Raw genomic sequence first — 72,089 nt, forward strand, 5'->3', positions numbered from 1 at the left:
AGTGGCTGGACTGAGCAGTCATTCCTGTCACTGAAAACTTGCACGGTTCTTGCGAGAATTCTGTGCAAGGTTTTAAGAAATCAGACTCAGTGTTTTAATATTTTTTATCAGGGACATTACTGTACGTGAAGCGGTTGCATCCCCTCCCCTTCTCTTGTTTTTCTATCCTATCTTTTGTTTGGCAATAATGGCTACACGTGGAGAGAACTGGTAACAGCAGACAGAGGACACTATCACTGCCCTCTGTGAGCTGGGACAGATTGATCCCACGTGCAAAAATAAGACCCAAATGATTGCTGAACTGTTGTAAGGTGCCACAGAGCCCACCTGACAGCAGAGCCCTGATGATGAGACGGCCAGTCAAGGCCCGGATGGCACTGCTGCAGGGGTCCCACCTGTGATTGACAGCCATAACCACAGCCAGGGTAGTGTGGACCCTCACCTGCAGATGGCCATGGAGCAGCTTGCCGCAGACGATTGTGGCAGACTGCAGCTGATCCTGAAGTTCCAAGAGTGAGCAGAGCAACAGGCCCAAGCTGACAAAGAGGCTGCTGAGCACCAGGCCCAAGCTGACTGAGAGTACCAGCTGGAGCTAGCCCAGATTCAGAAGGAGCCATCCACCCTGCAGATCAGTGAGTCCAACAGCTTTAAACCCCGTCCTGAGCATGTCCCTGTAATGGAAAAGGACGGAGACTTGGATATATTTTTGCGGGGATTTGAAAAAGCCTGCAGACAGTATCAGCTGCCTGAGAACCAGTTTGCCAGATATTTAACCCCAGGGCTCAGAGGAAAAGCCCTGGAGGTGTTTGCTTCTCTCCCTCGAGAATAGATGGAGACTATGAAACCGTCAAGCAGGCCCTGATAAAAAAGTACCAGCTGACTCCGGAGGTTACCGGAAAAAGTTCAGTGCCCTCCAACGTGAACCACATGATAGCTATAGTGATGTAGTAGATGGGCTCAGAACCAACTTTGAGCAGTGGATCCGAGGACTGTCAGTCACCACCTTCGAGGACCTGAAGGATCTGATGGTGAAGGGCCGGTTTCTTCATCTTTGTCCTGTGGAGGTGAGACAGTTTGTGCTGGACCGGGAGCCGAAGGAAGCCGCCAAAGCAGCCCAGATCGCGGATGCCTATGAGGCCCACCGCACACCAGAGGTGCGAAAGTCAGCCGCCACCAGCTGGAAAGGGGGTAAACAACCACCCCCAGTGTTCCAGCCAGCTGGCCCTCAGTGGTTTTGCCCCATCTTCCAGCACCTGGATTGCATTTGACTACCATAAGTGCTATACTTGTGACCAAACGGGTCACATCAGCCTTGTCTTCCCGGAGAGGCAGAAGATGGACCCCACACCTGAGGCCTCAGGGCCCACTGCAGCCATTCTTTTTGTGGGTGGGGCGGTTGGCCGGGCCCGTGAGAACTTACAACCAGTTACTGTGGGTAACACTGTTACTGTTGGCCTTAAGGACACTGGCGCAGAACGTACCCTCATCCGCCCTGAGTTCTTATTACCCGAAGAATTAATTCCTGGGAAGACCCTGACTGTCACCGGGTTTGGGGGTGTTCGCCGTCCCATACCGCTGGCCCCAGTTTTCCTGGACTGGGGTGCGGGGAGGGGGTTAAAGGAAGTGGGGGTGTTGGAGAATCTCCCCACTAATGTGCTATTGGGAACTGATCTGGGATGATTGGTTGCCCGATACATTCCCGACAACCCTCCCAGATCTGATATGTCATATAATGCCACTGTCAAAAATGTCAATGTGATGTATAATAAAAATGTGTGTTGTGGTAAAGGGGAACTCAGCCACCTTTCCCCGCGGGGTGATGCTGCTGAGGATCCCCTAAAGCTAGCCAGCATAAGTGCTATCGGCAAGGGGAGCAGACATGGACACCTGGAAGCAAGCCGTCCCGTGCAGGTGACCAGTGCTACGCTAGGTAGTGATATGATCAATGGTAGCTGCCCCATGGCTAGCACGGCTCCAAAGGTAATGAGGAAGGATGGGGAGAAACACAGGGATCATAAGGGAAGTGGTTCCGTGATGCTGACCAGTGTCACAACGGACTGTGACATGGCCAATCATAGCTCCCCCATAGTGAGCACAGCTCCCAAGGTAAAAATTATGGCAGGAAGGGTAGGCCCTACAACCGGGCAAAGTAAATACTTCATTTCCTCTCCGTTGACATCCCCACTATCCTCATGGGCGACTTTAACATCCCCATTGACACTTCCCTCTCAGCTGCCTCTAAGCTTCTATCCCTCACTTCCTCCTTTGGTCTTACTCAGTGGTCTTCCACACCCACCCACAAAGATGGCCACACACTGGACCTCATCTTCACCCGCCTCTGTTCCCTATCTAACCTCTCTAACTCACCTCTCCCTCTCTCTGACCACAACCTACTCACATTCTCTTCTCTCTCCTCCCCGGGACAACAATCCCCACTCCACAAACTTGCATACCCTCGTAGAAATCTCAAACACCTTGACCTACACTCTCTCTCTGAAACCCTCCTCCCTCTTACAGACATTAGTTCCTTACATGATGCAGATGCTGCTGCCACTTTATACAACACCACAACAGCTGCAGCTCTTGATTCGGTCGCCCTCCTCACACATACCAAGGCTCGCACAATCAACAGACAACCCTGGCACACCAGCCTAACTAAAGAACTGCGACGGGCCTCCAGGGTTGCTGAACGTAGATGGAAAAGGTCCCACTCCCATGAGCACTTCATCGCATTCAAACAGTCCCTCACTACCTTCAAGTCCACACTCACTGCAGCAAAACAAACATACTTTGCATCTCTCATATCCTCCCTGTCTCACAACCCTAAACAACTATTCAACACCTTCAATTCTCTCCTCCGTCCCCCAGTGCCTCCTCCCTCTCCTCTTATTTCAGCCGAAGACTTTGCCTCATTCTTCAAGCAGAAGATTGACACCATCAGACAAAGTTTTTGCCTAAAGCCCCCACAGCCCCCCCCACACCTACTCAACCCTCCTCCTCCAAAACCACATTCTCCACCATTTCTGAAGATCAACTTTCCTCCTTACTCTCCAAATCACACCTCACCACCTGTAAACTTGACCCAATCCCGTCCCACCTCATCCCAAACCTTACCACTATCTTCATCCCAGCCCTAGCTCACCTCTTCAACCTGTCACTAACAACTGGTGTCTTCCCCTCATGCTTCAAACATGCCTCAATCACACCCATCCTCAAAAAGCCCTCCCTTGACCCATCCTCCGTGTCTAGCTATCGCCCCATATCACTTCTCCCCTATGCCTCAAAACTACTGGAACAACACGTCCATTCTGAACTGTCCTCCCACCTCTCCTCCTGCTCCCTCTTTGACCGCCTACAATCTGGTTTCCGACCGCACCATTCTACTGAAACTGCACTGACTAAAGTCACAAACGACCTACTAACCGCCAAATCTAAGCGACACTACTCTGTCCTCTTCCTCCTAGACCTGTCATCTGCCTTTGACACAGTGGACCATTCCCTCTTACTCCAGACTCTCTCATCTCTCGGCATCACAGATTTGGCCCTATCCTGGATCACCTCATACCTAACAGACCGGACATTCAGTGTCTCCCACTCACAGACCTCCTCATCTCGCCTCCTATCTGTCGGTGTCCCCCAAGGTTCAGTTCTAGGACCCCTGCTCTTCTCCATCTACACCTTAGGCCTGGGACAGCTCATAGAGGCTCATGGCTTTCATTATCACCTCTATGCTGATGACACACAGATCTACCTCTCTGGACCCGATATCACCTCCTTACTAACCAAAATCCCACAATGTCTGTCCGCTATTTCATCCTTCTTCTCTGCCAGATTTCTAAAACTTAACATGGACAAAACAGAATTCATCATCTTTCCGCCATCTCATTCAACCCTCCCAACTGACCTATCTATCAACGTCAATGGCTGCCCACTCTCCCCAGTCCCTCAAGCTCGCTGCCTTGGGGTAACCCTGGACTCGGAACTCTCCTTCAAACCACATATCCAAGCCCTTTCCACTTCCTGCCGACTCCAACTCAAAAATATCTCCCGGATCCGCACATTCCTAAACCATGAATCTGCAAAAACACTAGTGCACGCCCTCATCATCTCCCGCCTTGACTACTGCAACCTCCTGCTCTGTGGCCTCCCCTCTAACACTCTCGCACCCCTCCAATCTATCCTAAACTCTGCCGCTCGACTAATCAACCTGTCCCCCCGCTATTCCCCAGCCTCTCCTCTCTGTCAATCTCTTCACTGGCTCCCCATTGCTCAGAGACTCCAGTTCAAAACCCTAACCATGACATACAAAGCCATTCACAACCTGTCTCCTCCATATATCTCCGACCTAGTCTCCCGTTACATACCTGCACGCAACCTCCGATCCTCACAAGATCTCCTGCTCTACTCCCCTCTTATCTCCTCCTCCCACAACCGTATACAAGATTTCTCCCGTGCTTCCTCCCTACTCTGGAACTCTCTACCCCAACGTATCAGACTCTCGCCTACCATGGAAACCTTCAAAAGGAACCTGAAGACCCACCTCTTCCGACAAGCCTACAACCTGCAGTAACCACCGCTCCACCATACAGCTGCACGACCAGCTCTACCCTCACCTACTGTATCCTCACCCATCCCTCGTAGATTGTGAGCCCTCGCGGGCAGGGTCCTCGCTCCTCCTATACCAGTCGCTGTCACATTGTGTTCAAGATTATTGTTAATGTAATTGTTCTTGTATTATACCCCTTTTTCACATGTAAAGCGCCATGGAATAAATGGCGCTATAATAATAGATAATAATAATAATAGAGATGTGTGTCCCCCTCTCTGTCAGAAGTTAGTGAGGAAGGTACCCATAGCCTGTCAGAGGTGTGGGGAAAATGTATCCTGATCTGGTCAGGGTGATCGGAAAGCTGGATCCCCATTCGGTCAGAGTGTTGGGCGAGTTGGGTCCACGGCTTGTCGGATCAGCTGGAAGGGTGGGCCCGGAGGTGATCTTAAAGGGGCGGTCTGTAAATCACCCCTTACGCCACTTCTAGGAGGGGGAGATGTCAGGGAGATATTGATGTCAGGGAGATATTTTGAGAATATTGACCATTTCACCCAAGCCCCCCCCCCCCTCCCTTATCCGCCATTTGCCACAAGAAGAGAGCTCTGTATGCAATTAACAGACGCCTGAGAAATGCCTTGTAGGCAGATGCCAGCCAAGAAGTGCTACCAGCCTAATTAAAATACAAATGTATTTCTCCCTGGCAGACGCAGGAGGTGATTAGTTGCAGGATTGCAATAATTTGCGCATAACTTTTGAGGCTGCTTCCCGAGCTTCAAAAGAATATCTATAGACACGCCGACTCCGATACGGAATATGGAATATTGTAAGTTCCATAACTCCGATAATAATGGGACCTATATTTTTAGTGGCAGAATCAGCCAAGGAGCAATATGCATATTTCCCTGTCACTGTAAAACCCTGCATGGAGCCGTAGCGCAAAAGCACCAGAATCACGGGTCACAAATACGTCATGCGTAGTCTCTAAATGAAGGTAAAATCAGAACGGAAAAAAATGGCGTCGTTTGCAAGCTTCTGCGATCAATGAGCGATAAGATATTGCAGAAGTTAGCATTTTTAATAAAAATGTACAGGCTGGACACCAGCCCACATGATGTCACCACAAGGGGCGTGTGGGCTGATCTCCCCTTAGGTATAAGAGAATCCATGGAGAATAGAGGAGCACTCATTGCCAGGGGGGTGTAAGAACTAAAAGCAATGGTTCGCGTTCGATAACGCTCAAATCAAACTGGGGAGCCCTTCCTCCACCTATGCTGATTCATCCCCATGAACTGTATAGCGTAAGTTTCCTCTTTAATCCTGTTTATTCTATGTAACTGCTTATGTATTTTAATGTCTCCTTTGTAACATTCTTGTATATATTTTTCCTAAACACTGCCTCCCTTTTGGATTAAATATAAAATTTAATAGTTCTGTTTCTTTTGTCCTGTAATCATTCCCTCCCCCGAAGCCATATACACTCCCAAAACGCAGTCGTCCACCCAGGCCTGTATTATATTTAAAATCTGGATGGTGGTGGCAGAGAATAATATTAATAATTGGGCTATCGTGAAGCTGACAGTGACAGTACGGGGGCATAAACACGTATTCCATGCGTTGGAATCCAGAGGTGTGACACCCATACGCTCACTGGTCGCTTGCCGATACCTAAGGAGTGAGTAGTCTGGATCGTGAGCTCTCGATTCCGGACGAAATACTGACAGCGTGACGGCAACGGCTAGATATTGCATGATCTCCCCGGTATCATCCCTGTGGATTTCCTGTCAGAGGTAATTTGAACTTTTTATGTATTTTTTAATATTTTTAAAAACATTTTTTTTTACTTTTTACTTGCTTCAATAGTCTCCATAGGAGACTTGAAGATGCAATCTTCTGATCGCTTGTGCTACACATAGCAGGGCTTCATGTTAATTGCCGCTGTTTGAGATTGACAGCGACATTTAACATGTTAACAGCCGTGGGTGGATCGCAATTCCACCCGCGGCTGTTAGGGGCACATGACACCTGATTAGGGTTGAGCGAGTATGTTCTGTCCGAGTATGCTCGGGCCGAGCTCTGAGTATTTACAGCTGCTCGGTGATAAGGTTAAATATCTCCCGTGTGGATGATTTGCAACTGTTTGACAGCTTTATTACATGTGAGGAATGTGTAAGAAATAGACATTCCTCCCATGTAATAAAGCTGTCAAACAGTTGCAAATCATGCACACGGGAGCGATTATACCTGATCACCGAGCAGCTGTAAATACTCGGAGCTCAACCCGAGCATACTCAGCGAAGGGGTTAATGGAACATACTCGCTCAACACTACACCTGACCAAATCAGCTGTCATATGCCTGAAACGATGCTGGCTCAGCGCCGGAGCCCACATCAGAGGGGAGGAGGCAATCTATGACGTATAGATACGTCATAGGTTGTAAAGGGGTTAAAAATACAATAAAATTAGATCAAAATGTTGAATGTACCCCAAAATTACCCCATCAATAAAAACCTCAAGTCAGTTCTCAATAAAAAACAAGCCTTCACCCTGTGGAAAAATGAAAAAAGTTACTGGTCTTGGAATATAGGGACACAAAAAATATTTTATTTTTTTTTTTTTTACAAGGTTCTGATTTTTTTTTTAACCGCTAAAATATATAAAACAAACCCTTATAAGTTTGGTATTGCCGTAACCGTTCTCACCTGTGGAATCATATTACCAGGTCATTTTTACCGCACAATGTATTTTCATAAAAACAACGGCGGAATTGCGTTTTTTTCAATATAATGGATAATAAGTGTCGCTCAACTGTACTTGAGAGGGTGCTCAGAAGTATGACAAGAAGTCACATTAAATTGAGAATAAACTTCGGCACTCCAAGTTGCAAGTAAAATGGAAGTTTATATATTTACTTGTATTTACAGACATTCAGATGAAGCCAACGTTTCGGCCTGTATGTGGCCTTTATCAAGGTAAGTCTGTAGGTGCTGTAAAACGGCATCAGAATCTAGTCTCCCATGCTGCTGAGGAGGATAAAGGCCATATACAGGTCGAAACATTGGCTTAATCTGAATGTCTGTAAATACAAGTTAACATATAAACTTCTGTTTTTTTCATTATGTTACAACAATGTTTTTCACTTCACTATAAGGTAAAATGAATGGTGTCGTTCAAAACTACAACTTGATCCCTCAAAAACAAGTCTTCATATGGCTAAGTTCATGAAAAATTAAAAAAGTTATGGTTCCAATGACGGTGAGGATACAGTAGTTTAAAAATAAATACCTTTTATTTAGGATACAAATTTGCAAACCGGTTTTCGGTTCCGGACCGGAGAATTCATCAGGTGAATTTGTATTCTAAATAAAAGGTATTTATTTTTAAACTACTGTATCCTCACCAACGTCATTGGCAGCGCACCAGCATAACCTTTATATTTTTATCTCTCCCAGTTCCATTGTTGTACCACGGACACTGTTTTCTGCTGTGCATCACCACCTAAATGTCAAGTGCTACATTCCTGCACCATTGGACTTAATTGCCACTTAAGCACCAAAACCCCTACCTATATTTTTTTTTTGCAAAGAGTTAAATGGCAATTTCATTTATTGTGAAAAAAAAGTAATTGTCCTTTTAGCTATTAACTGAACATGTTAACTTGAACTGACTCTTTCAGCACATTATGACTGTTCAAACTAAGTCCCGCCGCTCGGTGCTTCATGGCGCGGCCAATCATTTATATACACATTACCACCTGCTTGGTGTGTAAAGGACATATTGATATTCATGCTATAGCTACCCCATTTTTGCAGCTTGCTCCTAAAATCTTGTTATTATTACTATATACATTCTTTCATTCTTTTATCCTGCTTCACATGCAATTTTCTCACAAGAACTTTTTCTCTCAAGAACATTCTATGAGACACCCTGCTCCTGTTATCTAACTAGTCTGAGCCGGGATGTGTAACCTTGTAACTTTCCATCATGCACCAAACTAACGATAATATGACCATATGTGTGTTTCCGTAATAATTATACTAACATTGGTTCAAGCCTGTAGTATGGCTGTAGGTGATTGGCTATTGATATACTCAAAACAATATATAATGCTAAGTAGAAATAAACGGGGTTAGAGATTTTCGAATCCTCCCATACAGAGCTTTGTCTCCGTCTGGTTTCCTGATTGCAATCAACTTTGTAACATAATAATTTGACACTCACTTGGTCAACCGTGAAGGGTCATTGCTGCCCTCCCTCAACAGGTTTCCATCTATCTCCTTCCTTCTCTGGCACTATGAATCCCGAGCTGTCAATCAAAGAGGGAATGGAGATAGAAGGAAAACAAGCAGGTGGGAAGGTATATGTAAATGATCAGCCCCGCTGTGAAGGATCGAGCGGCGGGACTTAGTTTGAACAGTCATTCTGTACTGACAGAGTCCCTTTAATTAAACTGACAATAGGGTTCAATTTAATTAACCACACCCAGCCATGGTAACTGCCAGACCCGGTGAATCCAATCATCACTTAAGTAGAACTTGTTTGGCAATGTGAAGCAATTATGACATTGATTCATTAAGACTGATGTTGTACATGCAAATCTTAATGAAGGCACGTGGTGGAGTAAGAGGCGCCTGATTCATTAAAAGGTGCACGCCACTCAATGAATTAGACGCATTTTCCAATTCGAGTGCGCCTGGCCAGAAATCTTACTCCAGTCTGAGACTGAAGTAAGATTTCTGGTATAAGGTACGCCACATCTGGTCATTAGATGGGTGGGCGTTGCCATGCCCCAGTCTCACTTGCCAATGCTGCGCCCATTTTTGCAGGGTTGGGACTGGCGCAAAATGTTAAAAGATGCAACATCTTTGCAAAAAAAAATGTCCACGTTACAAAGTGTTTTACACCAGAATGTAGACACTTTGATGTGTCAGCTTCTATTCTCTAAAAGTCTAAAGAGATTCAAATACAGATCCCAAATTATTGAAATCTATTAGTCTGGAAAATGTTACAAAGCCTCTGAAACTCCAGCGAACCACAGTGAAAGCTGTTCTCTACAAAACTAGAAATCACCGGAATGGCTGACTTCTCAAAATTCCACCAAGAGTACATCAACAACGCATCTACGAGGTGTGGCAAGACGACTCCTTCGGCTCTCCGGAGGCAGACACAGGTCACACGGTTTGTGTAAGCTTCCCTCGAGTTATTGTGCGGCATAAACTCCAGCAGCGTCCCAATAAAATAAACAGTACCTCTTGGGGTTAACGGGGAAACAAAAGATGAAAATATAACAGAGTCCTCTTAGCCAGCAAGGCCTTTGCCAGGTGCAGGTAGTCCTGTGAAGTGTCCGCAACACCAGTCCTCCGGTGTTGCTCTCTGGTGTCAGCCACACACGGCCTGTAGACCTCAATCTCCAGACCACATACTCCACCCAGAAAACAAACTGACTGAACACTTATACCCTGTTCAGCCACACCCTGAGGGGAGGTATGGGGAATGACTTCCCTCCCATCTCTACGTCATTCCCATAAAACCACACCCTTTTAAAGAGGTAACCCCCAGCACATAATATGCTGGCAGAAAATCTATTGGTTTCAGTTCACACAGGCCAGCAACCTGTGTGACACATACCTCTCCTCGCATATGGCACCAGTCACAGAGGTCACAAAAGATCAAGGCAAAAGGTCTTACTTGCTTTAGGGTCCAATTTACATGATTACTCAATTAGAGAGACTCTGGGTAAACATGCAACTTTTTGAAAGATATAGTGGTCTTGTTACATCTTGTGGAAAGAAAACTCTGCATTCTACCATAAGTACATCATATCAGCAGTCAAACATGGCGTTGGTAATGTGATGGGGAGGAGCTGCTTTGCTTCTGCAGAACCTGAAATATATGCTATAACTAATAAACCATGAATTCTGATCTATCAGAAATTCTTGAAGAAGAATATCCACCCTACTTAAATCTGAAGGGTTATTGTCATGCTTCAGCCAGAAGCAAGATGGCGCACGGCGAGATGAAAGGTAAGGAGAGCTCTGCCATTAGGGAAGGATTAAAGGGGAGCACCCCTGACACTTGCCCTGCATAACCCTAAGCTCCCTAGTGTTTCTACATGGGCTCTTTCAACCCCGTGTGGAAATCACATTCCTATCCCTGTTTTACCCTGAAAACGTCCCTGACTAGTGCGTAGGGCAGCAGGGACGCCCTCCCAGACTACAGAAAGGGTAAGGAAAAGATGAAGGTAACCAAATAGGAGATAAGGTAAAGGAAGACACTCAAACTTCTAACCAGATATCTCCAGAGACTACTCCTAGATGACCTCTCTTCACACAGCTCCCACCTCCAAACCAAGTTATAGCGAGCTATCATTGGCAACTACTCAAGCCAAGAGGTGAGTATTTATACCAAAGGGAAGTGGAGAAATTAGAACAGTAGAGATAACTCAGGACAGAGAGCTCTAGGAGACAAACAAAACTGTACTTGCAACAACAGAGCTAGGGAAATCTGCACAGCTAACTGGAAGGCAAAGCAGATCCAACCAGTGCGGTGCATATGTAGCCAGCCATAAACAGGCAGCAACATAGAAGTGCAGAAGGAGCTGTGATTATGTCATCTGGGTCACATCTGGTCACACCATGACACGTGTTCCCCGGATACTTCTGAAGGTGAAGACGCCGGGGCTAAGTACCTTGTCTGAGCTCCTCAATCCACCCTCAGTCTGTTCCCTCCCCCTACCCATGGAAGAGGGGAGTAGTAGTGTATGGCAGTGCACAAACCAGACTAACAAGGTGATACAAACAGGGATAAAGGAAAATACCAATCATACAAATATTTGCACACAAACAACAGAGGATAACACCAGGGAGTGGAGGATGGGGAAAAAAACAAAGTAGGAGGAGAGGATTAACACACACCCAAAACCATGCGACAGTCTTAGCAAAATCCACCAAAAGTCTTCTTAAACAACAAACCACCAAACTCCTAACCATGCAGCATGAAGCTAGCTCTGGCAATGACTGCTTGCCAGAGCCCAGTATATATAGGAGAGGGGAGTGGCGAACAGTGAACAGCTGGGAGTCTTAATGCAGGTAAGCTTCCAGAAGCTCTCAACTGAGCAGATTAACCCCTGCACTGCTAAAATAAACTTGCACTGTTTAATATGAAGGTGAAAGGCTTCTAATGAGTGCAGGGGTAGAAGGAATCAGACGCTGCGGCCTTCTGGCTCCTCTCTGTCACGGTAAACCCATGACAACAGAAGTATGAAGCTACTAACTCCAGTATCAATTCAAACCCTTTAACCCTTTTTGGTCGACCTGAGCATTAACATAAAATAATATTTAGGACAATACACACATCCATACAAATAAAAGTGATCAGACTTCTTGTGGCTAGTTGCTCCAAATGTTTTATTAGCTGGTTAAGCAGACATGGCACTTGTACAGTACATTGCTACAATGCTAAAAGGGTTGTGTCCCATTCAAACAGACAGGAAGGAATATATAGCACCAAAGTCGCTTTATAGCTATCTCGTCTTTAAGCATTTCCTGTTTTTGGGAAGCAGCCAGAACCCAAAACCAACCTGTGAACTTACGTGTATATGGTCAAAGTTTACAGAAGGGCTACACCTGTCACATTTATTAGGTGCATGGGGACAAATATTCATCATTCTTTCTTAAAGTAGACACTATGTATTCTAACATGTTCAATACTTGAGTTCATTGTACACAAATGTATGAAATATTTTAGTTACTTCCATTCTTGGCCTGAAGTTCTCGGGAGATGAAAAGGTGAATGGGAAAATACATCATATATATTTGTAGTCTGAGAAGTTATTAGAATAGAAAAGACATGACACAGTCTGGGACATAGGCACTTAAGAGATGGTTTACAATGACAGAAATGAATACTGGTAACACATGAATTGAACACATGACAATCAAAATGAAAAAAGGTCACTCGTAGTAGAACACAGGATGCTCCATGTTCTTTAGGTGTGTGATATTGAGGGGCGTTACATGGGCACCAGGCTTCCTAGATCTTTAAATTTCATTTTACTTCTCCCCTTCAGAAGACTGTTCCTTCCTGGACTCAGTCACAACTTGCTGTTAACAAATCGACAAAATGATTGTTATATACAATATATGGCAGGTTAAATGGATACACAGGAAAAAAGGAATCATCATGTGATCTATAGGTGACCAGGCTGCCCTTACCCCTGTAAAGTGATTGTGCCACTTACTAGGGTATATAGACATAACCTCCTTTGATTTTATGAGTGGAGAGCTGTTACTAAAACCAACTAATGGTCTTGTAAACTTGATGGAACTATTTATTATGTATGTGGTCATCCATTCATTTGAATGTGTGACATGTAATACTGTATTTTTCTCCCAGTGGTCACCAGTTTCTCTGAAGAGAAAAGTAGACTCCTGGGGGATCAGAGAAACCAGAATCGCGGTGATCAGTTGATTACTAAACTTCTCCATCCTAAAGGAGGTCATATACATTAGATCAATGTTGACCGGACTCACTGATTTTGGTGGGATTCTCGAACATCTAATGTATATTACGATATCCCGTCTTTCCAGTGACATTGAACATCAAGTGAAAGAAGCCTCAAATTTGTCGGATTTCAATCATCCCAATTCTTTTGTTTTTAAAGCTGGTTTCACACGTCCGCTCTCAGATCGCAATACCCAACCTGACTGCTGGCTTTCTTGACCGGAGCTAAATGCATCATAGGCATGTACTGTATGATACAGTTAGCTCAGGTCAGGAGAGCCAGTAGTTGGGCCGCATATTGCAATCCAAGCATAGTCCGTGTTTCATAGAAATACGAATTCGGCCAAAGGAAGATAAACCACTGCAAGGAGTATCTATAAATTGGTCACTACCAATAACTTATAATGGATACAATGGATTTCCTGTATTCAAATATTTTTGATAGAAAGCAACTACTTCTATCAATAGGCAAGAAAAACATTACTGCTTTTTCTCATAAAAATTAGGTGACATTCTGAAATGATAATCCTGATAAATGCATTATATTGGCATCAACATATAGTCATTAGAGCTTACCTCTCCATCTCGAGTCTCAATAGTTTTAATCACAACGGTTTTCCTGGTGTGAACTTCAGAGCTGTGATCTAATTCAGGAGCTGCTGAGAGATTAGAAAAAAAGCATGCTGCATTTCAGTACTAATATGGTGAGAAGCAACAAAAGGTGATCACACTTAAAGTGTAACCGTTGGTTTAATTTTTATTTCATAAATCAATAGTACAAATGAAAATAAGCAACTGTTGTAAGATATCTTATCAAGAGAGATCTGCTTCTTTCTCTGCCAAAATTGATCAGTCATTATCAAAATTCTCAATTCTGGGGTAAAATCTGTATTCAGTGAAGACAGACCTTTCCCATTTTTATTAAATAAAAATGAAAACGATGGTTACTTTTTAACCCCTTCACGACATCCACCGTACATGTACGCCCCTTCAGGAGGTGTGTTCCCACAAACTGCCGCACGTGTATATGGCGTGAGGATCATGCAGGCTCACTCCGAGTGCCGGCACGATCAAAAGCGGGTGTCAGCGCTGTACAAGAGCTGTCAACCTGCAGCAACACCCATGATCAGTGCTAGCGCTGATCGCGGGAGTTAACACCTCTGATGCCTCTGACAATAGTGACAGCGACATCGATCGGCATAGCAGAGGGAGGAAACTCCCTCTTTGCTCCGATCGGCACAACGCGATTGCAATTGTGTTGTGTCAATGGTCTCCATGGTTCCCCCAGGCCTGTCTGAGATGCACATATCTAATGCCCTGCAATATTAGATCAGTAATCAGGACAGGGAAAGTTGATGTCCCATCGTGGGACAAAGTAAAAAAGTAAGAATCAAGTTTTTAAAAACTTTAAAAATATTTTTTTTTAAAAAATCACAAAATAAAGGAAAAGAAAGAAAAAATATGAATCCAATAAATACATTTAGTTTTGTTTTTACATAAATGTACAAATAAAGAACACATACTTGGTATCGCCACGTCCGGAACGACCTGACCTATAAAACTATCCTACTAGTTAACCCCTTCAGTGAACACTAAAAAAAAAAAAGGGCCAAAAAAATAATTCTTTTTCATCATACCCCTGGACAAAAAGTGGAATAAAATGCAATCAAAAAGTCAAATTTAAATAAAAATTGTGTCTCTGAAAACGTTATCTTGTCCTGCAAAAAAAAAGCCGCCATACAGCTCCATCATCGGAAAAGTAAAAAGCTATGGCTCTCAGAATAGAGCGATATAAAAACAATTATTTTTTCTATAAAATATTTTTTATTACATAAATGTGGTATCTCTGTAATCATACTGACCCGAAGAATTAGCTTTTCTTATCACTCTTACCACACGCACAGCAGCATGAAAAAAATCAATTCCTGAATTGCTGGTTTTTGTTCATTATGCCTCCCAAAAATCGGAACAGAAAGCAATCAAAAAACATTATGTGACCAAAAATGGTACCAATAAAAACGTCACTCGTCCTGAAAAAAAAAAACGCCCTCACATGACTCTGGTGGCAGAAATATGGAAAAATTATAGCTCTCAAAATATGGTGATGCAAAAACGTTGTTTTGCAAAAAAAAAGCTTCTTTAAATGTGTGACATCTGCCAAACATAAAAACCCAATATAAATCTGGTATCTCTGTAATCGCACCGACTCAAAGGATAAAGTCATCTAATCACATACACTGCACAAGAAACTGCACAAAAATAAGTAGAACCAATTCTTCACCAGCTGTTGATTTGTTCATTCTGCCTCACAAAGATCGCAGTAAGGCTCGGCTCACATCTATCCCGTGCTCTATGCTGAGCGCTTATACCGGGTTCTGCGCAAATATCTGAAATACGTGATTCAGACTGAACCCCCAATGGAAGATTCCCTATAATGAGGTAGATGGTGACACTGTGGACGCTGGCTGACCTGTAATCATGCTGTGTCCGTCTTTTTAAGCGTGCATAAAAGTGCAGACCGCCACAGTTTTGTGCACCTTTGAAAAGGACACTGCTGAAAAGAGGCCAGACTGAGTCCAGAGTAACTCTGCTGCGTCATAATAGTAGATGGATCCTCGGGAGTTTCATCTGGATCAAATTATTCAGAGATTTAGATGGAAACCCCAATGTTAGTGCTATGTGTAGAGCACAGGATATATGTGAACCAAAATGTTATGTAAAATGTTCCCAATAAAAGCTTACACTCAATCCACAAAGAAAGTAAGTCCCCACTTAGGTCCATCATCCGTCAATGGAAATATAGGGGGCTTCCACTTTTCTGGTAGCACAAAGACTCTGGAAAAGCGCTGTGGCTCCTTGCCCCCCAACAGAAATCCAGTGAATTCTTTGCTCCTAAATCCAAATGCCCTATCCCTTCTGAGTCCCACAGTGAGCCTAAACCTACAGTTAGCATCCACGTTTCTCATTTCTGTAGCGATGAGAGCCCATTTCATTTACGGGGTTCTTGTCTCCAGAAGCATGAGTTGGGTACAATGTAGTGGGCACTACAATGTACGGTTACTACAATGGAAGATTTGCAATTTTCACTCAGGTACATTCACTGCTGCTTGTTTCTGGCAAACACCCATGAAGACAAAATCGTTACTTCTGTAGATAAATTCCCAGAGGGGTGTCACTTGAGGGGGGATTCTGCTCTTCTGGCACTTAGAGACTATCTATATGGAGTCCGCAAACTATTCTACGATAATTTGCTCTCCAAGAGTGAAATAGCGCTCCGTACCTCTCGAGTCTCGCCATGTGGCTAAGCAGTACTGTACAGCCACATATGGGTTATTGCCACGTTCAGCAGAAATTATGTGCCAAATTTTTGTGCCATTTTTACCCATTTCCCCATGTGACAATGTAAACTCAGGGGCTAAAACAAATATTTTTGTGGTAAAAATGTAATTTTTCTTCAATACCCAATGGTATAAACTTCTGTGACACACCCGTGGTGTCCAAATGAGAACTACACCCCTAGATTTATTCATTGAGAGATGTAGTATGTAAAATAAGGTCACTTATGGGGTGAGGTTCTGTTTTTCTGGCACCTCAAGGCAGGGCTGGCTACAGGTTTTCGTGGGCTCCGGGCGAAAGAGTCTCAGTGGCAACCGTTAACACAAACCATGATGCCTTAATGCACAGATACGGTGGACAGGCCAAGCGTCAGCACCCGGGCAAGTAAGTGCCGGGGCCCTGAGCAGGCAGGGGGGCCCATTCACCATCAGGCACCCCGATGTGCTATGGGACCCGTGAGCGGTGCGGTGCTAGCGCCCCCCCCCCGCTTGCTCAGGGCCCCGGCAGCCGGCGGCACAATAAATACCTCTCCTCGTGCCTCCGCAGCAGGTCCGATGTCTTCCACGGCTGCTGCACTGTGACGTCTCAGGTCAGAGGGCGCAGTGACGTCTTTACACTGCCCTCTCTCCTGAGCCGTCACAGCGCAGAGCGGGAAGACGCCAGCGCGGGTGAGGAGTCCGGAGCAGCGGCAGCAGGTGAGAAGAAGTGAGGTGAGTATTTGATTTTTATATATATATATATATATATATATATATATATGTATGGAGGCATGGGGCATTATATGGAGGAGGGGGACAAGTGACATCCTGCATGGGGCATTATATGGGGGGTGAGAAGTGACATCCTGCATGGGGCATTATATGGGGGGACAAGTGATATCCTGCATGGGGCATTATATGGGGGGGGAACAAGTGACATCCTGCATGGGGCATTATATGGGGGGGTGACATACTGCATGGGGCATTATATGGGGGAGTGACATACTGCATGGGGCATTATATTGGGGGGGTGACATACTGCATGGGGCATCATAATAGGGGGGTGACAAGTGACATCCTGCATAGGGCATTATATGGGGGGTGAGATACTGCATAGGGCATTATATGGGGGAGTGACATACTGCATGGGGCATTATATGGGGGGTGACATACTGCATGGGGCATTATAATAGGGGGGGACAAGTGACATCCTGCATGGGGCATTATATGGGGGGGGACAAGTGACATCCTACATGGGGCATTATATGGGGGGGAGTGGCATCCTGCATGGGGCATTATATGGGGGGGAAGTGACATCCTGCATGGGGCATTATATGGGGGGGAAGTGACATCCTGCATGGGGCATTATATGGGGGGAAGTGACATCCTGCATGGGGCATTATGTGGGAGCACAGCCTGCATGGGTCATTATATGGGGGGGAAAGTGACATCCTGCATGGGGCATTATATAGGGGGGGAGGTGACATCCTGCATGGGTCATTATATGGGGGGGGGAAGTGACATCCTGCATGGGGTATTATACGGGGGGGAAGTGACATCCTGCATGGGGCATTATGTGGGGGCCAGTATTCTGTATGGAGCGTTATAAGGGGGTCAGTATTCTGTATGGAGCGTTATAAGGGGGCCAGTATCCTCTATAGAGCGTTATATGGGGGCCAGTATCCTGCATGGAGCGTTATATGGGGACCAGTATCCTGTATGGAGCGTTATATGGGGGCCAGTATCCTGTATGGAGCGTTATATGGGGGCCAGTATCGTGTATGGAGCGTTATATGGGGGCCAGTATCCTGTATGGAGCGTTATATGGGGACCAGTATTCTGCATGGAGTGTTATATGGGGTCCATTATTCTGTATGGAGCGTTGTATGGGGCCCATAATATTGTATGGAGGACTATGTGGTGCCCATAATACTGTACGGAGGACTCTGTGACGTCATTATTCTGTATGGAGCAGTATATGGGGCCCATAATACTGTATGGAGGACTATGTGGTGCCCATTATTCTGTATGGAGCATTATATGGGGCCCATTATACTGTATGGAGGACTATACTGTCCGGTCTGCACTGTGTGCTGCAAGGATTCGCCGGTTTCTGAGCTATTGCAGAATTTACTATAGATATCGCTCATGTAATGTAAGAAGTGAAATTTTTGGCACTGTACTATATATATATTTCTCTGCGGTATCTATGCATCATGAATCGTGGTATGTGTTAAAGCGGCCCACTGAGACTCTTTCACCCAGGGCCCACAAAAACCTGGAGCCGGCCCTTATGGTGGAGAAATATAGGTATACAACACTAGGCCCAGCGGGCCCCCTCATTGTTATGCACACACATACAGTACGCAGACATGTATACACGTTATGCAGACATGCACACACACGCAGATATGCACACATACACACGGTATGCAGATATGTACGTATACAATACGCTGACAGGCACATACACAAACATATACACAGATAAGTACATATACATATTTGAAGACAAATTCACAAAAACACATATAAACAGACATAAATATATACACAGTCATACACACTGACCTACACAGATATACACATCATGCATGCACACACACATTTGAAATTTTTTTAATATGGGGAAGCCGTCAGCAAGCCTCGCTCACCCCCCACCCTCCCGGCTTGTCCCCCGTCCAGCTCCTCTGGCATGCGGCTGTGCAGGGTGTGCTGTTTGATTGTAGACACTTAAACACACATGGGTGCGTACAGTGCACTGTGCGGCTGTGTCTACTATTAATGACATGGCCTGGTCGGTCCATTTTTTCCTATTACCCTTGTGAAAATGAAATATTTGGGGCTCAAGCAACATTTTTGTGGGAAAAATGTATTTTTTTATTTTCACGGCTCAGCATTATACAATTTTGTGAAGCACCAGTGGGTTCAAGGTGCTCACCACAACTCTAGATAAATTCCTTGAGGGGTGCAGTTTCCAAAATGTGGTCACTTGTGGGGGGTTTCCACTGTTTAGGCACATCAGGGGCTCTGCAAACACAACATAGCGTCTGCTCTCGATTCCAGCCAATTTTGTGCTCCCAAAGTCAAATGGCGCTCATTGGGAGTCATTGGGATTTCATGTTCAAAATGAGTAAACTTCAAAGAATCTGAATATTTTGACCAAATAAAGAATTCTGTTTAACTTTGTTAAATATATTGGAGTGACCTCTGTCTTTGAAGGTTTTACCTTTTACAATAAGGTTTAAAGTGCAATTATGGAAACACTTATGTTGCTTATGTTGCAGTCAATAACTGGGGAATGAGCGTTCCTAGAAACACTTGTTCCCATCTATCAGGCTGTTGATCAGGCTGGCAATCACCCAGGGAACGAGCAAAACACGCGTTCGTCGTGAATGATGATTTTTTTCACCGGCTTAAAAATCATAGTTATCGGCTGTGCATCATCCTGTGTAAATAGGACATAATATTCTATGCACACAGAACGATGGTATTACCGATGGAACTGCGATCGACCAGTCTAACGCTTTGTTAGCTTGCATCTAAGTCGATCGGCAATTGTTTAGCAGCCACGGTTGACATAAATAAACCCCGCATTAATGGACTATGAAGGAGAATCACCTACCTGGGCTTTTAATACTGAGAGACGTCATGGAATGAATCGGTACAACAATCCTAAAGAAGACAAAGGTTGAGTGAAAAATAACATTTACTAAAAACATTCATATAATGTACAAATCTTTTGTAGGATGCTTACACTGCTGCCACTTTTTCAGGAGAAATGTGACACGGATCATCTTAGAATAACAATAATATATCCCCATCTGGCTGCAGATGCATTTGTCCACTTGTCTACATGCCAGCTTTCATGTGCAGCCATTTATTTCAGCTTACTAGGAGACTTTGTTAGTTGCCTGTTTAATCCGTTTGGAATATGACCTTAGGGTATGTGCACACAAAGTTTTTTTGAGCTCCAAAAAAATGTTGAAAAATTGCTTAAAAAAAAAACTTGAAAGATTATTCATATTCATTTCTATTGGGAATTTTTTTTTCATAGTTTCAGTCCTTAGAGCATTTTTTTCTGCTGCATATTTTGAAAAATACCTGGTGGGAAAGTGGGGCCGATTTTATCAGTAGCCAAACTAAACAAATGTCCACTCAAAAGGCTGCAAAAAACACTTCGGAAGAAAAACTTCAATAACACTTCAACAAGTCTTCAAAAGTATTACAAGGGAAAGGAAACCTCCTCCAAAAACTCTCCATGGCTATGTGCACACGGCGCCTTCTAGATGCTGGCACAGGCACCAAGTCTCCCAGGCAAAGCTGCTTCAGGAAATTGCCGATGGTTGTTTTCCTGAACCACCTCGTCGGCGGCTTTGTTGTCATTTTTGCACCGTCTGCATATTTTGCTCTGTACTGTCAAGTATAGATAGCGGACAACTTTCACTAGGAGGCCCCCTGAAGAATGACCATGTCACTTCTTTTAACCACTTCAGGTTTTCTGAAACCCTGAAGCTGTTAAAAAAGCATGACATTTGACAGAACATGTGCACAGCAGAATCGTTTTGACATTGCTGTGCATTATTTATAGGGCACTTTTACACCAGGTGGAATCCGCCTGAAAAAAAGCAAAAACCCCAAAGTAAGAGTGTTTGGATCAAAACATCGGATCTACCCCAAAATGTTATCAATAAAAACGTAAGCCCGGTGCGCAAAAAATAAGCCCTCACCCAGCCCCAGATCCCAAAAAATGGAGACGCTACAGGTCTTAGAAAATGGCGCTATTTTTTTTTTTTTTTTACCAAATTTTGGAATTTTTTTTCACCACTTAAATAAAAAAGAACCTATACATGTTTGGTGTCTACGAACTCGTAATGACCTGGGAATAAGAATGGCAGGTCAGTTTTAGCATTCAGTGAACGTGGTAAAAAATAAAAATAAAAAACAACTGTGGTATTGCACTTTTTTTGCAATTTCACCGCACTTGGAGTTTTTTTCCCGTACATGGTATGGTAAAACTAGTAATGGCGTTGAAAAGTACAACTCGTCCCGCAAAAAATAAGCCCTCACATGGCCATATTGACCAAAAAATAAAAACGCTATGGCTCTGGGAACAAGGGGAGCAAAAAACGAAAATGCAAAAACGACAAAACCCAAGGTTGTGAAAGGGTTAATTGAGAATCCCTCAGTGAGCTCATTCTGACAGTCACACAGGAATGACTGTAAATCATTTTTTACCTGTCTTTCTCTGAGCTGATTTATGACTGCAGACTACGTGAAAGTTGAATGTGCAGTGAAATAAAGAGCTTGTAAAAGCAAAACGGTGCAAAATTTGTAAAACCAAATTGCAAAAATGATTTTTATCCCCAAATTCATATATTTAAGTAAAAAAAAGTGTCCTCAAAGGTGGCCAATCTCTTTGGAGAAGAAAAGTCTGCAATCACTCTGTGTTCTTGAAATCCAGTCCTCAATCCCCACCAACAGGTCATGTTCTCAGGATTTCCATAATAATGTACAAGTGATAATTCCATCATCTATGCAATAGTAAGGAAACTCTGAGAACATGACCTGTTGGTGGGGATTGAGGACTGGATTTGAGGAACCCTGATCTATGTGACTGCAGACTGACGAATCATGACATTGCGCGGTGCGCACACTGTCGCGATTTCCCTGTATTCTCACGCGATGACTAGATTCTCATACACCTCCCTCAATAGAACATTGAGAGAAGCGGAGGACAGTGTAGTCGGCACGTGACCAAAATAATGCAAATAGCATACATATGGTCACGTGACTGCCCACTTGCATGGAGAATGCAGAGGGATCGTTACAGTGTTCTCATTGAACACTCACTATTCCACAGTCTGTAGGCACACAGAATGAATGCAGACTTTTTGTCCCAGCCCAGAAAGTCCCTTTAATTTTAGCACTATTTTACTATATTTTAAATAATATGCTTAAAAATACCCCAAGTAAGAAAGTACAGCTCTGTTTATTGTATTCCAAAAAAAAGACATAACCGTTCGCATACATATTGTACATATAGTATATTTCTATGTGTATATTGTCTCTATTATGTAAATGAGCTGTTAAGATCTATGAATCAGACACTGATCTCCCTGAGAATCTGCATTTAAGGGTTCATTTAAATGAATGGTGGCATTACCAGTGTGAGACATGTAGATCAGGAGAGCAGACTGTCAGTCATTACATGCCTCACACTGGTAACGCCCACTTTCATTTAGATCAACCTTTGAATGCAGATTCTCAGGGAGATCAGTGTCCGGTTCATAGATCTTAACAGCTCATTTACATATTAGGAAAAATGCGGATTTCTCAGGAATAAAATATCGGATCACAGATATCAAGGTATCTATTTATTCAGCTTCCTATGGCCTACGTGCCCATATAGACGGCTTAGGATGGATGATCCTAATAACAGATTCCCTTTAATCCTCCCATAACATTGACTATCATGCACCAATGTATCATTTGTCACCTGCTTTCCTCTCCTTCTAGGAGTTTTCTGTAAGTTGCAATCTCAATATCTAATGCCATCTTGACATTGAGGAGATCTTGGTATTCTCTCAAATGACGTGCCATCTCCTCTTTCATATGTTGCACTTCTTGCTCCAGACGAGCAATTGAATCCTGGTAATTTCCTGCTTCTAACCCAAATTGTTCTTCCATATCCTTCATCTGACGGAGCAGAGCTTCATTCTATACAGGAGAATAAAACATCATGCATTCATATTAACATCACTACTATGACTAGATGTAGTCACTGAGGAGTCAGTTATAAAGGAATGCTACAGGTGTGTGTATGTATATTTATATACAGGGTTAATAAAAATAAATTACTCACAATCCCTTTAAGGCCATCAATCTCACAAGTTAAGCTGTGGATCTGTCGCCGCGATTCGTTCATATCCTGCTTGGCTTGACGCAATGCCTCATTATTGCGGTTTGCAGCATCAGAAAGGTCAGCAAACTATATGGGAAGTAACAGAACAAATTATCTTTGTTTAGGTAATGCCTATTGATAACGTGATTATCTACTATATATATTAAAGCATAATGATATGAGATAATTATACTAAATGAGATCATTTAGAATTAAACCAAAATATTGTCAATGACTAATGAAATCACATCAGTTATATGCCCAAATACATACAGTATATAGAGCTGTTGAATTAACTGTTTTATTCTTTATTAGTTTTTCATTCACTGTTTTACTTTTGACCTAAAAACTATTTACGCCTTCTATATAAAGACAGGTATTTGGTTTAATAATGGTCTAAAGTTATTATCCACATTTTCCATTTACCTTGGATTTATACCACTCTTCAGACTCTTGCAGATTCTTGGCAGCAATGGTCTCATACTGGCTGCGAATATCGCGAAGTGCAGAAGTCAAGTCAGGCTGCTTGGTTGCCTCGATTTCCATATGAATTGGTTGTACTTGTACAGAGACTTGCACATCTCGGAGTTCCTGTGTTGGGGTGAAATTACAAACTTTAATATATATATATATATATATATATATATATGCCACACAGCACACTCATGATTTTGCATCAGCAGACTGTAACATTTTGTAATAAATTCATAAATATTTTTGTTCCTAAGTAAAAACCTGTTAAAAATCAGAATGTTATTTGCACAATACTCCCTAAAGTAAAATTTGAAGGGGTGCAGAGTTCATACAAATAGCGTAAAGCGTAACCGTCGTTTAAACTTTTATTTCATAAATCAATAGTACACATGAAAATAAGCAACTTTCTAATATATCTTATAAAAAAAAATAGCTTCTTTCTTCGTCAGAATTCTCAATTCTTGGGTGAAATCCGTATTGAGTGAGGACTGATTGTTACATTACTGAGACAGGAGATGGCTACTACTCACTAATAAGATTCTATATAGAGGGGATGAGTTAAGGCCCCGTCACACATAACGAGATCGCTAGCGAGATCGTTCATACGGCACGGTTTTCGTGACGCAACAGCGATCTCGCTAGCGATCTCGTTATATCTGACAGGTAGCAACGATCAGGCCCCTGCTGTGAGATCGCTGATCGTTACAAAGCTTCCTGGACCATTCCTGGGTTGTTGCGCTCCCGCTGGGCAGTGTGCATCGCTGTATTTGACACCTTATCAACGACCTCGTTAGCGATTCAGAACTGAGACACGTAGGCGTGCATAAATTGGACTTTTCCGCGCCCCTCGTCCCCGATTAGTGGTCGCTACTGCGTCCTTGTTTTTCAGATCCCACCAGCGTTCTCCGGCTTTGACTCCACTTTGAAGAAATCAGATATATTTAGCAAGGTAGGTATTGTTTGGGGTCTCAATTGAGTTTCCATTTTTAATTCATTTATAGGACATCTATCAATTATCTGCTATCATTGCTCTTCAGGGAGGGAGAGATTGGCTTCTATCTGTATATATATGCTTTTGCATGGGCAGATATTTTAGGGGTCTCGTGCACACACACCCACACAGCACGTTTTCTGACACGCTGTCCTGGCCAACCGCTTCAGAGTTTTTCACACGCCAATTAACATGAAGCTTAAATCAATAGACTCTGTTGTTTTGGCCTGTTGCACGCTTCACAACTTTCTTCGTCGACGTGATGCAATTACGTACTGTCCGCCTGGCTTCGTGGACTCTGTGGACCTAGCCAACGGGGAAGTGGAGCTCCGTGAATGGCGTGCAAACGATCCTGCAATTGCAGGCCTTCAACCAGTGGGACATGGCAGAAACACCCATGATGCGAAGACCTGCCGCGGCAACTACTGCCAGTATTTTAACGGTCCTGGTGCTATTACTTGGCAGCATCAGAACCTATAGTGGGCAACTACTCATGCTTCTACACTACTGACATTTCTGTACTGTTGTGTCTAATAAACTGTGTGTTCTACTATGCAAAAGCTTTGTTTCTCATTCTTTCAGTAATAGCAGTAGTCACCGCAGTAAGCAGTCCATATATATATATACATATGTATACACATGCGTATACAGATGCATACATACATACATACACACATACACACACGCATATACATTCGTGTACTCGTATGTAAACAGATTCATCCATGTACTCATACATATTTTTAAGTACATAAATATATACACACACACTCATATACACATACATATACGGATAACTATATATACACATACATACTCTCAAACATACAAATATGCATACACATAAATGGCCATTTACATCTCTATATATATTCATATAAATATATGGACATCCATACATCTGTACAGGAACAATGCACACACCAGTGTTCCCGTCTGACCGGAGACGCAGTAGCGATCCCATCTGACCGGAGACGCAGTAGCGATGTTAAACCAAGGCCGCCCAATCAGAATGCAGTAGCGTCCACCAATCGGAGATGAGGGGGCGCGGAAAAGTGATTTTATGCACGCCTTTGTGACACAGTACAGTCCCTATCAAGGTGTGGATCGTTGAAATAGCTGCTGTGTGAAAGCGTCCCAACGACCGCCGAGATCGTTAGTTAGATCGCTGGGGCGGCTGAAATCGTTGGGAAGTTCTGCATGTTTGACAGCTCCCCAGCGATCACGAAACGACTCTCCAGCGATCCCAAAACCGTGACGCACTAACGATCTCGCTAGCGATCTCGTTATGTGTGACGGGGCCTTTAGAGGCAGGGCTCCTCATCCATCTCATCTATATAGAATCTTATCAGTAGCTGCCATCTCTTATCTCAGTAATAGGAAAGTGTCTTCACTGAATACAGATTTTGTCCTGGATACGTCTGTGTGGTGGCTCTTGAAGCAATGGCTCCAGCAGCAGTCCACTTCTTGTGAATCTCCCCCAAATTTTTGAATGGCCTTTTCTAAACAATGCTTTCAAGGCTCGGTTATCCCGTTTTTTTTTTGCACCTTTTTCTACCACACTTTTTCCTTCTACTCAACTTTACATTAATATGCTTGGATACAGCACTCTGTGAACAGCCAGCTTCTTTAGCACCACCACTAGCACCAGTTTGTCATCGATAACAGTCAGGGAGGGTCACTCAGATCCCACCACTGTCACCAGTTTGTCAGGGGACGCAACTCCACTGCCTCCAATCGTGATGGCTGCGGCTGCTTCCACTACTAGGCCAGCTATTGGGCAACTCACAGTGCGTGTATGGTACATACATCTTGGATTTCAATGCATGGAATACATATATATATACCCCGGTACGGTCACTGCCAACTTAACAATAACAAAAGAACTACTAGCTGCCACCACCAATCATTTATACAGGCCGATTTGACACCCATTACAGGTAGCGTATGGCTTCAGGGGTGCGGTTTACAGAGCAAGAGGAACGGAGCTATTACATTTTATGTATTTAATCCGAAAGGGTAGGCAGTATTTATAAAACATATATATATATACAAAGATATATACCGCATTATTTGGGAACAAATAATACAGTATATACAATTACATAACATAAAATGGATAACAAAAGAAAATTATTAAACCGGTGTCATGGAAATGGCTCAGAACTTAGCAGAGGAAAGTACTCCTTAGAAAATGGAGGGAACCACAGAAAGCTATACCTTCCAGGACTGACAATGACAGAAACCGAAACTTTCATTTTTATCAGTTGAGGGTTACGCCCAAATACCACCCCTTGATGAGCTCATGTGGGGGTTGGTTGTGGGATGTGCTAGTTCTGTTCGAATTTTAAATCTATAGAGATGTGACATGGCCTGGATAGCATCATCCATCAGATCAATATTAAGTTGGAAGGGTTCTGCCGGCCTTACGGTGATGTGAGTGAATGCGATATGTTCATCCCTTCTCTTTGACGCCGAAAATATATCTCCCATAAATATCAGATCGATGGAAACCCCAATATTCATCACTGATCATTGACTCCAAAAGGTCTGGAAGCCGTGCTTTAATTATAGGAAGCTTATGCCTGGGAAGGGTACTTTCACGCCTCTACGTAAACGAATCTCAGTCTTTATGTCTTTTTCCCAGAGCAAATCTCATTTTGTAATTACCTGGTCACTGCAGGAGGTCCCTACTTCAATGGGGATTGATATGTCAGCTCTCTCACTTCCCAAGTTATAATTAGTTTTTCTCTCTTCCCCAGCTTTAATTATTGCATTGCACCATCCCTTGAGAAAGCAAAGCATTGTCCACGCGAAACGCGCGTTGGGTAGGTGTTTTTTGTATCTTCTGCACTCCCCTTTTCCCCTTTTGGGGAGTTTTCAGCCCTTGGGTTAGTGCCTTGACCAGCTCTTTGATGTTTTATCACTCAGCTCTATGTGTATCCACTTGCATTTCCTATTACTCAATATTGATTTTAGCTTTTGTACAGATTATGGGGTATTGTAGCAACATTTTTTGCTCCCCTGTGGTTGGGTATGCATAGTGTTTACTCTTTGCTGCACATCATATTTTGCACTTTAATGATGCCTACCTGAGGTCTGTTTGTGGGGGGATTTTCTGCTCTCTTTTGCACACATCAGGAATTATATTCCCTCTTATGGATTTTATATGTACCTTAATGTATTTATATCAATAAAATTTCTTTTCTAATTGTATTCTGTTAAGCTCCATTTCTGTCTTTTGTTGTTCATGTGTTCTGGAGCTATGTTGCTGGTTTGACACGTTTGCGCTCATGGATTTCCATGGGCACCGGCGTGCCTCCAGCAATTATGTTTTTGGGTTTGATTTTGTTAATCCTATATGTTCAATGTGATAGTGATAAGTCCCCTCTCCAGATATGTCTGTATGGATTTTTAATTTTTCTCTACAGCAATACCTTTAGGACTATTCGTATCTTTACAATCACCAAAACTGAGGGGACCAAAAAATCACAGAAAACCTGTAGAATACGATAGTTTTTCTGACCTTATTCCCCACAGCAAATTAAAACTGCTTTTGATGCAAATAGCCCTCTAAAAAGTCCAGGGACTGAGCTCATTATCTTGCTTTTCAATCTTTTTCAGTAGGCAGTATCTCTTTTTCAGCATTCCTCCAGCACTATATGTGTTGGAACTTTTTCCCCTTACCTCCCTGCATGCATTGTTTATGTTTTTGTCCATTGACTTGATGGCATTGAACTGAAACCCCAACTCTCTGTTATGTCTGTTTGCAGTTTGACAGAAAGTAGAGCAGAAGCAGAGAGACAAATCCACTTGCCCCCACCTGCACCCCCACGTCCGTTGACTAGGGACAAATTACATTTGGCAACAGGCAGTGGACAGCAAATTAGACTAATAGACTAATAGGAAACACCTATTGGCCGGCACTTTGAAGTGATTTTGAAAGGGTAAGACAAGGTAAGATACTTTTTAAAGTGATTTGCAGATTGCCTATTTCTATTAAATTAGATCAAGTCTAAAATTGTGGTTGCCACTTAGAGCAGGAGTCTTTATTTATGGGAGTTATGGAAACAATCTAGTAAGCAGGCATAGATATATCTGGAGTGAGCCATGCCTATGTACGGCCACCTCTTCATTCATTCTCTGCCTGCATGTGGTGGCTAGGGATCACCTTATCAGGCGGGAGTCGGGACAGGGGAACCCTAGTCTCAAAATAGGTGCAGGTCTCCATACTTCTGGCACCATCATCTATCAGACATTTGTGAAATTTTGTGGATTTGCGATAAGTGTCTGACATGGGAATGCCAAGAAATTATCATTTTCACTGTATCTCATGAGGATTACATGTTTCTATAAACATTCATCAGTATCTGAAAGAAACAGCATTTAGCACAAGACTTTTCTGACCAATTTAAAGGTCTATTTATTTTTTTTTTTCTTTACACAGTTTAACATCTGTGTACTAGTGATGGGCAAACGTGCTCGGATAAGGTGTTATCCGAGCACACTCGGGTGCTAACCGAGTATTTTCGGCGTGCTCGAAAACTATGTTCGAGTCGCCGTGGCTGCATGTCTCGCGCCTGTTAGACAGCCGCCACACATGCAGGGATTGACCAACAAACAGGCAATACCAAAACTGTGTTGCGGCTGTCTAATAGCCACGAGACATGCAGCCGCGGCGACTCGAACATGGTTTTCGAGCACGCCGAAGATACTTATACGACCACGTTCGCGCATCACTACTGTGTACTGCTCAAAGCCATGGAATTATCTTTCAATCTTCCATAAAGTAAATGGCTGCTTTTAACACGATGCTCTTATTTTTAGATGTAACCTTACATGCAGATTATTTCTTAATATATCTTCATAGCAGTTAGACTATGTGCAGAAAGAGTTTTTTGAAGCCATCAAAAACAATGAATTTTTCAAGCAGAAACTGCTTCAGAAAACTTGCCTGTTTTGGGGAGGTTTTGGAGTTTTTCTTTTTCCTGAAGAACTTCTTGAAATAAGTTTGAAAAGGTTTTGAGGAGTCTTTTCTTAAAGTGTTTTTTTTTTGCAGCCTTTTGATTGGACAGTTATAGTGTAAAAAAACTAGGCACTCAATTGGTATGATAAACAAGGATGTAATTTTTATTGTAGGATCAGCTGGAAGGAGAAGAAACTGCACGCTGCACTGCAGGGTAAGGCTATCCGGAATCCACCGCTAATTCAGGGTGCCTCCTAACATAGCTCTGGATACCGCATAGTCTTACCCTGCGCTGCAGCGTGTAGTTTCTTCTCCATCCAGCTGATCCTACAATAAAAATTACATCCTTGTTTATCATACCAATTGAGTGCCAAGTTTTTTTACACTATAGCTGACGGATTTGGATCCTTTCTCGTGCACCACCTTTTTCCAGAAGTGCCATGTTTATCTTTCCTTATGATTGGACAGTGACTAGTTTGGCGAGGTTTCCTTCGGGATCTGCTTCAAAGAAGTGACATGCACTTTCTTTTCCCAATAGGCGTTTTCCCAAATTTCTTCAGGAAAAAGCGCTCAAGAACTAGCAAATTGGATTTCCAATAGAAATTAATTGGAAACGTTTTCCAAGACTTTTTGAGGGTTTTGGAAAGTATCTGCTCCAAAAATACTCATAAAAAAACTGTATGAATATAGCCAAATGATATGTGCACATGACTTCCTGAAAAAATGCTGCAAAAGAGACTATAAAACGAACATATTAAACAGCAATGTCAAAACAACATTGCTGTGCACATGTTCTGTATTATGTCACTTCTTATAATCGCTTCAGGGTTCATAAACCCAGAAGCAGTTAAAAGCAAGTACATGCTCATTATTTGTGCGGCTTCCGCTGGGAGGCCGCCTCTTCTCTATACTTAGCGGTATAGCGTGAAAGCTGCTGCCGTCGGAGACACTGCATGAACCAGAGCAAGACTGCCGGCAAAGCCTCCACAGAAAAATGACTGTCCAGCGTTCTCCTGGAGTGGCTTTGCCAGGGAAAACGTGGCAGCTGCACTGACGTCTAAATCCCGTCATGCACACATACCCACAGGGTATGTGAAGATGGAGTTTTTCAAGGACTTTTTGGAGCAGAAACTGAGCGGAAACTCTCCAAATCCTCCTCAAAATTCCTCAAAGATTTTGAATATCCACTCAACTTTCTGCTCCAAAAACTTAGCAGAAAAACTCCTTGTGTACAAACTCTCAGATGTCTGTTTTTTTGCTACTGAGTTTAAAAATCCCATCGAAGGATCCATTTTTTCTTACTTGACTGTAGTGAGGAAGAGTTTGAGTTAAGCAGTGTTAATCATGCATTTATATAACGACTATGGCCACGATTCATCAAGACCCGCTTTGTTCTCGCAGCTCTTGATGAAGGGGCATGTTGGAGTCAGAAGCACCTAATTCAAGAGGTGCACGCCTTTTAATGAATCAGGCACATCTTGAACGTGGACTGGAGGAAGATTTGTGGCATAAGGTACACCACAGCTTGTCATGAATTAGACAAGCAGGTGTTGTCACACCTTGTGCCACCCCAGCTCTGCCCATTTTAAAAGAGCTGACCAAACCTGGGGTGAAAAAGTAAAGTCACAAATTTTTTGCACAACCTCAAGTTACATAAAAAATGTACGACTTTTCATAGTGTTTTATGATTTGGCATAAACATTTTGATAAACCTGGGCCAATGTTTTTTTTTTAATTAAATAGTACAGAACAGGAGTCCGCACGATGCAAGACCACAATATTACAAAAGTATTTTTGAGACAATTCTGTGGCAAAGATAATATTTTCTGCTATAGGTGTTACAGACTTACTTCTTCATGAAGTTTCCTTAGAAATTCTATTTCATCCATCAGAGATTCAATCTTCCTTTCAAGTTCCAAGCGAGAGAGGGTGGCGTCATCTACATCCTGTCCAATAATAAGGAAATTACTTATACACTATTACTTACTATATTAACATGTACTTACACTTTTGTGACATAGTTTTCTTTAAACCAGCTTGAAAATAAGTTGACTTTTTTCGCAAAAAGGTTTCACTTTAAAGGGTCCTCCATACCGCAGAGAACCTGGCGATGATGTTAATATTAATTGTTGGTCCTGCTAAGTGGAGATCTGTAAATAACTATTAGTGACCATAATCAGAAGGTTTCATTATATATTGTACAGAACTGATTCATTGGTCCAGGTCCAGGACTATACAGTAGACACAAAACTAAAGGTATCAGGGTCCTTTACACATACAGTGGGGAAAATAAGTGTTTGATACACTGACGATTTTGAAAGTTTTCCCACCTACAAAGAATGGAGAGGTCTGTAATTTTTATTGTAGGTACACTTCAACTGTGAGAGACAGAATCTACAAATAAAAACCATAAACCATAAAATCACATTATATGATGTTATATAAGTAAATTGCAATTTATTGCATGAAATAAATATTTGATCATCTACCAACCAGCAACAATTCTAGCTCTCACAGACCTGTTAGTTTTTTTTTTAAGAAGCCCTTCTACTCTGCACTCATTACCTGTATTAATTGCACCTGTTTGAACTCGTTACCTGTGTAAAAGACAACAGTTCACACACTCAATCAATCACACTCCAACCTCTCCAACATGGCCAAAGCCAAAAAGCTGTCTAAGGACACCAGGGACAAAATTGTAGACCTGCACAAGGCTGGGATGGGCTACAGGACAATAGGCAAGCAGCTTGTTGAGAAGACAACAACTGTTGGTGCAATTATTAGAAAATTGAAGAAACACAAGATAACTGTCAATCTTCCTCAGTCTTAGACTCCATGCAAGATCTTGCCTCATGGGATAAGGATGATTCTGAGAAAGGTCAGATATCTGCCCAGAACAACTCTGAAGGACCTGGTCAATGACCTGAAGAGAGCTGGAACCACAGTCTCAAACATTACCATTAGTAATACTAAAATTAAAATCCTGCAGGGCACGCGTTGTCCCCCTGCTCATGCCAGCACATGTCCAGGTCCATTTGAAGCTTGCCAATGACCATTTAGATGATCTAGAAGAGGCATGGGAGAAGGTCATCTGGTCAGATAACACCAAAATAGCACTTTTTGGTATCAACTCCACTCGCCGTTTTTGGAGGAAGAAGGATGAGTACAACCCCAAAAACACTGTTCCAATCATGTAGCGTGGTGAGGGAATAATCATACTTTGGGGGTGCTTTTCTGCAAAGGGGACAGGACGACTGCACCGTATTGAAGGGAGGATCGATGGGGTCATGTATCGCGGGATTTTGGCCACAAACCTTCTTCCTTCAGTAAGAGCATTGAAGATGGGTCATGGCTGGGTCTTTCAGCATGACAATGATCCGAAATACACAGCCAGGGCAACTAAGGGGAGGTGTAGCACCCTGAGGATTCGGCTGCTACAGGGGTATTGCACCTCAACCCAGAGGTGTGGTATTCCACTCCCGGGTAAGGATGGAGTGTGGAACTGAGCTCAGTTAGCTGCATGCACTACACACATCCCATTTCCGAGGAACAGACCGACGGTACTCCCACCAGTTTATGTGCAGGTACGACAGTGTCTGTTCCTGGCTGGAGTGGGAGGGGGGTGGAACATCCCAGTAGTGTAGGGGCAGATAGGGGGAGCAGCCTGGGTAAAGCTAGGAGCTCATTGGGTGCTGGTCACCTGAGCTCACACATAGAGGGAGTATATAAGGTGGGCACCATCTTAGATCAGGGTCAGTCAGTCAGCCACAGTCAGTCAGTCAGACAGTCTGTCTGAGAGCCTGAGAAGCAGAGCAGAGGAGAAGGAAGAGGGACCCAGAGGCGCAGGAAGAGGGGACCCCAAGAGCCCATAAGAGAGCTAATAGGGTGAAGGGTCGGCAACAGGGTACCAGATCCCAAGCTGGTGGAGGCCACAGCACTAATCCTCAGCCAGAGACCGGAGGTCGTGGGCAGGATCTGCCACGACCACCCACTAAATCCACCCGGAAGGCAGACCAAGAATAGGGTCAGGGAACCCAGAGACAAGGGTTTACCAACAAGAGGCCCGAGGGAGCCGGACTTAGGTGGATCCCTGGTGGGAACGGCCAGAAGAAGGGAGAGTCAGAAAGGAGCTCAGGACCACACTCCGGAGTTGCCTGGGAGTTGACCGAGTCCAGGACCTGGTGGACGCAGCACGGCTTGGGTGGTCACTGCTGTACACAGTGACCCGAGCAACACCAGTAAGTAAAACCCTGGAACTGCATTTTATGCCTCTGAGTCTCTTTGCTGCACCTTCACAACCACCATCCTCCACGGCTGACCCCCTGAGGCTATACCCCTCCCGTTGGGGGTTATACTACCAAAGCTGCACACATACCAACAGCCTCAGCGGACCCTGCTGCAGCGGCGGCCTTTTGACCGCAAATCAACGGGTGGCGTAGTCGACACAAAGAACTCTAATAACATCTGTAGGACTGCCACACACTGAGTTTGACACCCTGGGCACGGACCGGGTCACAGCCACTCGGAGACTACAACCCCCATCTGATCCGGCTCTGGGTATCCCTAACAGCACTGGCCCAGGGGGCGCGTCAACTTTGGCGTAGTCGGCAGGATAACGTGCCCGCAACAACCGGGTACTGCGTGCCTGAAGAAAAGTTCACCGTTACCTCAAAAAGAAGTCTCCCGCCGGTTCCGGAGGGTCCCCGCCAACGGACCCCATCACAGGTCGTTTCCCGCCGGTTGTCCGCCATTTGCAGCTTTTTCCCGCCATCCATGGAGTTTCCCGCCACTGGGAGACGATTCCCGCCATTTCCGAAGATTTCCCGCCTTGGAAGAGCGGACGCCATTATGGGCGTGCCAGAGGGTGGCAAAAGGCCACCTCCCATCGTGGGCCAGGTCGAAGAATGGCGTCAAAAGCGGAAACCGCGCCCACCAACAGAGACTGTGATGCTGGAAGTGTCCATCAGCGTGAGAGAACTGCCCCTGGAACTGACAATCACAAAGTTGCCCCGGGACCACCCTCGATGTGGGCGGAGACAGAACAAGAGAGCAAAGATGGGTGTCGCCTGGAGCAGTCTGGAGAGAGCGCACCCGGAGACAAGAGGTCTGGAGAGGAGTCCAGAGAGAGCGTACCCGGAGATGGAGGGAGAGACAGGCAGCACCGACCCAGTGGTCAGGAGCCTGCTGCAAGCAACAACCCCACTAGGCTTAGTGGAGATCCTGGCACAGCTTCCCCGAGACCGGGAGTGTGCACAGACCGCGCTGGAGGGCCTCGCACGGAGGATGGCCCGGGTACAGCGAGAGACGTTGGCGGAGTGGAGCCGAGAGATGGCCCAGCAGACCGAAACCCGACAGCGGAGCACGCCACCCGAGACGAGGAGACAGACCGCCTCTGAGGATGGTGCAGGAGGACTGAAGGCCGGAGACGGCGCCGAGAAGGGAGCTGAACGGACGGAGGCAGGTAAAGGGGACGTCTCTACCCCGAGCCGGGAAACCGCGTGCCTGCCCCAGCTCCCCGTCGCAGAGCCCGAAGTTCCCCCTGCCGTGCCCGTTGCTGCATCGTCACCGCCGCCGACTAGGCCTCAACCGGAAACCGCGGCCGCGACCCCTGTGACGTCACGCGCCTCGACCCTGAGCGTGGCAAAGCAGGAAATACCATCGGCCTGGTCGCAAGGCCTAGTACCCCCGGGCGCCGCCATTCCAACAGCGCCCCCTACCTCCGCGGAGCCACCAGCCTGGTCGCAGGGCCGAGTAACCACGGGCGCCGCTGTTCTTACGGTGCCCTTTGCCTTTAGGGTGCCCCAAGCCTGGTCGCAAGGCCTGGTTAACCCGGGCGCCGCTACCATCAATGCGCCCTCAACATCTAGAGTGCCGCACCTGGGTGAAGATCTATTCGCCCAGCATACGTGCCCGGATGGGCAGCCCTTCATATGGCCCCAGGAGTATATTCAGCTAGAACTCCGGAAAGAAAGACCCCTAGATGAACCCCTGATTCCGGTTCCGAAGCCCGTCAGGAGGACCCAGCCCCCGCTAGAGGAGGCACAGTTTGAGTGGGACCCCACCGGAGAAGACCTCATGGGGTTCACTCAGGAGACTCGGGCGGCCGCAGCGGAGCGTGCAGAGTGCTGCCGGCAGCAGCTCGAGGTCTTCGAGAGGGAGCGGAGAGAGAGGCGGGTCCGGGAACAGCAAATGCAGATAAGGAGCGCGGAGCAGAAGAGCCGGACCAGGAGGAAACCCCGTGCAGCTCATGGTCCCCGTGCCACCGGGACTGTGATAAAATTCAATATGCAGCACGGATGGGGCTTTATCAGAGACCATCAGACCCCCGGCGACGTCTTTGTAACCCGCAGAGACGTAGAAAGCCATCTGCCGGAGGGACACAGAGGTCGTGACCTGTATGTAGGGGACGAGGTCACCTTCACCCGGCACAAGTGTGCCAAAGGACCCTACGCCCTCCATGTGCATCGCCTGACGGAGGAGGAGCTGCGGTGTGAGGAGGAGCAAGAGGACCCGGACGGGTCTGAAGAATCTAAAGAAGGAGCAGGAGGACGCCGTCGTTAAAGTACGGTAAAGAGACTGTACATAGTTACCCGTCAGGGTATAAGAACTGTTCTAGTTAAAATATAGTCCCCGTTGGGACCAGCAGATTGAACTGAAACCCGTGTGTCCCTATTCCCACTGACCGAGGACTGAGAGCGGTCAATCCTCCCTAATACCTGGCCGAGGACTGAGAGCGGCCATATTTCCCTTGTATATAGTTGCGCTTCTTAAGGCGCCCCCTACCGGTTTTATAGGAAACTGTTTTCTTCCAAAAGAGACTGTCGCACTTTACCCGGTCACAAGTTGCACCGTGGCCGGAGGAACAAGAATGTTTCTAATGAGGAGTTTTATATGAAAAGTTTTATGATATATATATATTGTTTTATATGTTTATGATGTTTATGAAAAAAAAAAATTGTATGTTTTTGGATGTTTTGTTATTTTACAGCCCGAGGACGTGCTGTGATTTACCAAGGGGGAATGTAGCACCCTGAGGATTCGGCTGCTACAGGGGTATTGCACCTCAACCCAGAGGTGTGGTATTCCACTCCCGGGTAAGGATGGAGTGTGGAACTGAGCTCAGTTAGCTGCATGCACTACACACATCCCATTTCCGAGGAACAGACCGACAGTACTCCCACCAGTTTATGTGCAGGTACGACAGTGTCTGTTCCTGGCTGGAGTGGGAGGGGGGTGGAACATCCCAGTAGTGTAGGGGCAGATAGGGGGAGCAGCCTGGGTAAAGCTAGGAGCTCATTGGGTGCTGGTCACCTGAGCTCACACATAGAGGGAGTATATAAGGTGGGCACCATCTTAGATAAGGGTCAGTCAGTCAGCCACAGTCAGTCAGTCAGACAGTCTGTCTGAGAGCCTGAGAAGCAGAGCAGAGGAGAAGGAAGAGGGACCCAGAGGCGCAGGAAGAGGGGACCCCAAGAGCCCATAAGAGAGCTAATAGGGTGAAGGGTCGGCAACAGGGTACCGGATCCCAAGCTGGTGGAGGCCACAGCACTAATCCTCAGCCAGAGACCGGAGGTCGTGGGCAGGATCTGCCACGACCACCCACTAAATCCACCCGGAAGGCAGACCAAGAATAGGGTCAGGGAACCCAGAGACAAGGGTTTACCAACAAGAGGCCCGAGGGAGCCGGACTTAGGTGGATCCCTGGTGGGAACGGCCAGAAGAAGGGAGAGTCAGAAAGGAGCTCAGGACCACACTCCGGAGTTGCCTGGGAGTTGACCGAGTCCAGGACCTGGTGGACGCAGCACGGCTTGGGTGGTCACTGCTGTACACAGTGACCCGAGCAACACCAGTAAGTAAAACCCTGGAACTGCATTTTATGCCTCTGAGTCTCTTTGCTGCACCTTCACAACCACCATCCTCCACGGCTGACCCCCTGAGGCTATACCCCTCCCGTTGGGGGTTATACTACCAAAGCTGCACACATACCAACAGCCTCAGCGGACCCTGCTGCAGCGGCGGCCTTTTGACCGCAAATCAACGGGTGGCGTAGTCGACACAAAGAACTCTAATAACATCTGTAGGACTGCCACACACTGAGTTTGACACCCTGGGCACGGACCGGGTCACAGCCACTCGGAGACTACAACCCCCATCTGATCCGGCTCCGGGTATCCCTAACAGCACTGGCCCAGGGGGCGCGTCAGAGGCACTGCAAGAAGCATTTCAATGTCCTGGAGTGGCAAGCCATTCTCCAGACCTGAACTCAATAGAAAATCTTTGGAGGGAGCTCAAAACTCAATGTTGCCAGGCGACAGCCCAAATATTAAGTTCTGTTTTTCTATTGTATCAAATACTTACCTTATTTCATGCAATAAAATGCAAATGAATTTTGTAAAAGTGATACAATGTGATTTTCTGGATTTTTTTAAGTTTTGTCTCTCACAGTTGAGGGGTACCTACAATAAAAATTACAGACCTCTCCATTCTTTGTAACTTGCAAAATTGCCAGTGTATCAAATACTTATTTTCTGCATGTATGCAAACATTCAATATATGAAATCTGAACTGCATTACTGCTATATAAAATATACTTATGAAATTAAGGTAGTTCGTGCACAAACTAGCCAATTCGTGTGTGCCCACTAGCCACGACAAAGCAACCGTTCACTGATGGGATCCTTGTAAATATCTCTGTAATGGAGTGACGCAGTGCAAAACAGAAAAAAGAGGCAAAATCGGGAGCTCAGGGATTTTTACAAGGTATTTAAAGGGGTTGTCAAGCCTTTGTGTACATGTCTGCGGTCACTTTTTTGTGACCGCAGACTTGTGAATCCTCACAGCAAGCGAACTGGGCTCTGTAAGAATTCGCCGGTGCTGGGAGTGGGCGGTCATGTGAACACAGATATGCGAGTTGCATACTCCCGGTCACATTCCGACTAGACATATCGGGCCTCACTCAATTCACTTGTATCGACGGAGGCCGCACACCTCTAATCAGAACGTGACTGCATCTATGCAAATCATATACTTACGGTCGCGCGCCTGCCTGCTCCCAGCGCCAGTACCTGAGAATCCTGACAGCGCACAGTGCACGTGCTATATGAATTCATAAGTCTCCAGTCACAGAGTTACTGCAGTCTAGTACTCTAAGGCCGAATAACCCCTTTAATGCAATTTTATTGAGCAAGTGACAGGTCCTCTTTAAAATGCATCTGTCAGTAGGATCAACCCTCCTAAGCCATCTATATGGGCATATACGTCATAATAAGTTGAAGACAATGATACATTGATATCTACGATCTAATGTCTTATTTCAGAGTAATCCACATTCTTTTTAATATGTAAATTAGCTGTTAAGATCTATGGGCAGGATACTGATCTGCATGAGAATCTGAGTTTTGCAGAGATTATGTTCCCTGGTCTATCCCGTGCAAGCAGGACTTACATCAGGCAGCTCCACCCACCACTCTTTGCCTGAACGTTGGTTTCAAGCCTGTTAGTTCAGTTAGAGTCCTGTTTGTGCGTTGTCTATTTGTTTTTCCCGTTACTGACCTGGCTCATATACCCGTCCTGTCTGACCTCTCCGCTCCTGACCTCTGCGACGTATCCTGAACCTGTGCTGCTTGCCCCGACCTCGGACCATCTGACCACATTTTTGTCTTTGCCCTCCTGTGTCGCGTTCTCGTGCCCCTGACTCTCCGGTCAGCTGCTGCAGTGCCGGAGACTGTCCTGGAGTAGTACTTGGTGACTACCTGTGGCCAAGCCTAACCACACCACCAGAGGCTCTAGCGAACATAAGGTAGTCGCTTAGTCATGCCTCTCCCGTGTCGCAGCGTTACATTTACCCACTCAGCATAACAAGGAACATGGTCAGATATACCACAGCTCCTGAGCAGGGGAGTCAGCAAAAGAGAGAGTATACACACATTACAGCAAGGGATCACAACTGATTCTTTCTGTGAGGTAAAACAATTTTTAAACAGGAAGTGAAATGTTTTACCTCACAGAAAGCAGCAGCAGATCCTGTACTGTAATGTCTGTATACTCTTTTCCTTCCTCCCCTGCCCAGGAGATGTGGTATGATCAGACCATGTTCCTGTATGGTCAGACACAGCCATTACACAGTACACAGCTGGGGCACATTTATAAGATTATCTCAGCATTTATTTTAACACATTCAATTGTGAAACATTTTTTATTCCTAGATCTATTGATTAAACTGTACTTTGTTCGTGGGACAAACCCTTTAAGGGTGTAAATAAATAATTCTTAATATTTTTTTCCCTCAGTTTAAATGCCAGGAAATATCTACCAACATGTGTGCTAAATATGTGTAAATGTGGACCGGACATATGTCAAAAAAATCTCCTTTTGGCATACAGTACAGACCAAAAGTTTGGACACACCTTCTCATTTAAAGATTTTTCTGTATTTTCATGACTATGAAAATTGTACATTCACACTGAAGGCATCAAAACTCTGAATTAACACATGTGGAATTATATACTTAACAAAAAAGTGTGAAACAACTGAAAATATGTCTTATATTCTAGGTTCTTCAAAGTAGCCACCTTTTGCTTTGATGACTGCTTTGCACACTCTTGGCATTCTCTTGATGAGATTCAAGAGGTAGTCACCGGAAATGGTTTTCCAACAATCTTGAAGGAGTTCCCAGAGATGCTTAGCACTTGTTGGCCCTTTTGCCTTCACTCTGCGGACCAGCTCACCGCAAACCATCTCGATGGGGTTCAGGTCTGGTGACTGTGGAGGCCAGGTCCTCTGGCGTACCACCCCATCACTCTCGTTCTTGGTCAAATAGCTCTTACACAGCCTGGAGGTGTGTTTGGGGTCATTGTCCTGTTGAAAAATAAATGATGGTCCAACTAAGCACAAACCGGATCGAATAGCATGCCGCTGCAAGATGCTGTGCTAGCCATGCTGGTACAGTATGCCTTCAATTTTGAATAAATCCCCAACAGTGTCACCAGCAAAGCACCCCCACACCATCACACCTCCTCCTCCATGCTTCACGGTGGGAACCAGGCATGTAGAGTCCATCCGTTCACCTTTTCTGCGTCGCACAAAGACACAGTGGTTGGAACTAAAGATCTCAAAATTGGACTCATCTGACCAAAGCACAGATTTCCACTGGTCTAATGTCCATTCCTTGTGTTCTTTAGCCCAAACAAGTCTCTTCTGCTTGTTGCCTGTCCTTAGCAGTGGTTTCCTAGCAGCTATTTTACCATGAAGGCCTGCTGCACAAAGTCTCCTCTTAACAGTTGTTGAAGAGATGTGTCTGCTGCTAAAACTCTGTGTGGCATTGACCTGGTCTCTAATCTGAGCTGCTGTTAACCTGTGATTTCTGAGGCTGGTGACTCAGATCAACTTATCCTCAGAAGGAGAGGTGACTCTTGGTCTTCCTTTCCTGGGGCGGTCCTCATGTGAGCCAGTTTCTTTGTAGCGCTTCATGGTTTTTGCAAGTGCACTTGGGGACACTTTCAAAGTTTTCCCAATTTTTCGCACTGACTGACCTTCATTTCTTAAAGTAATGATGGCCACTTGTTTTTCTTTACTTTGCTGCTTTTTTCTTGCCATAATACAAATTCTAACAGTCTGTTCAGTAGGACTATCAGCTGTGTATCCAGCAGACTTCTGCACAACACAACTGATGGTCCCAACCCCATTTATAAGGCAAGAAATCCCACTTATTAAACCTGACAGGGCACACCTGTGAAGAGAAAACCATTTCCGGTGACTACCTCTTGAAGCTCATCAAGAGAATGCCAAGAGTGTGCAAAGCAGTCATCAAAGCAAAAGGTGGCTACTTTGAAGAACCTAGAATATAAGACATATTTTCAGTTGTTTCACACTTTTTTGTTAAGTATATAATTCCACATGTGTTAATTCATAGTTTTGATGCCTTCAGTGTGAATGTACAATTTTCATAGTCATGAAAATACAGAAAAATCTTTAAATGAGAAGGTGTGTCCAAACTTTTGGTCTGTACTGTATGTTTGAGTGGTATACATCTACATACTTTACATCTTACTGTATAGAGGTGCAGTCAGCTACGTTTTTGAAGAAAAAGAAACCCCTCATTAAAAGTGTAGCAAGCATTAGAATTGGTCAAAGTAGAGATGAGCAAATCGATTTCCAGCAACCACATTTGACATCCGTGGCTCCCGGGCAGGGACCCTGCAGGCTGCCTCCTACCTGCCAGAATCACAGACGCATGTTCTGATTAGTAGACTTAATGTCATTTGTGCTTCATGCCGCAACAATGACATTGTGCATAACCTAATAATCCAGGGACACTACCTAGTAGGAGGCGAATGGCTAAGGACTACTGACGTGGCAGCTAGATAATGGTCCTTTAAATCTATTTGGTCCTCTCTAGAAATGCTAATTCTTTTGACTACATCAGATTTTCCCACTGTGAATGCTGAATGTGCACCCTACATCATGTGAGCCTTATAATGCATCATTATTGTAGGCTTTATAAGGAGTCTGTCTTCCCAAAATACATTTTAAATGGGCTCTACAGTGTTGTAGGGGACTTAGCCCCTATAACAACCATACTAGCTCTGTACCTGTTACTGGTACAGTGCCTGAGAAAATAACTTTTAATTCATATGCAAATGAGGAGGCTTGGTGTTGGCAAGAGTTTGATGCGCTGTTATGTCTCCTCATTTGCATAATGGGGCTCTTTCCCCTTGTCTAATTGACAGCGCTCACTTCCTAGAGCGAGCTCTACCTGAATGCTGTCGGCATATGTGCAGATGTGTGCATTCACCTGCCTGTTGCCATTTTTCTGGCGACACTCGCTGCACTAATACACCCATAGTGAGCAGCGTCAGAAGAAAGGAGACAGTGAGGAGCCGCGTGCGCGCAGTCGCAAACACACCGGCAGCATTCAGACAGTTTCCACTCTGGAAAGCGAGCACTGTCAATTAGGGAAGGGCCCCAATATGCAAATGAGGAGGCATAACTGTGCACCAAGCACTGTTAGCCACTCCAAGGGTGCACTGAAGCCTCCTAATTTGCATATGAATTACAAGTTAGTTTCTTCCTAAATATTGACCATAAAAATCATTGTGCCTATGGTAAGTAAATCTAAGAATATGGGCACTTCATTCAATAGTACATTTACCCATGTAAATAAATTCCAATACACTATATTGTTGAGTGTATCAATAGAAAAGGGATCTTATGTGGGTACGCACCCACGATCAGGAATACAGCTTTACACAAATTATATATACTTTACCTTTCTGAACAGAACTAAATTGCTCTCAGCATCTTCTCTTTTGTGAACTTCTTCATCTAGCCTACAAGAGAAATTAATAGTGAGAAAAGTTCCCCCTAAATATTACATAAATAAAAGGAAACGTCTTCAAAAGACCACCTCTTTCAGGAGACCACCCATTTATCTAAACCAGTTTTCATGTGACAGATTTTCAGTTCTACCATATTTTAGCAATGCTGGTCATTTTCTTTGAGAAGACCACACCTTAGAAGATCTTTTTTTCAATGCTTATTTGGTGATGATATCAAAGAAGTTTTCTGTCTCTATCTTGTCTGTCTGTCTGTCAGTCTGTGTGATTCAGTTTGTTCTCATATGCTAATGTTCTTGTCTTTGGGTATGTCTAGACAGTCTGGCTGGACATCTGCCAGATCTTCAAGGAGAAGTCCTCTACCACACCCTAAAATTGATCAGTAATGGTCAGTCCGCTATCAGAAAGGCAGGATGTAGCCATCACTGAGCACAGGTGGTTTATATTGACATATGTCACTTCTTAATAATCTATGTAACTGTGCATATACTGTAGTAGTTCATAGACTAGAATGTAATTAATTGATGATATGTGGTTAAAAAGTACCCATGCCCCCTTTCTTTCCTTAAAAAAATATTTTTTCTTCTATCTCTAAAATAGACTCTTTTGTTCTTCTGTCACTTTTCATTCTTGCTTTTCAAACAGTGGATAAGTGGACAATACAATTTATACAGTATATGTGGAGGATTGTTTTTCACGCAAGTAGCAGAACACAATAAAGCAAAGAGTGCACAATGTATTCTTTAATGAAATGCTGATTGGACACATGAGTTTAATTACAGCCATTAGCATTTTATTTCAGTTTTCACTTGGGGAAAACTATTGTTAACCCTGACAGTTGGTTGGCATTCTGCCAGTTACATCCAAATGCTTTTGCTGTCATTCTTGTGAAGACCCCCATACAAATTAGACTAATGTTGGCTGAACCCGTAGATATCGGCTCGCTCTCTTGACAGTCTATACGTGGGGGGTCTCACGACTCTCCTCCAAGAGATGATCTCAGAGATAGTGTCCAGTTTTGGACCACTGATCCTTTTGTTCCTGGTGAGATAAGCTGTCACCAGAAGAGTCAAGCTGAGGCTCTCTCAGAGAGAACGCAGGAGTACTTAGCAAATCGAGCACTTGTGTGTATGGGGGAGTCGCGAGTAATAGCTATCGAGTGAACAATCTGCCGAACCATCGTTCACCCAACATCTATCTATTGTGTATGGTGGGCTTTAGATGTAATTTTCTATTCATTTAGCTAAATCCTTCAAGAGTCTTAAGACACCCATATTGAAAAGACAGCCACACCTGTTGATTTCGGCAGGACTAGCTGAATATCTTATGTATGGGGGCCTCTCGACTCTGCTCAGCATAAGAGGTCATGAAAAAGGATGATGGGACATGTTGAATTTTAATGCATGAACATTTTGTTCTCCTGAGACATAAGTCACCTTCAGAGGGGTGTGGTAGGTTACTAACATCACAGAGAAAGAGCAGTATATTCTCAGAAATAGTTTATCATAGAGTACCCTCTAATTTTTTATTTAGTTAAGACTGTTGGAAGCAGATTTTAGGGTTTTTCACATTTTGTTTTATTTTATTCATGCAATTTTTGAGCTAAAGCCAGGGAAACATATAGGAGGGACTTATCCTTCTTGCTGGATCTACTTTTGGCTAAAAAAAATCTACATCACATACTGCAGTGAATGCACCCTTAAAAAAATAAGTCTCAGTTGGAAAAAGAAATTTGAAGGTAGATTAAATGGATTTGCTAAGAGCTGCAGATATGTAAAATAAAGCTGAAGTGATCAAGATGGCAAACACTATTTGGACTTATTGTGACTTTGTCTGTTTAGGAACACTATAATAAGCCTCTTCTCAAGCTAAAATAGTTGCTCCTAAGCAACAAAAGTTAACACAATAATTTGAGAAAGGTAGACTAATAGGGTGGTGTAGTTTCATTGCCTCACTCATTTACAAAGAAAAATTCCAATCTCAGTGGCATTAACAATGGCAGGACTGTAGCCATGCTTTGTTGTTGGGTCAGCTTTTACTGACGTGCACACAAAACCTGTCCCTTTCTTCACAGTGACCTTATGAGTGACATATTCCATGGGAAAATTGGGAGAACAAAACCTTCACTATCACTTGTGTTCCCACTACTTTAGTAAGAATTATCATGAATAACAGTAGATAAAATTAAGGAATAAAATCAGAAACCTTCAGTAAATCCTTCCTAGGAAAAGTGGTGGCTCAAAAAGTTATCAGAAAAACATTCTTAGCAAAACTAAATTTATGTCAAAACATCTAAAATAACCGCAAAATAGCTCAGATGGGCAATGCATAGAAATTAGAAATATAATTTATTAAAAAGTTTTTTTTATTTTGTTTTTGTTATATAGAATACAAACTTCACTGGAGTTATAGAAACGTCCAATGCTACATTTCCATCTATATGGAGAACCACACCCTGTTTGTTCTTGCAATCGTTACCTGTTGGAGGCGCTCATTCCCATTTGATATGACATATCTTATCTCTTAATGCTGTTACATATGTGCTGCATAATATGAGCTCTGTTAGAAGAAGACATTTCTATTGTAAATAATTCAATAAGTTTTACATTTATAAGTGTTGTTTTAGTGAAAACTATGTGCCACAAGGGACCATGTCACTTCAAAAAAAAGTTCAAAACTATTTGTACTTTCCTAAATATGTTGCATATCTCTGGTCCGCAAGCCAAACGTAGGTTGTTCTGGCTAATTATGTTTGCTTTATTGATATTAGCTTGTGTATGTATTATTTACAGCTAACTAATGCAGTAAAATTATTCGCATTTCTTATTCTTATTGCATATGTCTAGGCTGCTCACAAAATAATTCATTTTTATGCAGGCAAACATAATGGTTACAATGATTTCTGACAAAACCTTGCATCCAATTTCATATTAAAAGATGGACTTGAGATATTTAATCTCATATTGTAATTTCCATCAGATGGATTGTCAATGTATTCTAGTTCATCTACATTTTCCTGTCACTGTTTTACAATACAATAAAGTGCCACATATGTTCCTCATCACCCATCTGGTGAAGAATACTGGTTTCAAATAATACATGATCTCTTTAGGATTCTTTGAGACTTGTGCCACCCATGACCCAAACATCTCACCTCTGCTTGAGAAAACTGAGATCCTCTGCCAAGTTGTCCCTTTCTACCTGGATGCGGTCCCTGTCCTTTCCCAGGGCATCCAGCTGCCTTCTTAACTCTCTCAACTCTTGTTGGCACAGGTCCTCTGCCCTTGTGGGTTCTTTAGACCTGACTTGATTGATTTCAGTCACCAGCACTGCATTCTGCTGCTCCAAGTAGCGAACTTTCTCTATGAAACTAGCAAACCGATCATTGAGTTCTTGCAGTTCTGCCTTTTCATTACTGCGTGTGGTCAGGAACTCCTGGTTGAGAGCCTCAGCCACTGAGAAGTCCACCCTGTCCGAAACTCGAACTGGGGTGCTAGACCTCACCCTAAAGGCTGATGAGGAACGACCAGCAGGGCCTGGGGATGGGCTCCCCAAATGCCTTGAAGTTGAAAATCTAGACGAGGAGTAGGATACTGGAGATAGGATAGGAGCCCCAAAAGTGCGTCTGTAGGAGGTGGAAGTGGTCCTTAGTCCAGAGTGACTCATGATGATGAGGGAGATATTGCTGCTCCAAGTGGTCTTTAAAAGGTTAGCTATAGAAATGCTCTTCAGTAATTCTGATAAGCTGTGAAGAAAGCCTGTGTCTAAAGCAGGCTGCTTTATATGACTGCATGGAGCATCATTGTGCCCCTCCCTATGGGACCACATGGATCTATTATCCTGGCCTTAGGGAGGAGGGGGCCTGCATCTCCATCCCACCACACCCACACTGTCAGCTGCTGGCCTCTCTGCACATTGTGCTTGTCAATGCTGCTAAGACGAAATTTTGGGACTTTGTTCAAGTCATTTTACTGTAAAGTGATTGTTGATGTCGCAGATTTCTGTACCTGAATATAATATCCTGCAATACATTTAGTAAGTCTTTTTTGAGTACCAGCACTCTACATCTCTAAACATGAATTAATTGTAGACTAAAATGTCCCGTAGTAATGTAAATATCAAGAAGAGTTTCCTTAAGTCAAATCTTAAGTGGTTGATTATATATACTGTTCTCAATGCAGGAAATATAGTTTTAGTTGACAAGTTCTCGTTTATACACATAAAATGCACTATCACAAGTAAAAAGTACCTATTTCAGGTCCATCTGGCACGTGATATTGTGATTGATCCTCATTGTCATGTAATGTGTAACAGACGTAGGTGACATCAGTTTCATGGGTCAGGACATCTGCTGCATGGGTAAGCACCAGGAGGAAAGGAGGAGCAGGTCACACTGTATCGGGTGTGTATTTCTTTACCTTTTGTGGTCACCATGGTAAATAGTGAACAAAGCAGAACCACAGTCAAGAGACTGCAGTGCTTAGTGTGCCTTACCGCAGTCCCTAAAGGAAAATATCACTATGATTTAGGTGACTAAAAGAGGGTCTAAAATTGTTAGACTATGTATCTCTCCTACCAGTCATATGGGAGGTGCTGCAGTGAGGACTAGTCACAGTCTCCTCATTGCAAGCATATCCGCTCTGCCTTGATTGACATCCTGTCCGGTGTTTGAGGCCTACAGGTTCTCTTTAAAAAGTGGTTCTCCTGCCGATAACGGGATCACTTAGCAGATTAACTACATACCCCTTATCATTCTATAAATTATAATTTAGATAAAAAATTCACATGTAATGTAAATAGTTTTGGAATCGTTAGTAGTTTGCCATTACAACTTCCAGCTTCAGGTTTTGTATAGTCATATAGGTGAAATATGTACCATGTTACCATATAAATGCCTATCCATAATTAGTCACATAGTTAGAGCGTGAAGAGGATTGTACAACCATAAGAGATGAGCGAATTGATTTGATGCAAATCAAATTTGTGTTGAATCTTTTGAATTCACTGAACCCTGCAAATTCAATCTGCAATTTGATTATCATGAATTTCCTAAAATGGCCACCACCCTTTGCACATTGCAGAAGATTGCATCAGCCAGAGAAAGCTCACATGACCTCAGACGCAACTAGATCGACGTCCCTATAATGGCATGCAGCTATCACGTCACGTGGTATAGCACAAACCAATCAGGAGATACTATCATTGCCTGTATAAAAGCAGAGAAAGGGAAGGCAGCAGCCATGTTGTGGTGAATCTGAATCATGAGAGGTTGTCACAGCTTAGCAATAGACATAGAGAGTGAAAGCTATACATCATTGAATAAACATTAGAAATAGTTGTGTGACATTATAGCAGTGAAGAACAGTTACCAACTGATCACCAATAGTCATATATGTTAAGGACACTTTGTGCTTACTGTGTTTGCGTTAGAGCTTGTAATAAGTTGGATAAAGTCTTAGGAGACTTCGGAGTGTTATACACATCTTTTCAGGGCAATAGTAGTACTTGTAATTTGCTGCAAATCTAATTTTTGAGGAAAAAATTGGGTAATTTGAATTTTAAAAAAATTGCTTATGTCTAACTATACTGTAGAATAGAGTCACAGGTAACAGACCACTGTTGTATACCATGTTAGCATTACTCTTAAAAATCATCTGGGAGGGAGCAAGAGCTGTTGTGTCTTATCAGATGCAGATCAGTAGTGCAGTGGACTCAGAAGGCTGAATTTGCCCTTTAAGGCTATGTGCCCACGATGCAGAAATGCTCCGGATTTTTTCCTGAGCGTTTCTGCATCTCCCTGGCAGAAAAAAACGCATGTGGATTGTACATGCGTTTTTCCTGCCAGGGACATGCGGATGTGAAGCGTTCTGCACATGCATTTCCACATGCGGGTTATCAAGCGCTTTCCAAGTGATTTTAGCATCACTTGGAAAGTGCTTGTCAACTTGGTCACACTATATAAATCCATGCAAACGGTATGGATTTATATACTGTGACCAAAAGAATGGTAAAAAATAAAAAAATAAATATATACTTACCCTCTGATGGCCCCCGGTGTCCTGCTTCACTCCATTCTCCGTTGCCGGCAGCGCGCGGTACACTGAAGGACCTGCCGACGTCAGCATCGCGTGACCCGTCACATGACTATGACGTCAGCGCAGGTCTTTCAGTCCATCGCGAACTGCCGGCAAGCGAAGAGAAGCACACCGCGGGCCGCCAGAAGATAAGTATATATTTATTTTTTATTTTATTCTTTTTTTTTACAGTTTTCTATGGTACCCGGGTCTGGAGGAGAGTCTCCTGTCCTCTAGACCTGGGTACCATCCGCACATTAGAACGCATGGAATGCGCATCTACATATACAGTGATGCGTAATCCATGCGATCTAATGCAAGTCAATGGCGGTGAAAACGCAGCGCTTCCGCAAAATAATTGGTAGTGCTGCGTTTTTTTCCGCAATGATAATCTGCAGCGGAAATTTCCGCAGCATGTGCACAGCACATGCGGATTATCATTGGGGAACATGGCAGGCCTTCTACCATGCGTTTTTTTAAGCGTTTTTGCAGCTGCGGAAATGCTTAAAAAACGCATCGTGGGCACACAGCCTAAGAGGAACCTGTCATGTCCTAGCTACTATCTACACTCCCCACATTGCTTTGTTAGTGATGTAATGTGCATCACTAACAAGCTTTTTTCATTAAAATTGGTGGTAATATAATGATTTTATAACATTTTATATACTTTGTCCTACCTGCTCGTTTTCAGTCATAGGGGTGTGATCCTCATATTCAGTCACTGCTGGCACCGCCCACGTATTTTAATATTGCTCTCGGCAAGCGCTGATAGTACTGTAGCACATGCGCAGTTTTAAATGTCCAGCTGCGGGTCCGCATGTGCGAAGTGAGGCTGTGTGGTTACCTAATACACAGCCTCACTGTGCACGCGCGGACCCGCGGCCGGACATTTAAAACTGCGCATGTGCTACAGTACTATCAGCGCTTGCCGAGAGCAATATTAAAATACGTGGGCGGTGCCAGCAGTGACTGAATATGAGGATCACACCCCTATGACTGAAAACGAGCAGGTAGGACAAAGTTTATAAAATGTTATAAAATCATTATATTACCACCAATTTGAATGAAAAACGCTTGTTAGTGATGTACATTGCATCACTAACAAAGCAATGGGGGCAGTGTAGATAGTAGCTAGGACATGACAGGTTCCCTTTAATTGGGCTAGTATGGCAGTCCCAGTTACATTTGAAATCATCAGTAATAAATGTGTCTTTAAATGTTGTAATGCCCTCCAAAAGTTCCTTTGCAAATTGTGGGGGGTACACAATTTGGGAGGTAAATGAGAAAATAAAAAAAAGCAGGAAAAGAAAACTAAATTGAAACAAATTTGAAATGCTATTGCCAATCTGCATTTTTTTTTCTAGACCCAATTGAAAAAATAATCCATGGTTCTGATGCAAAAAATAATACAGTACTGTGTATATGAGGATGTTAAAAGGCATTTTCCCATGAACAAAGTACATTTAATCAATAGATCTTGGAATAAAAATAAGTTCCATAATTGGATGTGTTTAAAAAATGTTTTCCTGAGATGTAATCTCATAAATTTACCCCTGCTATGTGCTATGTAGTGGCTGCATCTGATCATACCACATCTCCTGGGCAGGGGGGGAGCAAAAGACTATACAGATATTACAGCAAGGGATCACAGCTGATTCTTTTTGTCATGTAAAACATTTTCCTGCCTATTTTTGACTGTTTTACCACACAGAAAGAATCAGCTGTGATCCCCTGCTGTCCTGTCTGTATACTCTTTTGCTTCCTTCCCTGCCCAGGAGCTGTGTTATGATCAGACCGTCTTCCTGCATGGTCAGACATGGCCATTACACAGTGCACAGCAGGGGCACATTTATAAGATTATCTCAGCACAGGAACATTATTTTAACACATCCAGTTGTGGAGCACATTATTATCCCAAGATCTATTGATTAAAATGAACTTTGTACATCTGAAAACCCCTTTAAAACTTTTTTTTTACTTTAAAATGTATTTTAGTGGTCATGAAAAATTTTTAAAAACAGACACCTATTTAGTTTTTTCTTTCTATTTTCCACAGATATTGTGAAAAAAATATGAATCTAAAAATTTACTAAAAAATTAGGCCATATGTATAGCAGAAAAAGACAAAACATTATTTGAATATTCAAAGGAGAACATTTTTTTTAGAGCCCTTAAATACCACATATACGAAAAACCTGATGTGCCTGGTCATGATTGGGGGAAATGTCAAAAGGTGTGTCTGTACACAAAATTAATAAAACTCAAAAAAGGGTCCGTAGACTGACATGTAAATTATAGTTTTGCATTTTAATAGACATTGGCACAAGATATATAACAATGAAACAGAATGAGAGACAATGAGTTTTTGTTGATTTTTTTTTACGCTGCGTATTTTCAAAAAAATGCAAGTAACCTATTTTACTTAATGGGTGCAGAAATGGTGCAAGGAATCTGGAACATCAAAAACTCACTAAAAACTCATCGTGGGAACATAGCCTTACAGTGAAAGTACCCACCAAGATTCCTGGGTCTTGCATTATTCAAGCAGGGATACAACTCTCCATTACAAAGGGGGTCACCCATTTAGTAGCCTATTTATTTTACAGCTGTTATTCTTGGAATGACAAGGCTTATTCGTGCATTACGCTGCAGAAGAAATGACTACTCCCTGGATGGTTCCCAGGTAATGACAATTGCCAGCAACTGTTCCTGGAAGCAGATATGTCAGTGGATGTGCCAGTGTAGCAATCAATCAAATCTGGTTATGAAATAATGAAGTTATATGATGGATTGGTTTCAGCAAGATCTATGTGTTATATGTATGAGTGTTGTGAATACTTTCTTCCTATTGATGAGGTCCTTTCTTGAAAAAAAAAACTCTCTCTTTATGGGCGCACTCAGACGGCCGTATAACACGTACGACAATCGCATCGAAATTCTCTGACTGGCTCTCCTGACCCGAGTATGACAGCATGTATTTCAATTCAGCTGTCACACTCGGGTCAGAAGAGCCACCGGCTAGTCCGTGCACTGAGATACAGTCGTCATCCGTGTTATACGGCCATCTGACTGCACCCTATAAAGAAGTTGTCCGGATACTAACACCGCTGATTAGAGGACACTAACTCTGTGATGTCCACATCCCCTAATAGGTTAATGTGTGTAGTCAAATGATCTTTTCATAACTGATTTGTGCCTTGTATCAAAGATGGCTACCACCTCTCTAAAGCATTTTCCGGGCACTTACTTGGATAAGATTATTGGACATTCATCATGATCTCATTTCTGTAAGGGGATGGACATTTATAGAGCAAAGACAGCTGGGAGAGAGAGAAGAATAAAAGAGAAGAAAAAGAAAGCTAAACCGATGCCAGGATAAATGCATTACATCCTCCTCCGGGAATATCCAGGCCAGACCATGGCAATTACCAGCTAATGGAGAGGTACAGACATCTGCTACTTACTGTTAATGGACCGTACTCCTTCCTGTAGAATCTGCTATGTCTATCCATCCTCTTGCATTGATCTTTGAACCAATCACAATACATCCACTTTTACACATCAGAAAACTCCTAATCTTCCAGCAACAGACAATACATGCCAATGACTAAAAGACAATATATCTGGTTCGCCCTATTAATATGTGTTATTCGTGAGGTTGGAAAGAGCAAAATAAGTTTTGGTATAATATTTTTTTTAACATTTCTTAGAAAGGCTATGATGCTATTTAGGTAAGGGAAGAAGGGAAGTAGCTGGATATGAAGCAACCGATTGATGCCACCCCCCAAAATGATCTCACAGGAACACCCACTGAGGGACAAATGCAATGTAAGGAGAAAGAAGAGGATGCTTTTTTTTATTTTAGAATTACTACTACCCAAAATCGTGGTTTTCTTCACCCAAGTGAAACAAATGTATTGGTGTAGCATGCCACATAAAAAGTGCCTTTGACTAAAGGGAGGTGGAAGAACAGAAGCAGGGTCATCAGCCCATCACGACTTAAGCCCATGATATGATCATTGAATTTAAGTTGCGCTAAAGACTCAAACCAAAACTACAAGGTGCGGAAAGGTAGGTAAGTGATCAGTGGGCACCACACCAGGGACACCAGAGAAATTCATTCTGAAGACATTAGCACTGGGCATTAAATCAATGGATATTGACATTTTGCTGTGGGTGCCAAAAACCTTGCACCTATATATGAGTTGGTGAGTATATCATCTCAAAAACAAATTTACATAAGGTACGATGGGCCCAATTCGTGAAAGTTTTTCTGCCAGAATTCTGGTGTAAAAAGATTTGAAAAGTTGAAAAATTTTGATGGAACTCAAGGCTATGCTAAAATGTTGTGTTTCGTCCAGCTCCGACATTGTTGGCGGAGCTGGAGCAGGACGGGGACGGAAAACCCCTATTTGTCAAATTCAAGACGAGCTGTGACATTCATTACTCAACAAATCTTAGACCAGATTTAAGATTTGTAGTGAGGCGCACATGTAATTGCACCCTAGTTGTCAGATGCACCGGATTCATTTAGAAATGTTTGCTTCTTAATGAATAAGGAGCGTATGACTCCAGCACGCCACTCATCAATACCGGTATGAAAAACACCGGTCTTGATAAATCAGGGTCAACGTCTATATAGTACATAACATTAAAAGGATGCACCATGCTCTGTATATAGAGTTTATTTTTTCAGGCATCTTCTTCCCATAGACTTTTCTATAAAGCTTGAAAAAACACCAGGAAAAATCACATGCACAAAATGTCATAAAAGAAAAACACTATTTTATACGACAGGCTTATCAGCAGCCAGCAGCAGAGATGACATCAGGCTTCGCAAGCGGTGCAACGACGTCACTACATTGCACCACCTACGCTGGGCGATGAAGGAGCTGATGCTCGAGGGAGCGGAGACAGGTGAAATTATGTGAGTTTGATGGTTGAGGTTTCTTAACTTTCTAAATTAAGAGGAACACTATCATGAGAGCCAGAATTACATTAGAAATGAATCGGTGACGTTATAAGTATATGGGGGTCAGAATATGGGACATTATAAGTGTATGAGGGGAATTATTAATATATAGGAGCCAGAATGGGGAATATTATAAGTGTATGGGGACATTATAAGTATATGAGGGCCAGAATAGGGCATATTGTAAGTGAATTGAGGATGTTATAAGTTTCATAGGTATATTTTATAAGTGAATAGGGGACATACTGTAGAAGTAAGACACAATCACTGAGGAGAGGGGCATTACTGCTGTATTTGGGCTCAAAGGCGAATTTTACTATTGCTTGGGAGCCACAGAAGGGCACATAAGCATTAGTACTGTATGGAGGCTAGGGATGGGAACATCTCTACTGTGAGGGTGTCACAAAGGGGGACAACACTACCTGTAATATACACTGCTCAAAAAAATAAAGGGAACACTTAAACAACACAATGTAACTCCAAGTCAATAACACTTCTGTGAAATCTACCTGTCCAGTTATGAAGCAACACTGATTGTGAATCAATTTCTCCTGCTGTTGTGCAATTGGAACAGACAACTGGAAGAAATGATAGGCAATTAGCAAGATACCCCCTATAAAGGAGTGGTTCTGCAGGTGGTGACCTCAGACCATTTCTCTGTTCTCATCCTTTTTGGCTGTTGTTTTGGTCACTTTTTCATTTTGCCATTGCTCTCACCCTTAGAGGTACAGTAGCATGAGGCGGTGTCTACAGTACAACCCACAGAAGTTGCTCAGGTAGTGCAGTTCATCCAGGATGGCACATCAGTGCGAGCTGTGGCAAGAAGGGTAGCTGTGTCTGTCAGCACAGTATCCAGAGCATGGAGCAGATACCAGGAGATGTGGAGGAAGCCATAGGAGGGCAACAACCCAGCAACAGGACCGTTACTTCCTCCTTTGTGCAAGGAGGAACAGGAGGAGCACTGCCAGAGCCCTGCAAAATGACCTCCAGCAGGCACAAACGGTTAGAAACCGACTCCATGAGGGTGGTATGAGGGCCCGACGTCCACAGATGGGGGTTGTGCTCACAGCCCAACACCGTGCAGGACGCTTGGCATTTGCCAAGTGGCGCCCTGTGCTCTTCACAGATGAAAGCAGGTTCACACTGAGCACATGTGACAGACGTGACAGAGTCTGGAGACACCGTGGAGAGCGATCTGCTACCTGCAACATCCTTCAGCATGACCGGTTTGGCAGTAGGTCAGTAATGGTGTGGGGTGGCATTTCTTTGGAGGGCAGCACAGCCCTCCATGTGCTCGCCAGAGGTAGCCTGACTGCCATTAGGTACCGAGATGAGGTCCTCAGACCCCTTGTGGGACCATATGCTGGTGCGGTTGGCCCTGGGTTCCCCCTAATGCATGACAATGCCAGACCTCATGAGGCTGGAGTGTGTCAGCAGTTTCTGCAATATGAAGGCATTGAATCTATGGACTGGCTCGCCCGTTCCCCAGACCTGAATCCGATTGAGCTTATCTGGGACATCATGTCTCGCTCCATCCACCAACGTCACGTTGCACCACAGACTGTCCAGGAGTTGGCTTTAGTCCAGGTATGGTAAGAGATCCCACAGGAGACCATCCGCAACCTCATCAGGAGCATGCCCAGGTGTTGTAGGGAGGTCATACAGGCACGTGGAAGCCACACACAATACTGAGCCTCATTTTGACTTGTTTTAAGGACATTACATCAAAGTTGGATCAGCCTGTAGTGTGTTTTTCCACTTTAATTTTGGGGGTGACTCCAAATCCAGGCCTCCATTGGTTAATAAATTTGATTTCCATTGATGATTTTTGTGTGATTTTGTTGTCAGCACATTCAACTTTGTACAGAACAAAGTATTCAATGAGAATATTTAATTCATTCAGATCTAGGATGTGTTATTTGCGTGTTCTCTATATTTTTTTTAAGCAGTGTATTTTATTTTTGGAGATACTGTTGCTGTGGGGGGAAACAAAGGTGAATTACTGCTAATGTGCAGGACCCCAGGGCAGTACTATTGCACTTTTCCTCTTCATCTGGCGCAGTCTATAAATGAGGGGGTGAGTGGGGAAAGTGCTCTAGAAACAATCAGTCATAGATGTCTGTGTGTAGACAAGTTGTGACTGGAAGCAGACAGCGGTCTGCGCCAGATAAAGAAGAAAATGTATTACTTCAACTAAAAACGTCACCAGTGAGTTACTGGATTTACCTGTACTGTATACACTTATACTATCTACAGAGCTCCTGTGTATATCTATCAGTGGTGATAATATTAGTGTTAATACTCTAGTTTTTGTGAATTATCAGTATTATTTGGTCAACAATGTATGTGACGGTAATAGCACTAAACAAGACAAATGATACTATCATGACCATCTATTATTGGTATTAATGGTTTTGGTATAGTGGACTTTGTTGAGTAATAGGATGGTGGTAATATTCAGACACTCTGATGGTGATATGTGGTCATGATTGTGGCAGTATCATTTGTCCCTTGCATAGTGATATTTTTTGTATATTGGTTTTGGTATAGTGACTTTTGCTCAATATGAGTATGATGACAATAATTGTTATTTGGTAACTGTATTATTTAGAAAGATTACTAATATCTTATTGCTGCACTTTCTGTGAGTTTTATATATTTTATATGCATTTTTTTTATGGGTGGGGTCAAGGGACTGTCTTTATAGGCTTTAGCTACCCCACTGGGGCCCATGCATCTGACGAACATGCTGGTGTGAGAGGCCATATTTTGCACTGGGGCCCATAGTACTCTAGTTATGCCACTGAAGGTATCCTTATTATTCTAGCTTGAAATAAAGAGGTATGTGTTTGATGTAGCTTCAATTTCACCCATTTATTAATGAATTCCATGATCCATTCAGAATGACATGAAGCTAAACTTAGAGCACCTGTGCCCAGGAATGTTCTATTCGGAGGTGGTTGTCACATATGATACGGCGCTTATAACACTCAGTGTGCCTTACTATACCACTATACTGTATATTATGCTTCACTTTTAATTGTTTTTTTAATATTTCTGTAGCAAAAAAAGAAAGTGGCATGCTTTAATAATTAAATGCAATATTGCTGAAACACTACTTTTGTAGGAGCAAAGCTCTGTAATATGGTGTTGCACAGAGACTCCATACATTGACCCATGGAGTGCCTATAGCTCTGTACTATAGGGCTGTGGTTCTTAGTGTGTTGAAGCCTTTCATCAACATCCCATTCATATCACATCCAACAATGACATTTCATTAGCCGAAAGTTTCATCAATTAATTCAATTGACTGATTTTTTCTATTCTCCATTAATTTTATTGCTACTCTTTTAATAAAATCAAATTGTAGTATTCTTTGTAACATGAAAACACCATTTTAAAATTAACCCGACCTGTATTCTTCAATGACATGGCCATCACATAACCAATCTTTTCCTTAAAGATGCCTCCTGGGAGTTTACTAATGGTATAGAGCACATCTGTCGCCCTGCTATGTGTTTATTGATCAGAAGCCCGAACCCAAAAAGAGGGAAAGAGCCCGGAGCTGCCGCAGCTGTGCTTGTTACTTAGTGAAAGGAAAAGGATGAAAGAGGTCAGTGTCACCAGTAATGTCCTTTGTGATGTCTGAATCTTAATTCTGCCTACAACTAAATTGAATTAAATAAGAAATGTGTAGGACAATAAGTGTGTTATTTTAGGGTTGGAAAGGTTAATGCATCAAATATTACATAATGCTTTAATACAGTTATGGCTGAAAGTGTTGTCACCCTTGAAATTGGTTCAGAAAATGAAGTATTTCTCCCAGAAAATTATTGCAATTACACATGTTTTATTATACACATTTTATTTCCTTTGTGAGTATTGGAACAACACTAAAAAACAAGGAAAAAAAGGAAAATTGGACATAATTTCACACAAAACCCCAAAAATGGGCAGGACAAAATTGTTGGCACCCTCAACCAAATATTTGGATGCACACCCTTTGGAATAAATAACTGCAATCAATCGCTTCCTATAACCAGCAACAAGCTTCTTACACTTCTCAACTGGAATTTTGAACCACTCTTCTTTTGCAAACTGCTCCTCTCATACTTGTAGGGGACCTTCTCCCAACAGCAATTTTAAGATCTCTTCACAGGTGTTCAATGGGCTACTTCAGAACTCTCCAGCGCTTTGTTACCATCCATTTCTGAGTGCTTCTTGAAGTATGTTTGGGGTCATTGTCCTGCTGGAAGACCCATGACCTAGGATGCAAATCCAGCTTTCTGACACTGGGCACTACATTGCAACCCAAAATCCTCTGGTAATCTTCAGATTTCATGTTGCCTTGCACACAGTCAAGGCACCCAGTGCAAGAGGCAGCAAAACTATACCAAAACATCTTTGAACCTCCACCATATTTAGTCTGCAGAACAGCATGAATTTCTTTGGAACTTGAATTAGCGGCTTATCCACCATCCGGACTATCCTGCGTTTCAACCTTTCATCAATTTTTCTCGGCCATCCCGATCCAGGGAGATTAGCTACAGTGCCATGGGTTGTAAACTTCTTGATTATGTTGTGCACCATGGACAAAAGAACATTAAGATTTCTGGAGATGGACTTGTAACCTTGAGATTGTTGATATATTTCAACAATTTTGGTACTCAATTCCTCAGACAGTTCTCTTCTCCTCTTTCTGTTCTCCATGCTTAGTGTGGCACACACAATGCAAAGATTAAGTCAACTTCTCCCCTTTTTTTATGTCAGGTGTGATTTTCATATTGCCCACACCTGTTACCACAGATGAGTTTGAAGGAACATCACATGCTTGAAACAAAGTTGTTATCCCTCAAAATTTTATAAAGGTGCAAACAATTTTGTCAGGCCAATTTTGGGGGTTTTGTCTGAAATTATGTCCATTTTGCCTTTTTTTCCCTCCTTTTTTTGTTTGTTCCAATACATACAAAGGAAATAAACATGTGTATCACAAAACATGTGTAATTGCAATAATTTTTGGGGAGGAGTCCTTAATTTTCTAATAAAAATTTCAAGGGTGCCAACACTTTCGGTCATGACTGTATATATTGAATGCTACCAGTTTGCATTTTTTCAACTTGTATGCAGGAGCTTTAGATTTCTTAAAACAGGAGAAAAATATATTTTTATTGGTGTAATCTGCTGATTTCAATGTCTATGGGAACAGCAATTATGTCCTATAAAAGATTTTTACCTGGTTTACTCATGGTTTCTATAAAAGGTCATATTAGATTAAAGTTGATGAACATGGACAATTTTAATCCTAATAAACATTCGTAAATGCAACAACAGTCGTTTTAACTGATCGATGATACACTGTCATGTTGTGAAACCAAGTGGGTCATGTTTGAATTTTCCATCCTATAGAAAGGCGAAAGAGTTTTTTGTCCATGAACAATCTTCATTTAAAAGAACATTCTCAGAAAATCCCTTGTCCATGGTATGGCTAGTTTGAATAACTATAATGGCCAAAATGGATAATAAGGTATATGGCTTCAATTGCATAACAATCATTCATTAGACAATTGTTCATTCATGCACAACCATCAACCATCATCTGGGGAAATTTGGGAGGATAACATAGACATTAAACTGTTAGCTAATCCTGCTGATATCAGTAATTTCCACTGATTTTACTCCAATGTATATGGACAGCCTTTAAATGCTAATGCATACTGAATGTAGCATCGGCGTCTCTGCCCCGTACTAGGCAGAGATGCCGTCCCTCTCACCTCCCCGCTCCTGGCGCGGTGTCCTCCAGCGCTTCTCTCCCTGCTGCTTCCGGCACGCGCTCCTTCCCCGGCAGTGTGCTTAGGGCGAGCGCGCGCGCGCTCCCCCTCTCTTAAAGGGACCACGCGCGCCGTCCTAAGGAGTCCCCGGCCAATTGCCGGAGGACCTCCCATATATAAGGCACCTCCTCCAAAATGGAGGTGCCCGAGCAATGTTGTTGCAAAGCCTTCACTCTGCTTCAGCCCTCAGGTCCCGTTACCAGTTACCTGCCAGTCACCTGCCAGATTCCTGCTTGTTACCTGCCAGTCACCTGCCAGATTCCTGCTTGATACCTGCCTGATATCCGCTTACCTGCTTGCAAGCCTGCGGTCCGACGATCTGCCTTCCGACACCTGTCAGTCTGTCTATGGACCAGCCTGCCCGCTCACCTGGGAGCGCTCACCTGCTACCTGCCTGCTAGCCTACCTGGAGGCTCTGCCGTCACTTGCCGTGACCACCTGCCCGTCCAGAGACTCTTGCCCGCTCACCTGGGAGCGTCCACCTGCTACCTGTCTGCTAGTCTACCTGGAGGTTCTGCCGTCACTTGCCGTGACCACCTGCCTGTCCAGAGACTCTCGCCCGCTCACCTGGGAGCGCTCACCAGCCACCTGCCTGCTGTCCTTCTACCCAGAGACTGTCCCTGTCACTTGCCGTGACTACCTGCCCTTCTACCCAGAGACTGTCCCTGTCACTTGCTGTGACTACCTGCCCTTCTACCCAGAGACTGTCCCTGTCACTTGCCGTGACTACCTGCCCGTCTTCCCTGGGAGCCACCCGCTTCCTTGCAAGGACCGCCCCCTTGTATAGTTGCTCAGAGGTTCCACCTCCCAGACCCGTTACAGTTTGCTCGGGCCATGGAACCCGGTGGCCCCCAGATCTCCGATCTGCACCAGGAAGTCTTACGTCAGAAAACTCAGCAGGAGGTGGTACTGTCCTATCTACGGTCCGTTAACTCTCGTCTAGGCGCATTGTGTGACTCGTCTTTGTCTACCTCTGGTCCAGCCGTGCCCATTCCTGCGCTACCGCAATCCAGTCCCTTCATGGTACCCAACTATGGACCTCGGCTTCTGGCACTTCCACGCTTTGCCGGCGAACCTACTTTAGCTCGGGGTTTCATAAACCAGTGCACCCTGCACTTTGAGCTATTGGCATACCAGTTCATCTCCGACCGGGCCAAGGTGGCCTTTATCATGTCCCATCTCACTGGGGAGGCACTGGCATGGCTAAATCCCCTGTGGGAGAGAGGGGATCCCCTGGTGTCCGACCTGCCGTCTTTCCTCGCTGCTTTCCGGAAAGTCTTCGATGAACCTGGACGGAAAACCTCTTCTGCCTCCTCTCTGCTACGTCTCCGCCAAGGGAGTCTCACCGTGGGCCAATATGCCATACGGTTCCGCACCCTCGCTTCTGAGCTTGCCTGGGAAAATGAGGCTCTGGTGTCCGTCTTCTGGGAGGGTCTTTCCGGTCGGATTAAGGACGAGTTAGCTGGTCGGGACATTCCTACCACTCTGGATGACCTGGTGTCACTAGCTACCCGGATTGGCATTCGGTTCCAAGAACGTGCCAAAGAGACTGCCTGGGAGAAAGACTTTTCTTGCTCTGCTCCTACTTCCCTGAGACCTGCCTCTCAACCAGTCACTCCGCGGGCGCACTCGCCTGAACCTATGCAGATCGACCAGACCAAGATGGTCAGATCTCGCCAAGAATCTCGCCGAGCCGAGGGAAGCTGTTTCTATTGTGGCAGCATGGAGCACTTCATCCGTTCCTGCCCGGAAAAGCCGGGAAACGCCAGTGTCTAGGACCGCTCGGAGAGGTCATCCTAGACAAAAGTAAGCCCTCTCCGTCTCTGACTTTACCGGTCTCTATTGCTTGGGGAGAAAACCGTCACTTTGAACTCGCCCACCTGGATTCTGGAGCTGCTGGAAACCTCATCTCCCACTCTCTGATAGAGAGATACTGTATTCCCACCAAGTCCCTGGCTGAACCATTGTCAGTCGCCTCCGTGGATGGAAGACTTCTCTCGGAGACCATCCTGCTCGTCACTGAACCCATAACCCTGCAGGTGGGAATGCTTCACTCTGAGGAAATCTCATTCCATGTGCTGTCCGGACTTTCTCACTCCCTGTTGCTAGGTCTACCTTGGCTCCAGACACACGAACCCGTATTGAACTGGCGATCCGGTGAAGTACTCCGATGGGGTCCAGACTGCCATAGGACCTGCCTGGTTCCGGTCCGCCGAGCTCGCCCTCCGCCTACTCCAGCTAATTTACCAGGTCTCCCGGCTCCTTACTGGCCCTATGCGGATGTCTTCGGTAAGAAGGAAGCAGAGACGTTGCCACCCCATAGGCCATATGACTGCCCGATCGACCTGGTACCTGGCACCACTCCTCCCCGTGGGCGTATCTACCCGTTGTCTGCAGCCGAGACCCGGGCCATGAATGAGTACATTGAAGAGAATCTGGCTAGGGGATTTATCCGAAAATCTACCTCCCCGGCTGGAGCCGGATTCTTCTTTGTCAAAAAGAAAGACGGCTCGCTACGTCCCTGTATTGACTACAGAGGACTTAATCTCATCACAGTAAAAAACAAATACCCCCTGCCGCTCATCTCCGAATTGTTTGACCGTCTCAAGGGCGCCAGGATCTTCTCTGCGGATGTCTTCGGTAAGAAGGAAGCAGAGACGTTGCCACCCCATAGGCCATATGACTGCCCGATCGACCTGGTACCTGGCACCACTCCTCCCCGTGGGCGTATCTACCCGTTGTCTGCAGCCGAGACCCGGGCCATGAATGAGTACATTGAAGAGAATCTGGCTAGGGGATTTATCCGAAAATCTACCTCCCCGGCTGGAGCCGGATTCTTCTTTGTCAAAAAGAAAGACGGCTCGCTACGTCCCTGTATTGACTACAGAGGACTTAATCTCATCACAGTAAAAAACAAATACCCCCTGCCGCTCATCTCCGAATTGTTTGACCGTCTCAAGGGCGCCAGGATCTTCTCCAAGCTGGATCTACGAGGAGCATATAACCTGGTCCGTATCCGTCAAGGAGACGAGTGGAAGACGGCATTCAATACCCGGGACGGTCACTATGAGTACCTTGTGATGCCCTTGGGTCTCTGTAATGCTCCCGCTGTCTTTCAAGAACTAGTCAACGACATCTTCCGTGACCTCCTGTACTCCTGCGTAGTGGTATACTTGGACGATATCTTGGTCTTCTCTCCGGATCTCCCCACACACCGAAGGGATGTTTGTCAGGTCCTGCTTAGGCTTCGGCAGAACCACCTCTATGCCAAATACGAGAAGTGCCTCTTCGACCAGACCTCCCTACCGTTCTTGGGCTATGTCATCTCCCAGACAGGTCTGCAAATGGATCCCGAGAAGCTCTCTTCCGTTCTAAAATGGCCTCGTCCTGAAGGTTTGAAGGTGATACAGCGATTCCAGGGCTTCGCTAATTACTATCGTCTTTTCATCCCACACTTCTCGTCTCGGACTGCTCCCATATCTGCGCTTACCCGTAAGGGGGCAAATCCCAGGACATGGTCGCCTGAAGCCGAGGAGGCCTTCCTTTCCTTAAAGAAAGCCTTCGCCTCTGCTCCCGTCCTGCACCGTCCGGACTGTAATAAACAATTCTACCTGGAGGTTGATGCCTCCTCCTCCGGAGCCGGAGCGGTACTCACCCAAAAATCTTCTACCGGGAGAATGGTAACCTGCGGCTTCTTCTCCAAAATCTTCTCCTCGTCTGAGCGCAACTACTCCATAGGAGACCGTGAATTGCTAGCCATCAAATTGGCACTGGGGGAGTGGCACTATCTGCTTGAAGGGGCCCTTTATCCGGTAATTATCTACACGGATCACAAAAACCTGGCATATCTCCAAAATGCCCAGAGACTCAATCCTCGCCAGGCCCGGTGGTCGTTGTTTTTTGCCCACTTCGACTTCATTCTTCATTTCCGTCCGGCGGACAAGAACGTCAAAGCTGATGCCTTGTCCCGGTCCTTCCTGTCCTCCGATCAAGAGGAGGAGCCTACGCACATCATCGACTCCTCCAAGGTGATGAATGTGGCTCCCTTAGATCTTGACTCGTCTCCCACCCAGTAAGACGTTTGTAGTTGTACCAGATCGGGAGAGGGTTCTTCGCTGGGGACATTCTTCTAAACTAGCTGGCCATGCTGGCCAAAAGAAGACCTTCCAACTCATTACCCGGCATTACTGGTGGCCTACCCTGCGTAAGAAGGACGTGGTAGACTTCGTCGCGGCCTGCTCTTCCTGTGCCCGTAACAAAGTTCCCAGACATCTACCAGCCGGCCATCTCCTGCCCCTTCCCGTACCTGCTGCTCCTTGGCAGCACATTGCTATGGACTTTATCACCGATCTTCCTATTTCTGCCGGTTGTACAGTCATTTGGGTTGTCGCTGACCGCTTTTCTGAGATGGCCCACTTCATTCCCCTGCCTGGTCTCCCAACTGCACCCGAGCTGGCTAAAGACTTTATCCGCCACATCTTCTGTCTCCATGGCCTGCCCCTCCACATCGTGTCGGATCGTGGGGTTCAGTTCACCTCACGCTTCTGGAGAGCCACATGTAAGCTGCTAGACATCACCCTGGACTTCTCCTCCGCTTACCACCCACAGTCCAATGGTCAAGTGGAGCGGATCAATCAGATCCTGACCAGTTTCCTCCGACACTACGTTAATGCACACCATTCGGACTGGGTGGATCTCCTACCATGGGCCGAGTTCTCTTACAATAACCATGAGAGCGAATCCTCTTCCAAATCCCCGTTCTTTATAGTCGGTGGCCAACATCCCCGGATTCCACTTCCTGTCTCCGTGTCTGTGGACAACCCTGCTGCGGAGTCTCTTGTCAGCGAATTTTCTACTATTTGGGAGAGTACCAGGTCCGCTCTTCTTCTGTCCTATGAGCGGATGAAGAGATATGCTGATAAGAGACGTCTGGATCCGCCTCAATTCCGTCCGGGAGACAAGGTTTGGCTCTCGTCCAAACATGTGCGGCTCAAAGTACCCTCCTTCAAGTTGGGCCCTCGATTCATCGGTCCCTTCGAAGTCCTCAGGCAAATTAACCCTGTGGCCTACAAATTAAAACTCCCGGCCACCCTACGGATTCCCAACTCCTTCCACGTATGTCTCCTCAAACCCGTTGTCTTTAACTCTTTTTCCAATAATCCAGGTGCCCCTCCTGCTCCGGTTTCCGCTGATGACGTCTTTGAGGTAGAGAGTATTCTGGCCTCCAAGAGGGTAAGAGGAAAGACCTTTTTTCTGGTAGATTGGAAGGGGTTTGGTCCTGAGGAGAGAACTTGGGAACCCAGGGAGAACATCAACGCCCCGCTTCTCCTTGAAAAATTTCTTTCTGGCCAAAAAAAGAGGGGGCCTAAAGGGGGGGGTACTGTAGCATCGGCGTCTCTGCCCCGTACTAGGCAGAGACGCCGTCCCTCTCACCTCCCCGCTCCTGGCGCGGCGTCCTCCAGCGCTTCTCTCCCCGCTGCTTCCGGCACGCGCTCCTTCCCCGGCAGTGTGCTTAGGGCGCGCGCACGCTCCCCCTCTCTTAAAGGGACCGCGCGCGCCGTCCTAATGAGTCCCCGGCCAATTGCCGGAGGACCTCCCATATATAAGGCACCTCCTCCAAAATGGAGGTGCCCGAGCAATGTTGTTGCAAAGCCTTCACTCTGCTTCAGCCCTCAGGTCCCGTTACCAGTTACCTGCCAGTCACCTGCCAGATTCCTGCTTGTTACCTGCCAGTCACCTGCCAGATTCCTGCTTGATACCTGCCTGATATCCGCTTACCTGCTTGCAAGCCTGCGGTCCGACGATCTGCCTTCCGACACCTATCAGTCTGTCTATGGACCAGCCTGCCCGCTCACCTGGGAGCGCTCACCTGCTACCTGCCTGCTAGCCTACCTGGAGGCTCTGCCGTCACTTGCTGTGACCACCTGCCTGTCCAGAGACTCTTGCCCGCTCACCTGGGAGCGTCCACCTGCTACCTGTCTGCTAGTCTACCTGGAGGTTCTGCCGTCACTTGCCGTGACCACCTGCCTGTCCAGAGACTCTCGCCCGCTCACCTGGGAGCGCTCACCAGCCACCTGCCTGCTTTCCTTCTACCCAGAGAATGTCCCTGTCACTTGCCGTGACTACCTGCCCCTCTACCCAGAGACTGTCTCTGTCACTTGCTGTGACTACCTGCCCTTCTACCCAGAGACTGTCCCTGTCACTTGCCGTGACTACCTGCCCATCTTCCCTGGGAGCCACCCGCTTCCTTACAAGGACCGCCCCCTTGTATAGTTGCTCAGAGGTTCCACCTCCCAGACCCGTTACACTGAATTTCTCATGATAAAGTCTCATTATAAAATTATTAATACTATCTAATAGTAGCTGTCCCCTGATGTTTACAGAATGTCAGTGTATCTCATGTGATGTATACAGCAGTCTCAGTGCATCCTATGTGATATATACATCAGTCTCAGTGTATCCTATGTGATGTATACAGTAGTCTTATTGTATCCTATGTTATCCAGCTTCCATCTGTCTCGCCTTCCAGACAGCTGCTCTTATATAAAGCAGAAATAATAAAATAGATTTATGAAACTAACAGAATAAGCAACCAATCACAGTGCAGCTTTCATTTTATCAGTGAAGAACACAAAATGAAAGCTGCTCTACGATTGGTTACTATGGGCAGCAAAGACAATGTAGGTAATGTGTCTCTCTACGGTCGATGTCATGTGAGATCGCAGGAGCAGCGCTGATCTGGGAGTTAAAGGGTTGTATGTAGTGAGGCCCTGGACGGGAGTATGTATAACGCATACATACCTTCCGATCCCGACTCAGAAACCTGTGAATCCCAGCAGTCACACAGAGTGACTGCAGATTTATAGATTTGGACTGGAAACCCCTTTAAATGGGTATTCCCATCTTCAAGATCCTATCCCAATATGTAGTAGGTATAATAACAATAAAAAATATTAGCAAATACCTCCAATTATTTTATGTATTATTTGATGTAATTATTTGACCCCGTGTGCAGAACAATGCAGTAGCTTAGGTTACGATCCATGGTTATGACCGCTAACAGCTTAACAGCTAACTAATTGTCACTATATGAGTGATCGTAACCTTGGATACCTAAGCTTCTGAAATGCCCCGAATAGTTCATAAGAACTATACTACATTTCTAATTGGAGGTATTTGCTAATATTTTTATTATTATTACACCTACTACATACTGGGATAGGATCTCAGAAATGGGTATACCCCTTTAAATATATATATATAAATATATATATATATATATATATATATATATACAGTATATATATAAGAAGAAACAGCACAAAAAAATAGGTGCAAAAATGAAGCCCCCCAGGTACATACCAGTCCTTTAAGTGTCCATGCAAAAATATGGAGGCAGCTTACAGAAGTAGAATCAAGTGAGTTCACAACCTTGGACCGAAACGTTGCTACATGGGCTATTAAACCTTATCACTTGATTCTATTTTTGTGTGCAGGCTCCATATTTTCGCATATAGATACAGTGGGTACGGAAAGTATTCAGACCCCTTTCAATTTTTCACTCTTTGTTTCATTGCAGCCAATTGGTAAATTCTAAATAGTTCATTTTTTCTCATTAAAGTACACTCTGCACCCCATCTTGACTGAAAAAAAAAACAGAAATGTAGAAATTTTTGCAAATTTATTAAAAAAGAAAAACTGAAATATCACATGGTCATAAGTATTCAAACCCTTTGCTCAGACACTCCTATTTAAGTCACATGATGTCCATTTCCTTGTGATCCTCCTTGAGATGGTTCTACTTCTTCATTGGAGTCCAGCTGTGTTTAATTAAACTGATAGAAATTGATTTGGAAAGGCACACACCTGTCTATATAAGACCTCACAGCTCACAGTGCATGTCTGACCAAATGAGAATCATCAGCTCAAAGGAACTTTCCAAGGAGCTCAGAGACAGAATTGTGGCAAGGCACAGATCTGGCCAAGGTTACAAAAGAATTTCTGCAGTACTCAAGGTTCCTAAGAGCACAGTGGTCTCCATAATCCTTAAATGGGACCACCAGAAGTCTTCCTAGACCTGGCCATCCAGCCAAACTGAGCAATCATGGGAGAAGAGCCTTGGTGAGAGAGGTAAAGAAGAACCCCAAGATCACTATGGCTGAGCTCCAGAGATGTAGTAGGGAGATGGGAGAAAGTTTCACAAAGTCAACTATCACTGCAGCCCTCCACCAGTTGGGCCTTTATGGCAGAGTGGCCCGACGGAAGCCTCTCCTCTGTGCAAGACATATGAAAGCCCGCATAGAGTTTGCTCAAAAACAAATGAAGGACTCCCAGACTATGAAAAATAAGATTCTCTGGTCTGATGATATGAAGATAGAACTTTTTGGTGATAATTCTAAGTGGTATGTGTGGAGAAAACCAGGCACTGCTCATCACCTGCCCAATACAATCCCAACAGTAAAACATGGTGGTGGCAGCATCATGCTTTGGGGGTGTTTTTCAGCTGCAGGGACAGGACGACTGGTTGCAATTGAAGGAAACATGAATGCGGCCAAGTACAGAGATATCCTGGATGAAAACCTCTTCCAAAGTGCTCTAGACCTCAGACTTGGCCGAAGATTAACCTTGCAACAAGACAATGACCCTAAGCACACAGCTAAAATAACAAAGGAAGAGCTTCAGAACAACTCTGTGACCATTCCTGACTGGCGCAGCCAGAGCCCTGACCTAAACCCAATTGAGCATCTCTGGAGAGACCTGAAAATGGCTGTCCACCAACGTTCACCATCCAACCTGATGAAACTGGAGAGGATCTGCAAGGAAGAATGGCAGAGGATCCCCAAATCCAGGTGTGAAAAACTTGTTGCATCATTCCCAAGAAGACTCATGGCTGTACTAGCTGAAAAGGGTGCTTCTACTCAATACTGAGCAAAGGCTCTGAATACTAATGACCATGTGATATTTCTATTTCAGTTTTTCTTTTTTAATAAATTTGCAAAAATTTCTACATTTCTGTTTTTTTTCAGTCAGGATGGGGTGCAGAATGTACATTAATGAGAAAAAAAAAGAATTTACAAAATGGCTGCAATGAAACAAAGAGTGAAAAATTTAAAGGAGTCTGTACCCACTGTGTTATATGTATGTGTATGTGTATGTATATATATATATATATATATATATATATATATATATATATAGTACAGACCAAAAGTTTGGACACACCTTCTCATTTAAAGATTTTTCTGTATTTTCATGACTTTGAAAATTGTACATTCACACTGAAGGCATCAATACTATGAATTAACACATGTAGAATTATATACTTAACAAAAAAGTGTGAAACAACTGAAAATATGTCTTATATTCTAGGTTCTTCAAAGTAGCCACCTTTTGCTTTGATGACTGCTTTGCACACTCTTGGCATTCTCTTGATGAGCTTCAAGAGGTAGTCACCGGAAATAGTCTTCCAACAATCTTGAAGAAGTTCCCGGAGATGCTTAGCACCTGTTGGCCGTTTTGCCTTCACTCTGCGGTCCAGCTCAACCCAAACCGTCTCGATTGGGTTCAGGTCTGGTGACTGTGGAGGCCAGGTCATCTGGCGTAGCACCCCACTCTCTTTCTTGGTCAGATAGCCCTTACACAGCCTGGAGGTGTGTTTGGGGTCATTGTCCTGTTGAAAAATAAATGATGGTCCAATTAAACGCAAACCGGATGGAACAGCATGCCACTGAAAGATGCTGTGGTAGCCATGCTGGTTCAGTAGGCCTTCAATTTTGAATAAATCCCCAACAGTGTCACCAGCAAAGCACCCCCACACCATCACACGTCCTCCTCCATGCTTCACGGTGGGAACCAGGCATGTAGAGTCTATCGGTTCACCTTTTCTGCATCGCACAAAGACACGGTGGTTGGAACCAAAGATCTCAAATTTGGACTCATCAGACCAAAGCACAGATTTCCACTGGTCTAATGTCCATTCCTTGTGTTCTTTAGCCCAAACAAGTCTCTTCTGCTTGTTGCCTGTCCTTAGCAGTGGTTTCCTAGCAGCTATTTTACCATGAAGGCCAGCTGCACAAAGTCTCCTCTTAACAGTTGTTGAAGAGATGTGTCTACAGCTAGAACTCTGTGGGGAATTCACCTGGTCTCTAATCTGAGCTGCTGTTAACCTGCGATTTCTGAGGCTGGTGACTCGGATAACCTTATCCTCAGAAGCAGAGGTGACTCTTGGTCTTCCTTTCCTGGAGCTGTCCTCATGTGAGCCAGTTTCTTTGTAGTGCTTGATGGTTTTTGCAACTGCACTTGAGGACACTTTCAAAGTTTTCCCAATTTTTAGCACTGACTGACCTTCATTTCTTAAAGTAATGATGGCCACTCGTTTTTCTTTACTTAGCTGCTTTTTTCTTGCCATAATACAAATTCTAACAGTCTATTCAGTAGGACTATCAGCTGTGTATCCACCAGACTTCTGCACAACACAACTGATGGTCCCAACCCCATTTATAAGGCAAGAAATCCCACTTATTAAACATGACAGGGCACACCTGTGAAGTGAAAACCATTTCCGGTGACTACCTCTTGAAGCTCATCAAGAGAATGCCAAGAATGTGCAAAGCAGTCGTCAAAGCAAAAGGTGGCTACTTTGAAGAAACTAGAATATAAGACATATTTTCAGTTGTTTCACACTTTTTTGTTAAGTATATAATTCCACATGTGTTAATTCATAGTTTTGATGCCTCAGTGTGAATGTCAATTTTCATAGTCATGAAAATACAGAAAAATCTTTAAATGAGAAGGTGTGTCCAAACTTTTGGTCTGTACTGTATATATATAATTATTTTCTGATAGGCAATTTAGCTGCAAAGAAGTGACTGTATAATAGTGGACAACCCCTTTCTCTTTACCACTGCAGAACACTGCACACAGTCTCCGTACCAGAAATATGAAGCCTAACTAGACTAGGGATAGGAACTAGTAAAATGTCTACGAGACAGCAGTGTTTACCAGTTGGGACTTCGAGAAAGTCTAAAATTTCACCTCCCATAGACAACTCCATATTTACAGCCATGTGTAATGTTACCTTGGTTATTTTTATTCTTTATTTTATTGCATAATGTTGAGCAATGTATTAAAATTACTTGCATACTAATATTTGATTTGCTGATGCTGCACATTGATGTTACATTGCCGCAGATCTAGTTCTGCCTCAGTTGGCTAACTAGTATTTATCAGAGTCCACACTTTCCGCACTGCCATAAAATATGCAGCATCTATTGCTTTCTTCCTTGAAAATAAATAGGTTTTAATAGCTTTTCCAAACATTAGTGGTGATCAGTATCGCTATCACAAATGTGGGCTGGGGCAGCAATACTTTTCTGTTATGTAGAGCAGTGATAAATGCCATGGACCACTATGCACACTCAGTTGAATTTCATCAGCGTTCTTTTATTTATAAATGACACAGATCTTGCATAAAAGTTTTCAGTCTTCTAACCTTCATGAGCCAATCTGATGACCAAGCTTGCTTAATATTTAACTAGTCAGGAACAGCACAATGTATGACGATGTAATCACTAATAGTAGAGAACTCGTTCCAAATTCTGCTAGCTGGACCATCAGATTGTTTGTGGTCACGATGCAAGCCCAAAAAAGTTTTACAAATATCCAATGTGCCGTTTGTAAATACAAGAATACTGATCAAATTCAGTTGTGTGTGCATAGCCTTGCATTGTATGTATATTGCATTTGGGATTGGGAACCTACCTATTGCACCTCAACTCCGCTCTTTCAACTAGAGTGCCATAGTTCTATCTTTTATAGATTTTTTACTAATGTGCAAATTCACCATCACACCGAGTTTCAAAAGTTATAAGTGAATACTGAATATATAATACTTGAACTGCTCTACCGCCATACAGAGTATACTTATAGAATTAACTTGTTTTTTTGGGGAATAACCTATTATCTCCTATCCATAGGTTGAGGGCTCTGGAACCGTGAGAATGCGTCTTTGCAGCCAGATCTTGAGTGTGGCCTTGAACTTGCTCTCTGCTCCATTTTTTGTCCATGGAATTGCCAGAGAAAGCTGAGTACTGTACTCATCAATGGGACTGCCAGAAAAAGACAATGAATGGAGCAGAGGACGAGCATGCGCACCTCTGCTCCATTTAAGACAGGGCTGCAGAG

General features: G+C 44.1%; 1 protein-coding gene across 2 annotated transcripts; it reads right to left on the reverse strand.

Moving 5' to 3' along the window:
• Positions 1-11,926: 11,926 nt before the first annotated feature.
• Positions 11,927-46,833, reverse strand: PRPH (peripherin). Of its 2 annotated transcripts, none has more exons than XM_073670223.1 (9): positions 46,187-46,833; positions 42,966-43,026; positions 31,549-31,644; positions 23,694-23,858; positions 23,229-23,354; positions 22,863-23,083; positions 19,989-20,038; positions 13,626-13,705; positions 11,927-12,649 (listed from the first exon to the last, which is right to left on the reverse strand). In XM_073670223.1, exons 1-9 carry the CDS (start codon positions 46,696-46,698, stop codon positions 12,599-12,601), a joined length of 1,362 nt encoding a protein of 453 aa, XP_073526324.1. In that variant the 5' UTR covers positions 46,699-46,833; the 3' UTR covers positions 11,927-12,598. The 2 variants fall into 2 exon arrangements, with proteins under 2 accessions (XP_073526324.1, XP_073526321.1); XM_073670220.1 differs by having other exon boundaries at positions 13,626-13,708; positions 46,187-46,828.
• Positions 46,834-72,089: the final 25,256 nt, after the last annotated feature.

This window comes from Phyllobates terribilis, unplaced genomic scaffold (assembly GCF_046119375.1).
Source record: "Phyllobates terribilis strain yellow unplaced genomic scaffold, ASM4611937v1 Scaffold_2__4_contigs__length_985480577, whole genome shotgun sequence".
NCBI lineage: Eukaryota > Metazoa > Chordata > Amphibia > Anura > Dendrobatidae > Phyllobates > Phyllobates terribilis.

Excerpts from the sequence above, each read along its gene's own strand:
- PRPH (XM_073670220.1), bottom strand. The coding sequence starts at position 46,698 with ATGAGTCACTCTGGACTAAGGACCACTTCCACCTCCTACAGACGCACT. Across the intron at positions 31,645-42,965 it reads ATTTAGTTCTGTTCAGAAAG|GATGTAGATGACGCCACCCT; the intron begins GTAAAGTATATA and ends ATTATTGGACAG. Across the intron at positions 23,355-23,693 it reads AAGAGTGGTATAAATCCAAG|TTTGCTGACCTTTCTGATGC; the intron begins GTAAATGGAAAA and ends CTTCCCATATAG.